The sequence below is a fragment of the Passer domesticus genome, chromosome 9 (genome assembly GCF_036417665.1).
Source record: "Passer domesticus isolate bPasDom1 chromosome 9, bPasDom1.hap1, whole genome shotgun sequence".
NCBI classification, from domain to species: Eukaryota; Metazoa; Chordata; class Aves; order Passeriformes; family Passeridae; genus Passer; species Passer domesticus.
This window is the reverse complement of record NC_087482.1, coordinates 3,302,857-3,363,804: the sequence shown is the minus strand read 5'-3', so window position 1 is coordinate 3,363,804 and position 60,948 is coordinate 3,302,857. Positions and strand designations below refer to the sequence as shown.

General features: G+C 51.4%; 1 protein-coding gene and 4 long non-coding RNA genes across 8 annotated transcripts; 4 read left to right on the top strand and 1 right to left on the bottom strand.

Moving 5' to 3' along the window:
- The first annotated feature begins 13,861 nt into the window (after positions 1-13,861).
- LOC135307038 (uncharacterized) lies at positions 13,862-17,949 on the top strand. 3 transcript variants are annotated; one of them, XM_064431727.1, is made up of 10 exons: positions 13,862-14,054; positions 14,156-14,227; positions 14,315-14,419; positions 14,719-14,817; positions 14,986-15,057; positions 15,701-15,787; positions 15,991-16,062; positions 16,149-16,247; positions 16,828-16,993; positions 17,524-17,949. In XM_064431727.1, the coding sequence occupies exons 1-10, from the start codon at positions 14,021-14,023 to the stop codon at positions 17,624-17,626; spliced, it is 909 nt and encodes a 302-aa protein (XP_064287797.1). In that variant the 5' UTR covers positions 13,862-14,020; the 3' UTR covers positions 17,627-17,949. The 3 variants fall into 3 exon arrangements, with proteins under 3 accessions (XP_064287797.1, XP_064287799.1, XP_064287798.1); XM_064431729.1 differs by lacking the exon at positions 14,719-14,817; XM_064431728.1 differs by lacking the exon at positions 16,149-16,247.
- A 6,425-nt stretch (positions 17,950-24,374) lies between these two features.
- On the top strand, positions 24,375-25,584 carry LOC135307464 (uncharacterized). 2 transcript variants are annotated; one of them, XR_010368185.1, is made up of 4 exons: positions 24,375-24,474; positions 25,160-25,231; positions 25,320-25,391; positions 25,479-25,584. It is a non-coding gene; the product is annotated as an uncharacterized LOC135307464 (long non-coding RNA). The 2 variants fall into 2 exon arrangements; XR_010368183.1 differs by lacking the exon at positions 24,375-24,474 and having other exon boundaries at positions 25,145-25,231.
- Positions 25,585-25,881: 297 nt separating this feature from the next.
- Positions 25,882-27,876, top strand: LOC135307441 (uncharacterized). Its single transcript, XR_010368160.1, has 3 exons — positions 25,882-26,101; positions 27,393-27,464; positions 27,772-27,876. It is a non-coding gene; the product is annotated as an uncharacterized LOC135307441 (long non-coding RNA).
- Positions 27,877-45,763: 17,887 nt separating this feature from the next.
- Positions 45,764-46,690, top strand: LOC135307713 (uncharacterized). Its single transcript, XR_010368388.1, has 2 exons — positions 45,764-45,886; positions 46,417-46,690. It is a non-coding gene; the product is annotated as an uncharacterized LOC135307713 (long non-coding RNA).
- A 9,283-nt stretch (positions 46,691-55,973) lies between these two features.
- On the bottom strand, positions 55,974-58,110 carry LOC135307184 (uncharacterized). Its single transcript, XR_010367905.1, has 4 exons — positions 57,865-58,110; positions 57,228-57,402; positions 56,446-56,511; positions 55,974-55,990 (listed from the first exon to the last, which is right to left on the bottom strand). It is a non-coding gene; the product is annotated as an uncharacterized LOC135307184 (long non-coding RNA).
- Between the last annotated feature and the right edge of the window lie 2,838 nt (positions 58,111-60,948).

Genomic DNA, 60,948 nt, shown 5'->3' with positions numbered 1-60,948 from the left:
CAAAATATTGACAATATAATTTGGTTATGATAAGGGATAATTTGGTTCTTATAATAGCGCATAAGGAAAAATAACCGTGCGGGGTACACGGGGGGTACGGAGGGCAGGGCTTGACCCCTGTCCCCTCACATACAAATTGCCAAGCCTAAAATTCTCCTTTTTACACTGTACATCATCACCATCTCCTCCCATTTTCAATTTGTCACACTTGTATCTCCACCTTCATTATCAGTTTTACCACGCATGCTCCACCGTTTTTTAGGTGGTTGCACTGTTCTTTGGGGTCATCTCTGATGAAGGCCTCTCCTCTTCCTCGATGTCCTTTGATTCACCTTTTGGATTACACATGCGCACCAAGCTGGTATAATGTAAGCCAAAGCTAATATCATACAAGCCAATACTATGTTCTAGCATCAAAGCAATAAATCTCCTATAATTAACATTTTCCTGGATGTCCAACCAAACTTTCCTCTCTTCCAACTAAATTCAGTAATACTTATCTCTTGCTTCTTCCTGTTCTGAACATCTGCAGGAGAAGGGGGGGAGCCCCTCCTCTCCCTTTCTTCCTTGGCATTACACCTTCTAACGGTTTTACTGTTTCCAAATATTAATTATTATATCAATATTGATTACTTTACAATTTTATCAGCAGGAATCACACCTATTTATTACAACATGAACTGCAATGGAGAAGCTCTGAGTCAAGGCTCGGATGAGCTCTTCAAATAATTTCCTGGCAGAAACAGATAGCCAAACTTGCCCTTATCCCATGCAAACAGAGGGTTCCAAAAATAGCAACACCTTCCGAGGCCCTTCTGGGCATTGGGAACACGTGTTGTGGTGCCGGCTGCATCTGTGGGAGCAATGGGGAGCGTGAGCCCGTGCTGTGCTGCACTGCTGAGCTGGCAGCACGGTGGATACGGGCAGGACGTTCTCTGTTTCCCCCAGAGCTGGGGCCTGCAGGCACCTTGCCAGCCCTTGGCACAGGCTGTGCCAGCCAACAAAGCCCAGCAGGCCGGGAGGAGAGCCCGGGGGCAGCGCAGCTGCTTGGGCAGTGGCTGCTGCCAGGGACAGGGGCCAAAGCCATCCCTGAGCAGCCACTGCCACCCCTGGCCCTCCCTGCCCCGTCACAGCTCCCCCAGCCCCAGGGGACAGGCTGTCAAAAAGTCCACAGCCAGCAAAGAGATTGTCCCAGGAATTGTGTGCTGCTTTTCCTTCCTGCAGTTGGTCCCAGAAACATCCATCAGACTGCTGTAAATGCCCACACATGGTCTGATCAACCCCTATGCTTTTCCAGTCTGCTCTCTGAAATTCTGCAACAAATCCACCAATAAATTCCAGGTTACCTCTGTTTATTGCACACTACAGTTTCCTTCATTTTTTCCGAATAGCTGGAAGTTTCTATATATAGCAATGCCCTTGAGGATCTCTGATTCTTTTCAGTATTTTTTTTTTCTATTCAGACATATGAAACAGCCTTATTGGTTTTTATTTTTGCAGGTCTGTTTTTTTTCTTAGCATGATGGTTTACTTATTACCTATATGTAAACTTGTTATTATTTATGGTTATTCATTCCCCAAGTAATTATTTTCACAATCTGTCATTCACTTCCTAGTTAATGTTCCATACATGAACAACTTGGACTCTCTTTTTATAGGAATAGAAAGATCTCAGAAAGCTGAATTTTTTATTTTGATGACACTCTTTCTGCCCACTCCCACCTATAACGGTGATTCCTTTTGAAACCTATCTGAAGACATGTGGAGTTTTTGGGAAATGCTTAGCTTAACCTGGGTATTGGATTATTATTTTCAGTGCTATAAACCTACATTGCTTCAAGGTTCACACCACGGTCCTGATTTGTGGCTCACTGCATGGATGACTGTCTGAATTAAAACAATGTTTGTGAGGCAGCTGAAGAGCTTAGACCTCAGAGATTAAAATTCCTAGGAGGAGGAGGAGAAAGAAGAAAGGATAAAATCCAGATTCAAAGGGTTTTTTCTCACTTCTAGTATGCCAAAGTATGGTAGACTACACCTGTCTTCGGATGTCATTTACTTACAGAACAACTCTCTACAGTGCCAGATTCCAGGAGAAATGACTCAACACTTTGCCTCCCAATGCATCAGCTTTAATTCTAGTGAGAGGTAGGCCTTAATTACAGTCTGATTAGAGCAAATCAACAAAGCAGTCTTGCCATTGTGTGAGTGGCAAGAGGAATTTGCTTGTGAACACATGAATATGTCCCACACAGTAATGAACAAAATTTGCCTTGACTTGGAAGAAAGTAGACAAGGAGCAATGCAGTATTTGGGGTTTATCCAGGGATAAATGTGGCAAGAAGCTGTAACAACTTAACCTGTTTTACAGAACACAAGTACTGATACGGCCAATAATGAATCCACATGAAGGGATCTTCAGGACATTCCTTTATTTCTCTAACCAGGAATGGGCAGCAAAATGCTGGCATTTATCTGAACTGGAAGCCGTGTTGCTCTCCTTTTTCTCCTTGAGCACACTGTTATTTGCAGACTTCACTGCCCAGCCCATCAATCCTCTCGTGGCCAATTGCTAAATGGCACAAGTACCAAAATACAGGTGCCAGCATAATCAGCCCAGCACTAATGCAGCACTGCTTTGATGGTGCACAGGAGCACAGAATGGCTTGGGTTGGAAGGGCCATTTAAAGGCCATCTTGTCCCAATGGCCTGCAGTGAGCAGGGACACCTTGAACTAGGTCAGGTTGCTCTGAGCAGGAGTTTGAATGTCTGCAGGGATGGATGTCCAGCTCTCTGGGCAACCTGTGCCAGGTTTTCATAACAAACAGTGTAAAAAATGTGTTTCTTTCATCTAGTCTGAATTGACCATCTTTTAGATTAAAACCATTCCCCCTCGGTTTGGTCACAAAAGACTCTACTAAAAATTCTGACCCATCTCTTGACAAGCGCTCAGAAGGCCCTGAAAGGCAGCAATCAGGTGTCCCTGGAGTCTTCTCTCTTCCAGGCTGAACACTGTCAGCTCTCCCAGCCTGTCTCCAAAGCAGAAGGGCTCCAGCCCTCAGAGCATTTTGCCCCTCCTCTGGACTAGATCCAACATGTCCATGTCCTTCCTGCCTTGGGGACCCAGAGCAGGATGCAGTACTCTGTCGTAGTAGAGACCGAGACACTAAAAAGCAACACACTCCATTTCCAGAAGGCTTCAAACCCTGTTTTTATTCTAGCCTGCATGCTTTTTCTGCATTCTTACAAAGCTCTTATGTTTACACTTTATTCATTGGTCACGAGAGACAAGCAAAATGCTCAATGGAATAGGGAGTTGCAGGTTTCTCTTATTTATCTTTCTTTCTTGGTTTTCATGTCAAAAACATTGGTAGGAAATTCTTTCAGGGGTAAACATGGATCTTGTTATCAAACTTCTCGATGGCTCACAGAAATCACTATAAAACCCCTTCCAGAGTACTCCCAGTAGGGTCTTACTTGAGCAGAGGTGGGGAATCACCTCCTTCAACCTGCTGGGCACTCTCCTTTGGATGCACATGGCTGGCTCATCTCCAGCCTCTCATCTCGCTGCAACACCAAGTCCTTCTCGGCAGGGCTGCTCTGCATCTCTTCATGCCCCAACCAGTGAGATCAGCTGAGCTGGGACTGTGTCACAGCCCTTGGGCAGAGCAGCTGGGCAGGATGAGCTCCCTTCCGAAGAAGGCAGATCCAGCTCCAAAAACAATTCCACCCTGGCCTTGAGGTCACAGAAGGCTCTGAGATCACAGAGGTCCCAGAGCCCCGTGGTTGCACAGCAGCACAGGGAGCCAGCAGTCAGTCCCTGAGCACAACTGTTGCAGCTGCAGCAGCGGTGGCAGCAGCGGTGCTGACATTGGGACAGCGGTGTCGGGACAGCGGTGGCAGCAAGAGCTGCGGGACTGGCAGAGGGCAAGGCACCATGGCCCTTGCTCTGCGCCTCTTCCTCCTGCTGCTCCTGGCCGTGGCCCTGTCTACCAGGGCTGCCCAGGCTGCTACACTCCAAGCGCGGCGAGCAGGTGAGCCGGCAGCCTGGCTGCCCTTTCCCGGGACAGCGCTCCCTGCTCCCCGGGAAGCGCTGGGGATGGTTTTGCACAGGGCTTTAGGGAGGGTTTCCTGTGTGGGAGTGAGAGAGCCCCCATGGTCCCTGGGCTCCTCCAGCCACCCATCCAGGGATGTTGCACAGGGCCTGCAAAGAGGGTGGAGAGTGACCAGAGCCAGTCCAGAGCTCCCCAGGCCCCTGTGCAGCTTTGGCCTTGTCCACTGACATCTGGCAGCCAAGGCCTTACCCGACCCCCTTACAGTGCCCAGTTCTCTAAGGGAGAGGGGAATCCCAGCACACCATGGAAATGGGTTCTGATCAGATCTGTGCTCCCCTCTAGATGAGCATACTAGGAAGGCTTCTTCAGCAGCTTGGCTTAATGAAGATTTCCAGGGTCTTAACCCTCCAGCAGGTATGTTGTCAATGTTGCTAAAAGAATAATCATTGAGAACCTGGCAGGAAGCAGGTGACAGGAGCTTCTGTGGCTGTTGAATTACAGGTGTGTCTGCAGGAAAGACTTTTCAGGCTCCTTTCCTGGTTGCTGCACACAAGCCCCGCTCCCATGGCAGGGGTGAGTAGTGTGTGCTTGCTGACCCCACAGGCTGAGCCCTGGTTCTGTGGGATCCATTCACCTGAAATGCAAATGCTTTTCTTAAGGTCCTCCGAGAGGGAGGAACAAACCTAGAGGAGACAGCAAGTCCCTGGAGGCATCCAAACAGATGGACAGGATCTGGAGTGACCTGGAGAGACAACGTGGTGGGTGCATTTCCCTCATGCTTCCCCTGGGACTCAGCAGCCAGGGGCTTTGGCTGCACATCTGGACACTGCTGCTGCTGCTGCTTTCACGCCCTGCAGGGCTGTTTCCCAGACTGGCCTGGCTGCAGCTTCTGCCCAGCCTCTGCAGGAAGGCATTTGGCATCAGCTGCCAGGGAGCCCAAACTGCACCATGGGGCATGCCCACCCTGAGATCCCCTGCACTTTCCCAGTCTGTGAGCGCATCTGGAGGGGCAGCTCTTTGGAGGAGGCAGGCCCTGGTCTTTCTCCTTAATCTTATCCATTACTTAGACAAGCATTGCCTCCTGAGGATGCCACATTCCCATTGGGAAACAACCCCACCTAATTCACCTGTCCTTTTTCCTTTCTGCAGAAATGGAAGGAGAGCCTGTGCTGAAGGCTGAGTTTCCCAGAGGAAGCAGTGGCTCCATGGTAGCCTCTGCTGCAGGAAGGGAGGCGATGCCAGGCACAGGCCCAGGAGGTAATTGCTGTGCCTCTGGGCCTGAGCCCTGCTGAGGCTTCAGCTGCCCTCTCTGCTGCTTGGCAGTGCAGGCACACAGCATTACCTGACCCCCTTGCAGTGCTCGGTTCCCTATACAAGGGGATCCCAGCACAGCATGGAACAGTTCCCATCTCTGCTCCTTTCTAGATTGGGAACGTGACTTCCATCACTGGGAAACGCTGTTAAAGCACAGTTTAAGGATGTTGGAGCTTGGTGATGGTAGGTTTTCAGCAACACTTTGCTAACAGAGCAATCATTGTCCAAGTGTAATCATTGTCCAGAGTAATATTCCTCTGTCATTTCCCTTGAGATCATCTGAAGTTTGATGAATTGTGGAAATCCTAGCCTCCAAATTTCTACTCTTGTACCCGACAGTGATCCCACAGGATTGCTGGCAGTGGGAGGAAGGAGCATTTATCTGTCCATCTTCCTCCCGTGTGCAATGCCAGTGTGTCCTTCCATGTGCTCTGTGCAGCCAGGGAGAAGAGCAGAGAGGGAAGGGGCCAGGCCCAGGGCTGTGCCCCGGGGCTGAGCCTTTGGCAGCTCCTTTGCCAGTCCCAAGGAGCCTGAGCTGCTCCTGCTGCCACTGCCAAGCCCTGGCCCTGCCCGGGGCTGGGTTTAGAGCTGCTGGCAGCTCCAGGGAGTCCTTTCTGCCCACACAGCCCCCCAAGGGGCCCCTTCCATCCCAGTGTGGGGCCACTGCAGGCACGAGGTCCCCCTGCTCCTGAGTGGGAGGCAGAGCTGAGGGAGTGCTTTGGAGGGCACCAGTCACCCAAGCGCCCTCACTGCCACTCAGGCCGGAAGGAGAATCTTCAGCAGGGTCACAGCAGCTCTTCTGTCCTGCTGTTCTTTGCAGCTAACCCGGTTGGTGAAAGTGATCTGGCTTCCCAACCCACGTCCAGGACTGAGCCTCTGGGAGATGCTGAGGGTAGGTCAAGGCTTTTCCCCTGGAAGAGTTGCCAGCTCAAGAGCCCAAAGCTTGGCCACAGAGGCAGCGCTGCAGGTGCCAGCACAGAACCATGCACGTGTGTCCTCTTGCCCTGCACGATCCCCTCATGATTTCTGCTCAGCACTGGCAGCTGTCTGGGGAAGGGAGGGCCCTGGCCCAGACACAAAAGCCCAGATACTTTGTAAATCTTTTCCCTTTGCCTTGAAGATGCCAGCAAAGGAATGGGGAATGGTTCCATCTGATCCAACTGTGCTTTTTTGTTTCTCAAGTGATGGACCAAAAGGCAGGGCTGAAGGAGGTGTTTCCCCAAGGAAGCAGGGGCTCATTGGCAGCCCCTGCAGCAGAAAGGAAGGCGATGCCAGACACGGGCACAGGCACAGCAGGTAATTGCTGTGCCGGGCTCAGCCCTGGCTGGGGCTGTGTGGCAGCAGCTCTTCCCCCAGGGCCTGCCCTTGCCCGGCCCGGCAGCAGCCAAAGCTGGAGGCGCCTCGGCTTCCAGGCCTCTGGAGCTGGTTCAGAGCACCGGGGAAACGGGACTGGTGCAGCAACGTCCCTGGCGCTGCAGCTGCTGCGGAGCTGGCCCTGAGTGCCCAGAGGCCCAAGGCACAGGAGCAGCCCCGAGCGGGAGCCCTGCCGCCGGCCCAGGGCCAGAGCCAGCCCTGGCTCCCGACTGGGCAGGGGCTGCGCTGGGTCCTGACAGGGCCTGAGCCTGTCCCCTGGGGCTGGGGGAGCTGTCACGGGGCAGGGAGGGCCAGGGCTGGCAGTGGCTGCTCAGGGATGGCTTTGGCCCGTGTCCCTGGCAGCAGCCACTGCCCAAGCAGCTGCGCTGCCCCCGGGCTCTCCTCCCGGCCTGCTGGGCTTTGTTGGCTGGCACAGCCTGTGCCAAGGGCCGGCAAGGTGCCTGCAGGCCCCAGCTCTGGGGGAAACAGAGAACGTCCTGCCCGTATCCACCGTGCTGCCAGCTCAGCAGTGCAGCCCAGCATGAGCTCATGCTCCGCATTGCTCCCACAGATGCAGCCGGCACCACAACACGTCTTCCCGATGCCCAGAAGGGCCTCAGAAGGGGCTTCTATATTGGAACAGGCTGCTGGGCAGGCTTAATGGCAGGCCTGCTGTTTTTGGACCTTATTCTCATGTTGTGCTGTGTCAAAATCTGGTGTAACTGGAAGAAGAAATGGTGAGTGGTCATCTTTCCCTGAAAGAGATTCTTTTGAAAGTCTAATGTAGACAGGAACCATTCCCACTGAGGCTGCATTGGAGCTGTGGCCAGTCCATGGTTCTCCAAACAACTCTGCTGAGGGTTCTGCTGCTGCCCAGTGCTTCCACTGGCCTCTCAATTGCTGGGCCTTGTCCTGGGGGCCCCGCTGGAGCTGCAGCCAGTGCTGGCTCCCACTGAGGCTGCCTGGCCAAGAGCAGCCCCAGGGGCACGGGGCAGAGGCAGAGGGAGGTGGGGAGGAGAAAGAGCAGGGCCGAGATTGTCCTTGAAAGGCAGAGGCGCTCTGGGGCCCACTCCTGGCCAGGGACCCTGCCCAGAGCCGTGCCCTGCTAGCCGGGGCCTTGAGGGGCAGCTGTCCAGCTGGGCCCAGCTGTGCCAGCAGCTCCAGCCGTGCTGGGGAGCCTTGCCAGCTCTGGGCCCTGCTGTACACGAGGGTCCCTGTGTGCCACTGGCAGCTGGGGCCTCAGACACCTCCTCTCTCCACAGGAGCACCTCTGGAACTTCCCTAGTCCAGCCATATACCTCAGTCATGGGGAACTTGGCCTGTCATCGTGCATCTCCGTGCCAGTATCCGTTGTCCCTTCCACAGGTGTATTACCAGCTCATAGCTGGAAGTATGCTACAACCACTGCCTAGAACAGATCCGACTCTCCCTGAAGGGACTGGCCTAGCTGCCCATCCAGGACAGGAGGTGCAGCCCTCTAGCCAGGGAATGGATTATTCGAAAAGTTATATTTACTTGTAAAAATTTTAGATGTTTATTAAAAACCTTATTAGAAATACAACAGGACACTGAATAAAGACAATGTTACTGTGCCGGGAGTAGAGGATTTTTCCCACCACATTCTCATCCACACAATGGAGGTTTCACCTTTTAACTCTTTTGCCCTTCTTAAAGTTCTGTCCATCGACTCCTTCTTTGATGCCCAGTGCTGGAGTTTACTTCCTTACAACTCGCTTGGAGGTCAGGTGCTGCTGTCGTAGCAAGGTGACCCTCTTAAATGTCTCAAACTCAGGTAATCCCAAGATAACAACACAACAAGGGGTAAAACATGTCTATCTATATATAAAACTTCTCTTAACAAATATACATGATATTTCTCCTTTATTGTGAGAGTCAACTGTCGCATTATTCATCTATCACAGGCTTGAGCCCAGCTTCAGCTCAGGTGTCTGTGTGCTACCACCAGCACTGGCGGAGCTGCTCGTCTGGGCACAGCCAGGCATGGGCAGGCAGCAGCTGGGCATGGGGCTCATCAGACCAACAGCACCCTCATGTTATCTTTGTCTTTCATTTTAAAACATTTAGATATATTTTTCCTTTGTAACATTGAGAAAAGTTTTTCATAGAATACAGACACCAGATATTTGTTCCCCTTTCCTCCTACAGTTCTGTGTTTGACAAAGTAGCTTTACAGTCAGGGAAACCTAGAATCTTCTGACAGTTTGGCAATAAATGTAAAATTGCCTTTAATTCATAATGTTTAGTCTTACACAACCTGGACAAGACCGGCATAGCTCAGGGGAATTATCCCAAGCAGGCTCAGGGCACTGGGGTTCTGAGCAGTCCTGCTGGGGTCCCTCCATGGGGGACACTTCCTGAAACCTGGCAGTGACTGCATGGGGTGCCCATGGTGAGGACAGGACAGAGGAGGGGAGCAAGGCTCCAGTGTGTCCTTAGTGGGCCTGAGCCTGTCCCCTGGGGCTGGGGGAGCTGTCACGGGGCAGGGAGGGCCAGGGGTGGCAGTGGCTGCTCAGGGATGGCTTTGGCCCGTGTCCCTGGCAGCAGCCACTGCCCAAGCAGCTGCGCTGCCCCCGGGCTCTCCTCCCGGCCTGCTGGGCTTTGTTGGCTGGCACAGCCTGTGCCAAGGGCCGGCAAGGTGCCTGCAGGCCCCATCTCTGGGGGAAACAGAGAACGTCCTGCCCGTATCCAGCGTGCTGCCAGCTCAGCAGTGCAGCACAGCACGAGCTCACTCTCCCCACAGATCTTGTAGAGGTTCAAAGCAAGACAGGAACACATGCCCTGATTCCACTTTGATGAATCCCAATGATTTTCTGCTTGCAGGATGGGCACAAGCAGTGCATCATAGGAATAGCCAAGACTCTGTTCACTGTGTCACTTGCCATGGCCTCTTTCACAGTTCTATCTTTCTCCCTTCATATGTCCTGACAAACACCTAAGGGAGAACTGGACCTCTAATTGCGTTGCACATCTCCATGCCCATGCCTGATGTCCCTGTGCCAGCTGCTTTAACAGCTTGTTGCTGTGCAGATGCTGCCTCCAGCCAGACAAGGTCCTCTCCCCTTGAAGGCACCGGCCCTGCTCTCTGGCCCCTACTGAAGGTGGGCAGGGCTTGGCCCAGCTCTTCCCTTGCGATACAGAGATGGAGCTGTCACCCCAGTGTGCGGGTGGTAGCAGCAGCAAAGCCCAGCCAGGATCAGCACTGGCTGAGCTCCGTGCCCAGGGGCAGCTGGGGATGGCTACGATGTGGGCAGGCAGGAGCCAGGCAGGGGATGCTGTTACCAGTGGCGGGTCCCTGGGGAGGATGGGGCAGCCCATGCTGAGCGTCCCTGGGCTGAGGGACATTTCCTTCCATGGGACCATCTGGGACTGGACCTCCTCCAGTGGCATGCCCAGGAAAAGAGGGAAGCCATCAAGAGCCTGTGAGTTACACAGGGATGGGGTGCAGCTTCCTCCCTCCTTGGTTAGCGGGCGGATTAAAAGAGGCCTCTAGGATTTGTGGCAAACAGGAGTGGGCAAACAGGGCCGTGGCATGTTTCTGAGGGACAATTCACGAGGCAGTGTGCACAGGCAGGGCAAGCAGGCAGGGTTGCAGGTTTTCTTGCTAGGAAGGTTTACTGTGTGTTGTTTGCAGTGTTTCTGTTGTTTGGGTGGTTTTGGGGTTTCTGGTAGTAGTGGTTTTTACACAATCGAAAACTGTAGTTAGTACAAGTGCATGTAACTAGATGGAACCCTCCAAAAAGGATGTGTCTGTCCTGACCCATTCCTGTGCAGAGTGTTTGAGCTTAGCAGTGGTTTCAGGGGGCAGTGTGGAGAAAAGCTGCCTGCGGTGTGAACAGGTGAATCATCTCCATTCACTGGTGGCCGAGCTTAGGGAGGAAGTTTAAAGACTGAGGAATATCAGGGAAAGTAAAAGGGAAATAGACTGGTGGAGTTCAGCCCTTCCATCCTTACGGGAGGCCCAGCAAGAGTCACAGGACTCCTATGCTGCCGGGGTCGGCTGTCAGTTGTCTCTGCCCCAGCATGGGAAAAGGTGGTTTTGGGCAGGCCGCGCTCTCGAAGAAGGAGTCTGGAATCTTGCTTTTCGGTCTTGAGTTGCGTTTATTGTTCCTTATCTACAAAGTTTTTCTCTCTGTCCAGCCGAGGTCTGATTAGCAAGACAGCCAAGGGCACTCTCTCCCGTCCATGGGGCGGTTGTCTCTTTTATAGTGAAAACTACGTATTAGATATTTACCTTTAATTTCCAATAATTTCTGCCCTTGTTGGCAAGTGCACCTTCTCTATGAACCAATCCACACATGCCAACATCATCCTGAACATGGATGCCAAGGAGAAGAAAGAAGAAGGACAGGGCACGCCCAAATTCCTCTATCTTAGAACTCCTGACCCCCACGTACAGAATTTCAAACTCCCCTGTACAACATACAAAACCCCCCTGTACAGTGCTCCAAAGTTTTTCCCTTCACCCTGTGATTCCTACTACTATGCTACTTAAAGTTTTGTGGCCTGTCATTCTTTATATAAGGTTGGCAATTTGCTCTATGAATTAAGGTTGAATTTCCAGGTGTCTTTGGCTTCCTGCCAGGGTCTCTGAGCCCCTGCCAGGGCTTTGAGACATCCAGGGCATCCAGAGACATCCTCTGGGTTCCGACACTATGCTGCACACTGTCAGGCAAGAGAAGGACACCTGGTAGATGAAGGGGAGTGGAAATGGTCCCTGCACGGGGAGGTTATGATAAAAATTCCTCCCGACCCCCGTCCCCTAGCCAGGGGCCACTTCAGAATAGGTATGAGCCCCTGGATCTAGAGAGTCAGCCAAATGATTAAGAAGAAAATTATCTGCCCAGAGAGCCTCCAAATTATGATTAATCTGTAACATGGATTGCCACCTCTAACATCAAAAAGGAAAGACGGGTAATCGTGGTGGGTGATTCCCTTCTGAGGGGAACAGAGGGCCCCATGTCAACTGGACCCACCCCACAGAGAGGTCTGCTGCCTCCCTGGGGCCCAGGTGCAGGATATTCCTGAGGGACTTCCTGGGCTCATTCAGTCCTCTGATTATTATCCACTGTTGAAACTCCAGGCTGGCAGTGATGAGATTGAGAAGAGGAGTGTCAGGACCATTGAAAGTCACTTTAGGGCACAGGGACAAGTGGTTGATAGGACAGGGACACAAGTAGTTTTTTCCTCTGTCCCTTTGGTGGCTGAGAAGAATGGTGAAAGCAATAGAAGAGCTCATATCATCAACAAGAGGCTCAAGGGTTGGTGTCCTTGGCAGAATTTTGGATTCTTTGATTATGGCGCAGCTTTTATGGCACCTGGCCTGCTGGAACCAGATGGGCTCCATCTCTCTGTTAAGGGCAGAAGGATTTTAGCTCATGAGCTTGCAGAACTTGTTGAGAGGACTTTAAACTCAGTTTGAAGAGGGAACGGGATGCAGCTGGGCTGTCTGGAAGCAGGCCCAAGAGTGGTAAGCCTGAGTTAGGGATGAAATCAGCAGCCCAGCTGAGGTGCATGGATAGCAGTGCACACAGCATGGGTAACAAACAGCAAGAGCTGGAGGCCATGGTCCAGCAGCAGAGCTGTGATGTCATTGCCATCACAGAAACGTGGTGGGATGCCTCACATGGCTGGAGCACTACACTGGATGGCTACAAGCTCTTCAGGAGAGACAGGAAAGGGTCTCTTCCAACCTGGTCATTCTGTGAATTCTGTAAGAATTCTTAGCATCTCCAGGGACACAGCCTGACCAGCAATGTCAGTAGGCAAAAAATAAGGTTTCACTGAAGAATGGACCTTTGATGAAACAACATATTTACAGTCAGGGCAGTCCATTCATAGAGATGGAGGCACACTCTGGGGGTACAGCGAAGGCCATGAGGTCACAGCAGGGCTCTGGGGTCACAGCAGGCTGAGGTCACAGCAGGCCCTGAGGTCACAGAGGTGCCAGAGGTGCCAGAGCCCCGTGGTTGCACAGCAGCACAAGGAGCCAGCAGTCAGTCCCTGAGCACAACTGTTGCGGCAGCAGCGGCGGTGGCAGCAGCGGTGCTGACGTTGGGACAGCAGTGTCAGGACAGCGGTGGCAGCAAGACCTGCGGGACTGGCGGAGGACAAGGCACCATGGCCCTTGCTCTGCGCCTCCTACTCCTGCTGCTCCTGGCCGTGGCCCTGCCTGCCAGGGCTGCCCAGGCTGCTCCGCTGCAAGCGCGGCGAGCAGGTGAGCCGGCAGCCTGGCTGCCCTTTCCCGGGACAGCGCTCCCTGCTCCACGGGAAGCGCTGGGCATGGTTTTGCCTGTGGGAGGGAGAGAGTCCTGATGGGCCCTGTGCTGCTCCAGCCACCCATCCAGGGATGTTGCAAAGGGCCTGCAAAGAGGCTGGAGCGTGACCAGGAGCCAGCCCAGAGCTCCCCAGGCCCCTGTGCAGCTTTGGCCATGTCCATTCACATCTGGCTCCCACAGCCTTACCCAACCCGTGCCCTGTTCTCTCAGGCAGGAGGGCATCCCAGCACACACAGAAATGGTTCTGATTTCTGCTTCCCTTCAGATTGGGATCCCAACTTGCATTATCTAGATGCCCTGTTGGATGACGGCTTCAGAATGTTGGAGAATGCTGGAGGCAAGTTCTGGTGTGCTTTCCCTGACAGGATAATCAATGTCCATGTGGCAAGAGCTCACTCATCCTCCATGTCCTTGAACGTAATCTCATGGCTGAAGAAATATGGACATCTTGCCCTGCTCCCTTCTGCAGTCCTGAGGGATCCCACAGGATCACTGTCAGTGGGAGGAAGGAGCATTTAGCTTTCAAACTTCCTCCCATGTGCAATGCCACTGTGTCCTTCCATGGGCTCTGTAGCAGCTGCCGAGAAGAGCAGAGAGTGAAGGGGCCGGGCCCAGGGCTGTGCCCCGGGGCTGAGCCTTTCACAGCTCCTTTGCCAGCCCTGGGGAGCCTGAGCTGCTCCTGCTGCCACTGCCAAGCCCCGGCCCTGCCCGGGGCTGGCTTTAGAGCTGCTGGCAGCTCCAGGGAGTCCTTTCTGCCCTGACTGCCCCACAAGGGGCTCCTTCCATCCCAGTGTGGGGCCACTGCAGGCATGAGGTCCCCCTGCCCCTGCTCCAGAGAGGAAGGCAGAGCTGAGGGAGTGCCTTGGAGGGCACCAATCACCCAGGTGCCCTCACTGCCACTTGGGCCTGAAGGAGAATCTTCAGCAGGCTCACAGGAGCTGTTCTGTCCTGGCTTTCTTTGCAGTTGAACCTGATGATAAAGGTGATCCAGCTTCTAAACCCATGTCTGTGAATGACCGTCTGAGAGATGCTGAGGGTAGGCCAAGGCCTTTCCCCCGGGAGAGCTTCCAGCTCAGTGCCCAAAGCTCAGCCATGGGGGCAGAGATGACAGAAGCTTTTGTGGCTGTTGAGTTTCAGGTGTGTCTGCAGGGAGGACTTTTCAGACTCCTTTGCTGGTTACTGCACGCAGGCCTGGCTCCCATCGCAGGGGTGAGTAGTGTGTCCCTGCTGACCTCACAGGCTGAGCCCTGCTCCTGTGGGATCCATTCCTGGGAAATGGAACTATGTTGCTGTAAGGTCCTCCGAGGGGAAAGAACAAAGCTACAGGACACAAGGAATCCCATGAGCCATCTGAACACATGAGGCAAATGCTGAAGGAAATGCAGCAGGCAGGAGGACAAGGTGGGTGCATTTCTCTCATGCTTCCCCTGGGTCTCAGCAGCCAGGGGCTTTGCCTGCACATCTGGACACGCTGTGCCTGGCGCCCCGAGATCCCCTGCGATTTCGCAATTTCTGAGCAGATCAGGAGGCGCAGCTGTTTGCAGGAGGGAAGGCCCTAGGCAAAGACCCCAAAGCCCATCTGATTTCCTGAAGCCTATCCATGAGTTTGACAAACCTTGCCTCCTGAAGATGCCACCTCCCCGCTGGGGAGCAGCTCCATTTGACCCAGCTGTCCCTCTTCCTTTCTCCAAAAATTAAAGGAGAGCCTGTGCAGATGGAAGCATTTCCCAGAGGAAGCAGTGCTTCCATGCCAGCCTCTGCTGCAGGAAGAGAGGCAATGCCAGGCACAGGCACAGGAGGTAATTGCTGTGCCTCTGGGCCTGAGCCCTGCTGAGGCTTGAGCTGCCCTCTCTGCTGCTTGGCAATCCTGGCATGCAGCAGGACCTGACCCCCTCGCAGGGTTCAGTTCCCTAGAGAAGGGGATCCCAGCACACCATGGAACGCTTCCCATCTGTGCTCCTTTCTAGATTGGGATCGGGACTTGCATCATTTGGAAATGCTGGTAAACCATGGTTTAAGGATCTTGGAGCTTGATGAAGGTAGGTTGCCAGCAACCCTTTCCTAACAGAGTAATCACTGTCCAAGTGTAATCATTGTCCAGAGTAATATTCCTCTGTCATTTCCCTTATGATCCTCTGAAGTTTGATGGATTCTGGAAATCCTGGCCTCAAAGTTTCTACTATTGTGCCCAACAGTGATCACGCAGGATCGCTGTCAGTGGGAGAAGGGTGCATTTAGCTTTCAGCCTTCCTCCCATGTGCAATGCCAGTGTGTCCTTCCGTGTGCTCTGTGCAGCCAGGGAGAAGGGCAGAGAGGGAAGGGGCCGGGCCCAGGGCTGTGCCCCAGGGCTGAGCCTTTGGCAGCTCCTTTGCCAGCCCTGGGGAGCCTGAGCTGCTCCTGCTGCCACTGCCAAGCCCTGGCCCTGCCCGGGGCTGGCTTTAGAGCTGCTGGCAGCTCCAGGGAGTCCTTTCTGCCCCGACTGCCCCACAAGGGGCTCCTTCCATCCCAGTGTGGGGCCACTGCAGGCATGAGGTCCCCCTGCCCCTGCTCCAGAGAGGAAGGCAGAGCTGAGGGAGTGCCTTGGAGGGCACCAATCACCCAGGTGCCCTCACTGACACTCGGGCCGGAAGGAGAATCTTCAGCAGGCTCACAGGAGCTGTTCAGTCCCGCCTTTCTTTGCAGCTGAACTTGATGAAGATGATGATGTCGATGAAGATGATCTGGATTCCCAACCCATACCCATTACTGAGCCTCTGGAAGATGCTGAGGGTAGGTCAAGGCTTTCCTCCGTGGGAGAGCTGCCAGCTCAAGAGCCCAAAGCTGGGCGAGGGGGGCATTGATGCAGGTGCCAGCACAGAACCATGCACGTGTGTGCCCTCGCCCTGCACGATCCCCTCACTGCTCCTGCAGCTCAGTGGTGCCCGTGCAGATCAGCAGAGATGGCAGAAGCTTCTGTGGCTGTTGTGTTACAGGTGTGTTTGCAGGGAGGACTTTCCCAGGTCCATTGGTGGATGTTGCACGCAGGACCAGCTCCCGTCGCAGGGGTGAGTAGTGTCTGCCTGATGACCCCACAGGCTCAGCACTGGTTTTGTGGGACCCATTCCTGGGAAATGGAAATATTTCTGTTAAGGTTCCCTGAGAATGGAGAAAATACCTAGAGGAGACAGTAAGTCCCTGGAGGCACCCAAACCCATGGAGAAGTTGCCGGGTGATCTGGAGAGACGCCGTGGTGGGTGCATTTCTGTCATGCTTCCCCTGGGACTCAGCAGCCGTGGGCTTTGGCTGCACATGTGGACACGCCGTGCCCGGCACAGCGGGAAGTGATCCATGGCAGCCTCGCTGCCCCGCTGCTGCTTTCACGCCCTGCAGGGCTGCTTCCCAGCCTGGCCTGGCTGCAGCTTCTGCCCAGCCTCTGCAGGAAGACATTTGGCATCAGCTGATAGGCAGCCCAAACTGCACCATGGGCCTGAGATCCCATGCGATTTCCCAGTCTCTGGGTAGATGCAGAGAGGCAGCTCTTTGCAGGAGGGAGGGCCCTGGAGCAGCTCCAAAACCCTGGGCATTTTCCTTGTCCTTATCCATGTCTTTGACTAGTATTGCCTGCAGCAGAAGGGCACAGCAGAGAGGAATTACAGCGTGCAGCCTCAGGGGCTCGGGCACTGAGCAGTCCTGAGCCAAGGGGTGGCAAGGTGCCTGCAGGCTCCAGCTCTGGGGGAAACAGGGAGTGAGAACATCCTGCCCGTATCCACCGTGCTGCCAGCTCAGCAGTGCAGCTCAGCACAGGCTCATGCTCCACATTGCTCCCACAGATGCAGCCGGCATCACAACACATGCTGACAACATCTGGGAAAGCACGAGAAGAGTTTTCTGCTGGGGAACACCTTGTTTGAAGAAGTTGATGGCCATTGTGGCTGGTGCAGCACTTTGCCTGATGATGTGCTGTGCTGCAATCTGGTATTGCTGGAAGAGAAACTGGTGAGTGTTATGCTGATCTCTAGCTCAAACAGCTTCCTTTAAAGGCTGCTCATAGTCAGGGAACATTCCCAGAGAGGCTGCGGTGGAGTTGTGGCCAGTCCATGATTGTCGAAATAACTCTGCTGAGGGTTCTGCTGCTGCCCAGTGCTTCCACTGGCCTCTCAATTGCTGGGCCTTGTCCTGGGGGCCCCGCTGGGGCTGCAGCCAGTGCTGGCTCCCACTGAGGCTGCCTGGCCAAGAGCAGCCCCAGGGGCACGGGGCAGAGGCAGAGGGAGGTGGGGAGGAGAAAGAGCAGGGCCGAGGTTGCCCTTGAAAGGCAGAGGCGCTCTGGGGCCCGCTCCTGGCCAGGGAGCCTGCCCAGAGCCGTGCCCTGCTGGCCGGGGCCTTGAGGGGCAGCTGTCCAGCTGGGCCCAGCTGTGCCAGCAGCTCCAGCCGTGCTGGGGAGCCTTGCCAGCTCTGGGCCCTGCTGTGCAGGAGGGTCCTTGTGTGCCACTGGCAGCTGGGGCCTCAGCCACCTCCTCTCTGCACAGGCATCACATTGAAGAAAAACTGAAAGCTGCTGGCTGGTCACGAGATCTTTACTGCTGGAAGAGCAACAGCAGCATCTCCGACTCGGACGAGTTTTCGTTTTAGCACTTCCAATCTCTACGGTGACTCGAGGTCGCCTCCTTCCAGGGCTGAAGGCGAAAGTCCCCAGGAAAGGCTGTGGGAAGTTCTCAAGTGAAGACTGACTGAGAGCTTCCAAAATCAGCTTCAAAATTTTCAAAGTAGTTTTGGAATCTGGAGAAGACAACCTTATTTTCTATTAGCTTTTAATTTTTAGAAATATTTAGAAATAGTTTTTGTAGAGACAAATCCCCCAATGTTTCTTCCCCATTTCCACAATATGTCTGTGTTTTTGAAAGTAGTTTTATAGTTCTAGAAAGGTTTTTTGCACTAATACAATAAAAATAAAATAAAATGGCATTTCAGTGGTAATCTTTACTCTGCAAAGAACTAAGACACCCTAAGACACCCAGCCTGCTGCAGAGGCAAAGATCTTTTCCCATGGGAACTTTGTACCTCGTCACAACCAAGTCACGTAAAACCTTTTCCCAGATATTTCCCGGGATTCTTGACCAGCTCACCTCTTAGGCTTCAGAGGCAAATTTTGAGCACAGTGGGAATCTCTTCAAGTCACCATCTTTGTTTGCTTCTGCAAGAACTGCCTCAGTTCCAGAGCAGGGGCTTCACTCAGCTTCCTGCTGCCCCCGGGCTCTCCTCCCGGCCTGCTGGGCTTTGTTGGCTGGCACAGCCTGTGCCAAGGGCCGGCAAGGTGCCTGCAGGCCCCAGCTCTGGGGGAAACAGAGAACGTCCTGCCCACATCCACCGTGCTGCCAGCTCAGCAGTGCAGCACAGCACGGGCTCATGCTCCCCATCGCTCCCACAGATGCAGCCGGCACCACAACACGTCTTCCCCATGCCCAGAAGGAAATTGGTTTCTGCCAGGGAACACACTGCTGGCTAGAGTTAATGACAAGCCTGGCTTTTCTATGGCATGCAGGGCATTGGGGGACCCCTGTAAGGATGGCACTTGGCCCGGGTCCCTCATGAGGCACACCAGCTGGAGGGGGGTTTTGTAGGTGTTGGGTTTTGCAGGAAGGCATGCAGGGCTTTGCGTCCTTTGTAAGTGGTGCACGGGGCTGGGGTTCCTCGTCAGGTTCTCAGGGGATTTGATATCTCTTCTGTGGCATACAGGGGACTGGAGACATTTGTAAGGCTGGCAGGGGCATGAGTACCTCGTGATTAACGTGGTGGTTTAGTGCTTGCCATCAAGGACTGGAGAGGAGCTGAGTCCTTCCTAAGGTGGGCAGGAGGCTGGGCTCTTTTGTGAGGCACACAAGGCTGCCCTGGGGTCTCTGCATTGGTGTGCACGGATTCCCTGCCAGGCACACAGGGATATTTTGGGGTCTCTGCTGAGGGGTGCAGGGATCCCTCAGGAGGCACAAAGGAGTATTGATGGTCTCTACTAAGGTGTGCAGGGATCCCTCATGAGATGTGCAGCGGGGTTTGTCAGTCTCCTCAGCGCAGCAAAGGGCCACTCTGGGTGGAGGCTGTGCAAAGTGGGCAGAAAGCTTCCTGCCAAGCCTTGCGGGGTCGGGCGGGGCCTCTGGAGCCGCCGCGCCCTTGTCGGGCAGGTCCCGGCCCCGGCGGGGAAGGGCCGCGGCCCCGGGCTCCGGCGGCGCTGCCGAGCAGCGGCGGAGGCACAACAAGGGCCCCGCTCCGGCCTGGCCCTGTGCTGCAGCCGAGCACAGCGACAGCCACGGCCGCTCCCTGCGCCACAGACGGCACCGGGGCTGCAGCTGAGGCCATGCCTGCTGCCACTGAGGAAGGAGCTCCTTGCAATGCCCACTTCCCTAAAGCACATGGGCAAGCCAGCACGGCATGGAGAGGGCTTCTGAACTGTGTTCCCATGGACACTGGGATCGAGAGATGGATTGACTGGAAGTCCTGGTCCGTCACAGTGTGAAGATCATGCTGGATGCTGGAGGCGACTTCTCCATGTCCCTTTGCTGACAGAACAATCACAGATTAGCAATTGTGGCCAAGAGCAGCCCCAAGGGCACGGGGCAGAGGCAGAGGGAGGTGGGGAGGAGAAAGAGCAGGGCCGAGATTGCCCTTGAAAGGCAGAGGCACTCTGGGGCCCGCTCCTGGCCAGGGATCCTGCCCAGAGCCGTGCCTGCTGGCCGGGGCCTTGAGGGGCAGCTGTCCAGCTGGGCCCAGCTGTGCCAGCAGCTCCGGCCGTGCTGGGGAGCCTTGCCAGCTCTGGGCCCTGCTGTGCAGGAGGGTCCCTGTGTGCCACTGGCAGCTGGGGCCTCAGCCACCTCCTCTCTCCACAGGAGCGCCTCTGCAGCTTCACAAAACCAGCCAAAGAGTTCCATCAGGGAGACCTGTACCTGTACCTGTACCTGTCATCAGCCATCCCCAAGCCTGTGTCAAACATCCCTGCCACAGCTGCATTATCAGCTTGTTGCTAGGGACATGCTGCCACCACCCAGAACAGGAGCCTCTGTCCCCAAAGCTGCTGGCCCTGGTGTCCGGCCAGGACTGAAGATGGGCCCCCCCCTGCTAGGAAAGGGCTTGAGCAATACCTTTGGGCTTCACTTCTGCTCTCTGGCTGGTAGCAGCAGTACTGGCTGAGCACAGCCAGGAGTGCGCAGGCTGGAGCCGGGCATAGGGCTACTGATCCACCATGTTTTGTCTTCATTTTTCTTTTTTAGAAATTAGAAATTTTTAAAAATATTCAGACTTTTCTTTTTTGTAGAAAGAAACCCCCAAATATTTCTCCCCTTTTTCCATAGTAGCATAGGATTTTCAAAGTAGTTTTAGAATAGGGAATAATGTAGAACATTTTTGCCCTTCTAGAATAAACACCAGAATTTAATAGCCAAATTTTACTCCAGGAAGAACTAAGACATCTCAAGACACCTAGTCTACTGGAGAAACCACTTTCCCTCTGGAGATTTTTACGTAGTCACAACAACCAATGAAAAACCTTTTTCTTGATATTTTTCAGAATATCTGACAAGCTTAGCTCTTAGTCTTCAGCAGCAAACTTTGAGTACAATACTAATCTGCTGCTGCGCAGGTTGGTCTCTTGTTATCTTGGTTTAGGGCAGATTTGGGAGATAACCTCCAAAGGCATTCTCTAGGAAACACATTCAAGAGGCCCCTCTGCCAACTAGATTGGGAAAAAGATTTTTTTTTTGTGAAAATGGGATAAAAACCCTCTTTATTTAATAGGCAAAGAATTCACCATCAGAAAAAATGATGAACAATGTTAAACAATAAAACCTCTCGCCACTTAGAAGAGATGACATGCTCAGAAAGTCACCTTCGTGGGCTATAGCTCTGCTAACTCATTCTCTTCTCAGTCCCTCTAGCACTGGAAATGCTGCAAGCCTGGCCCAGCCCAGTGGGCCACAGCAGTGAGCTGCTGGTGCCCTTCTGGGTTTTCAGTCCAGAGGAGGTTTAAACAGTTCCACGAAAAAAGAAAAACCACAGTCCAGAGAAATTCTCTGCCTTAGCTAGCTAAAACTAACTAAAAATCAAAGTAGAGCTCTATCCTGTTGTCTGTCCTTGCCGCAGACAACACAGTGCAGGAGAAGGATGCAGACGTGCAAGTGCAGTTTCTGATAACAAACTCCACGATTCTTCTTGTCCCCCCTTCACTCTTGGAACCAGACCTAAAGGTGCAAAACTTATTTCTGGGGTCAACCCACAAGTGGGGATACAAGCATCATAAAGTCTTCCCAGGACAGTGTCCCAGCTGCAACTGGGGCTGCAGCTACCTCCTCGCTCAACAGCTGCCCCTCTGCAAGTTCACAAGAACAGCCAAACACCTCCGTCTGGGACACACCTGGCACACACTTCCCATCTCCATGCCCGTGCCCAATGTCCCTGTCACAGCTGCATTACCAGCCTGCTGCCGTGCAGATGCTGCCTCCACCCAAACAAGACCCTGTGTCCCTGAAGGTTTTGCTGAGCAATGGCCCTTGGATGAAGCAAAGCAATTACAATCAGTGTAATAGCCTTAATGGGGGATGCGGGACTCCAGGCAGCTCTGCATAATGCACTTTCTTACATCCAAGACATTACAGCAGTCCAGGGTCGTGCGTGACAGAGCCTGTGCCTGCAGCTGTCAGCTCCAGCTGCACACAAGCCTGAAGACCCTTTAGTTTTGCTTACAATGCATTATGTACTTTTCTTCGCTGAGCATCTTAAGAGAGAAGAACCAATCGGTACCTTAACATTTATCTATAACCTGTCATAACTACTGTAATTACCACATTCATGTTACTGTTCTCCAATCACTAAAAGTTAGTACATTACAGTTTAAACTAGAAGTTGTCGAAAATTCTGAGAGCTTCTTTCTACTTGCAACATCAGCCGTCTTGTTTCCTGTGCTATCTTCATGCTTGGTGAAAGCATCTTCTTCTTTCAGGTGGGTTTATCCTTTGCTCCAGATCATAAAGCCCCCTTCAAACTAACACACCATTTGCCTTCTTAGTTATCCACTAAGAGTGGCTCGGCAATTCTTTTATTCTATATCAACACTTGCTTCCATCTCTATTTCTTCTTCAGATTCCACATTCAAAAATCTCTCTGCCAAGCACACATATCTGTGAGACTTTCTTGTCAAACTTTCATCCTTCCCAACAAATCAGGGCAGTCCATTGGTACAGATGGGGGCACACTCTGGGGGTACAGCTGAGGCCATGAGGTCACAGCAGGGCTCTGGGGTCACAGCAGGCTGAGCTCTCAGCAGACCCTGAGGTCACAGAGGTGCCAGAGGTGCCAGAACCCCGTGGTTGCACAGCAGCACAAGGAGCCAGCAGTCAGTCCCTGAGCACAACTGTTGCGGCAGCAGCGGCGGTGGCAGCAGCGGTGCTGACGTTGGGACAGCGGTGTCGGGACAGCGGTGGCAGCAAGAGCTGCAGGACTGGCAGAGGACAAGGCACCATGGCCCTTGCTCTGCGCCTCCTACTCCTGCTGCTCCTGGCCGTGGCCCTGCCTGCCAGGGCTGCCCAGGCTGCTCCGCTGCAAGCGCAGCGAGCAGGTGAGCCGGCAGCCTGGCTGCCCTTTCCCGGGACAGCGCTCCCTGCTCCCCGGGAAGCGCTGGGGATGGTTTTGCCCAGGGCTTTAGGGAGGGTTTCCTCTGTGGGAGGGAGAGTGTCCCAAGGGGCCCTGGGTAGCCCCATTTCCCATTCCTGTCCCAGAATGTTACACAGGGCAGGGAAAGTGGGTGGAGAGAGGCCAGGAGCCAGCCCAGAGCTCCCCAGGCCCCTGTGCACCTTTGGTCACGTCCATTCACATCTGGCTCCCACGGCCTTACCCGATGCCCTTGCAGTGCCCAGTTCCCTGTGGCAGAAGGGGATCCCAGCACACACAGAAATGGTTCTGGTCTTTGCTCCCTTCTAGAATTGGATCATGACTTACATGACTTGGAAGTCCTGGTGAATGACATTTTGAATGTCTTAGAGAATGCTGGAGGCAAGTTCTGCATTTCCGTTTTGACTGGCAGAATAATCCGTGTCCATGTGGCAAAAGCTCACTCCTGGGCCATTTGTTAAGTCAGGGTTGAAAGATTCTGAAAACCTTGCCCTGGTCCCTTCTGGAGCCCTGAGGGATCCCACAGGATCACTGTCAGTGGGAGGAAGCAGCATTTAGCTGTCCATTTTCCTCCTGTGTGCAATGCCAGTGTGTCCTTCCATGTGCTCTGTGCAGCCACAGAGAAGAGCAGAGAGGGAAGGGGCTAGGCCCAGGGCTGTGCCCCAAGGCTGAGCCTTGTGGGGAGCCTGAGGATCTCCTGCAGTGCCACAGGAGCTCTTCTGTCCTGCCTTTCTTTGCAGCTGAACCTGCTGGTGAAGGTGGTGCAGCTTCTGAACCCACATCCAGGACTGAGGCTCTGGGAGATGCTGAGGGTAGGTCAAGGCCTTTCCCCTGGGAGAGCTGCCAGCTCAGAGGCCAAAGCTGGGCCAGGGAGGCAGCGCTGCAGGTGCCAGCACAGAACCATGCACGTGTGTGCCCGCGCCCTGCACGATCCCCTCACCGCTGCTGCGGCTCAGTGGTGCCCGTGCAGATCAGCAGAGATGGCAGAAGCGTCTGTGGCTGTTGAGTTACAGGTGTGTCTGTGGGGAGGACTTTCCCAGGTCCCGTGGTGGATGTTGCACGCAAGCCCAGCTCCCGTCGCAGGGGTGAGTAGCATCTGCCTGATGACCCCACAGGCTGAGCCCTGCTTTTGTGGGATCCGTTCCTGGGAAATGGAACTAATGTTGTTCTAAGGTCCTCTGAGGGGAAAGAACAAAGCTACAGGACACCAGAAACCCCATGAGCCATCTGAAAACATGAGGCAAATGCTGAAGGAAATGCAGCAGGCAGGAGGACAAGGTGGGTGCATTTCCCTCATGCTTCCCCTGGGACTCAGCAGCCGGGGCCTTTGGCTCCACATCTGGACACGCCGTGCCCGGCACAGTGGGAAGGGATCCATGGCAGCCTCGCTGCCCCGCTGCTGCTTTCATGCCCTGCAGGGCTGTTTCCCAGCCTGGCCTGGCCGCAGCTTCTGCCCAGCCCCTGCAGGAAGGCATTTGGCATCAGCTGACAGGCCGCCCAAACTGCACCATGGGCCTGAGATCCCCTGCAATTTTCCAGTCGCCGGGTAGAACAGAAAGGGCACCTGCTTGTAGGAGGGAGGGCCCTGGCCTGCCCAAAAAGTTTATAGGAATTTTCCTGATTCTTAGTGATGTCTTTGACAAGCATTCCCTCCTAAAGTTGCCACCTCCCCTGTGGGGAACAACCACACCTGATCCAACTGTCCCTCTTCCTTTCTCTAGAACTGGATGGAGAGGCTGGGCAGATGGCGGCGGTTCCTGGACGAAGCAGTGGTTCCGTGCCAGCCTCTGTTGCAGGAAGGGAGGCCATGCTAGGCACAGGCACAGGAGGTAATTGCTGTGTATCTGAGCCTGAGCCCTGCTGAGGCTTGAGCTGCCCTCTCTGCTGCTTGGCAGTGCGGGCACAGCCTGGACTAGAGCGGCACAGCCCAGGGGAATTATCCCGAGCAGGCTCAGGGCACTCGGGTACTGAGCAGTCCTGCTGGGGTCTCTCCATGGGAGACATGTCCTGAAACCTGGCAGTGACTGCACGAGGTGCCCACGGTGGGGAAAGGACAGAGGGGGAGAGCAAGGCTCCAGTGTGTCCTGAGAGGGCCTGGATATGTGCCCTTGGGATCTGGGAGCTGTTCCCAGGGGAAAAGAGGCATGGAGAGACAGAAGAAGGTAGAACGGGAGGGAGAAAAGGGCAGGAGGGATGGAGGGATAGAGGGATAGTTGTGGCACTGCCTGCTGCAGTTTTCCCCAGTGCTTTAGCAAGAGTTTCAGCTGTGAGAGTGAGAGAGAGTCCGAGGGCCGTGGGTTGCTCCATCAGCCCCTCCAGGGATGTTGCAAAGGGCATGGAAAGAGGCACCAGGAGCCAGCCCAGAGTTCCTAAGGCCCCTGTGCAGCTTTGGCCACATCCATTCACATCCGGCTCCCACGGCCTTACCCGACCCCCTTGCAGTGCCCAGTTCCCTGTGGCAGAGGGGGATCCCAGCACACCCTGAAAAATGTTCTCATCTGTGCTCCATTCTAGATGTGGTTGCTTGGAAGGCTTCTCCATTAGCTTGGCTGCATAAAGTTTTGAAGCCCTTGGAGTCTCCTGCAGGTATGTTCTCAGTGTGCCACCAAGGAAGAATTGTTGACAGCCTGTCAGGAACCAGGTGACAGAAGATTCTGTGGCTGTTGTGTTACAGATGGGTCTGCAGGGAGGACTTTTCCTGTTCCTTTGCTGATTCCTGCACAGAAGCCTGGCTCCCATGGCAGGGGTAAGTCGTGCTTCCCTGCTGACCCAACAGGCTGAGCCCTGCTTTTGTGGGACCCATTCCTGGGAAACGGAACTACTTTCTCTTAAGGTCCCCTGAGAGGGAAGAACAAAGGCAAAGGACAGAAGAAACCCCACGAGCCAAAAAACACCCTGAAACAAATCGGTACAGAACTGCACAAAGGGCATGGTGAGAGCATTTCCCTCTGCCTTACCCTGGGACTCAGCAGACAGGGGCTTTGGCTGCACATCTGGACACGCCGTGCCCGGCACAGCGGGAAGGGATCCATGGCAGCCTCGCTGCCCCGCTGCTGCTTTCACGCCCTGCAGGGCTGTTTGCCAGCCTGGCCTGGCCGCAGCTTCTGCCCAGCCTCTGCAGGAAGGCATTTGGCATCAGCTGGCAGGCAGCCCAAACTGCACCACTGGCCTGAATTCCTCTCCAATTTCCCAGTCCCCAGGCCCATCCGGAGTGGTGGCTGCTTGGAGGAGGGAGGGCCATAGCCAGTCCCAAGGCACTGGAGGGATCAGGATTTTCCTGTTCCTTATCCATGACTGGGACATGTGTTGCCTCCTGAAGAGGCCACCTCCCCAGTGCGTAATGATTCCATCTGATCTAGCTGTGCCTCTTCCTTTCTCAAGGGATGGACAGAGAGGCTCTGTGGAAGGTGGCATTTCCTGAAGGAAGGGAGGAGATGCCAGGCACAGGCACAGGAGGTAATTGCTGTGCCTCTGGGCCTGAGCCCTGCTGAGGCTTGAGCTGCCCTCTCTGCTGCTTGGCAGTGCGGGCACAGCCCGGAGAAGACAGGCACAGCCCAGGGGAATTATCCCGAGCAGGCTCAGGGCACTCGGGTCCTGAGCAATCCTGCTGGGGTCCCTCCATGGGAGACATGTCCTGAAAACTGGGAGTGACTGCACGGAGTGCCCATGGTGAGGAAAGGACAGAGGGGGAGAGCAAGGATCCAGTGTGTCTTGAGAGGGCCTGGCTGTTTGCCCTTGGGCTGTGGGAGCTGTTCCGTGGGCAGGTGGGCAAGCAGGAGGGAGGGACAGAGGTTGGGAGGGATAGTTGTGGCACTGCCTGCTGCAGTTTTCTCCAAGCATTTAGTGAGGGGTTCCTGTGTGGGAATGAGGGAGGCCCAGGGCCCTGGGCTGCTCCAGCAGCTCCTAAAGGGATGTTCCCAAGGGCATGGAAAGAGTGTTGAGAGAGACCAGGAGCCACAGGCTGCCACAGCCTTATCCAACCCCCTTGCAGTGCCCAGATCCTTAAGGCAGAAAGGTATCCCAGCACACCATGGAAATGGTTATGATCGCTGCTCCCTTTTAGATTGGGATCATGGTTTAGATTACTTGGAAACACTGGTGAATGGTGGTTTGAAGACCTTGCCAGATGTTGGAGGCAAGTTCTCAATGTACATTTCCTGACAGAATAATCAGTGTCAATGTGGCAAGAGCTCAGTCAAGTGGCATTTCCCTTAAGTTCCTCTGAAGGTTGATCAGTTCAGGAAGTCTTGCCCTGCTCCATTCTTGTGCTGTGAAGGATCCCACAGGATTGCTGTCAGTGGGAACATTTATCTGTCCATCTTCCTCCCGTGTGCAATGCCAGTGTGTCCTTCCATGTGCTCTGTTGCAGCCACCGAGAAGAGCAGAGAGGGAAGGGGCCGGGCCCAGGGCTGTGCCCCGGGGCTGAGCCTTTGGCAGCTCCTTTGCCAGCCCCAGGGAGCCTGAGCTGCTCCTGCTGCCACTGCCAAGCCCTGGCCCTGCCCAGGGCTGGCTTTAGAGCTGCTGGCAGCTCCAGGGAGTTCTTTCTGCCCCGCAAGGGGCTCCTTCCATCCCAGTGTGGGGCCACTGCAGGCACGAGGTCCCCCTGCCCCTGCTTCAGAGTGGAAGGCAGAGCTGAGGGAGTGCCTTGGAGGGCACCAATCACCCAGGTGCCCTCACTGCCACTCGGGGCTAAAGGAGAATCTTCAGCAGGGTCACAGGAGCTCTTCTGTCCTGCCTTTCTTTGCAGCTAACGCGGCTGGTGAAAATGATCTGGCTTCCGAACCCACATTCAGGATTGAGCCTCTGGGAGATGCTGAGGGTAGGTCAAGGCCTTTCCCCCTGGGAGAGCTGCTGGCTCAAGAGCCCAAAGCTCAGCCAGGGAGGCAGCGCTGCAGGTGCCAGCACAGAACCATGCACGTGTGTGCCCTCGCCCTGCACGAAACCTTCATGATTTCTGCTCAGCACTGACAGCTGTCTGGGGAAGGGAGGGCCATGGCGCAGCCACAAAACCCCAGATATTTTGTGAATCCTTTCCCTATTTTTGATAAGCATGCTGCCATGATGATGCCAGCAAAGGAATGGGGAAATTTTCCATCTCATCCAGCTGTCCCTTTTTGTTTCTCAAGTGATGGACCAAAAGGCAGGACAGAAGGAGGTGTTTCCCCAAGGAAGCAGTGGCTCATTGGCAGCCCCTGCTGCAGGAAGGAAGGCGATGGCAGACACGGGCACAGGCACAGCAGGTAATTGCTGTGCCGGGCTCAGCCCTGGCTGGGGCTGTGTGGCAGCAGCTCTTCCCCCAGGGCCGGCCCTTGCCCGGCCCGGCAGCAGCCAAAGCTGGAGGCGCCTCGGCTTCCAGGCCTCTGGAGCTGGTTCAGAGCCCCGGGGAAACGGGACTGGTGCAGCAACGTCCCTGGCGCTGCAGCTGCTGCGGAGCTGGCCCTGAGTGCCCAGAGGCCCGAGGCACAGGAGCAGCCCCGAGCGGGAGCCCTGCCGCCAGCCCAGGGCCAGAGCCAGCCCTGGCTCCCGACTGGGCAGGGGCTGGGCTGGGTCCTGACAGGGCCTGAGCCTGTCTCCTGGGGCTGGGGGAGCTGTCACGGGGCAGGGAGGGCCAGGGGTGGCAGTGGCTGCTCAGGGATGGCTTTGGCCCGTGTCCCTGGCAGCAGCCACTGCCCAAGCAGCTGCGCTGGCCCCGGGCTCTCCTCCCGGCCTGCTGGGCTTTGTTGGCTGGCACAGCCTGTGCCAAGGGCCGGCAAGGTGCCTGCAGGCCCCAGCTCTGGGGGAAACAGAGGACGTCCTGCCCGTATTCACCATGCTGCCAGCTCAGCAGTGCAGCACAGCACGGGCTCACGCTCCCCATTGCTCCCACAGATGCAGCCAGCACCACAGCACCTGTTCCCGATGCCCAGAGGGGCCTCGGAAGGGGCTTCTGTAAGGGAGCAGGCTGCTGGCCCAGGTTAATGGAAGGCGTGCTTTTTTTGGAATTTACCTTCATCTTATGCTGTGTCTACATTAATTATTATTGGAAGAGAAAATGGTGAGTGTTTTCTTCATCTTTCTGTGAAACAGCTTCTTATGAAAATCTAATACAGACAGGAAACATTCTCAGGGAGGCTGCAATGGAGTTGTGGCCAGTCCATGATTGTCCAAATAACTCTGGTGAGGGTTCTGCTGCTGCCCAGTGCTTCCATTGGCCTCTTAATTGCTGGGGCTTGTCCTGGGGAGCCCTCTGGGGCAGCAGCCAGGGCTGGCTCCCACTGAGGCTGCCTGGCCAAGAGCAGCCCCAGGGGCACAGGGCAAAGGCAGAGGGAGGTGGGGAGGAGAAAGAGCAGGGCCGAGATTGCCCTTGGAAGGCAGAGGCGCTTTGGGGCCCGCTCCTGGCCAGGGACCCTGCCCAGAACCGTGCCCTGCTGGCCGGGGCCTTGAGGGGCAGCTGTCCAGCTGGGCCCAGCTGTGCCAGCAGTTCCAGCCATGCTGGGGAGCCTTGCCAGCTCTGGGCCCTGCTGTGCACGAGGGTCCCTGTGTGCCACTGGCAGCTGGGGCCTCAGCCACCTCCTCTCTCCACAGGAGCGCCTCTGCAGCTTCACAAGACTGGCCAAAGAGTTCCATCAGGGAGACCTGTACCTGTACCTGTGCTTCTCATCAGCCTTCTCTATGCTAGTGTCCAAAGTCTCTGCCACGGCTGCATTACCAGCTTGTTGCTAGGGACATGCTGCCACCACCCAGAACAGGAGCCTCTGGCCCTGAACGTGCTGGCGTTGGTGTCCAGCCAGGACTGAAGGTGGGACCCTCCTGCCAGGGAAGGGCTTGATCAACGTCTTTTACCTCTGCTCTCTGGGTGGTAGCATCAGCCCTGCCTGTGCTGATTTTTTGGGCACAACCAGGTTTGTGCATACAGCAGCCGGGCATGTGTCTCCTGACACTAGGATCTAATATATTTATTTTTAATTTTGCAAAATTTAGGAACATTTGTCATAGAATATTCCCCTAATAGTTCTTCCCCTTTCCCACAACAGTTCTATATTTCTCAGCGTAGTTTTAGTAGTTGGAAAACCAGAACAGTTTCACACTTCTAGAATAAAATAATAATAATAAAAAAATTGCATTGAATTGGTAATCTTTATTCCTGGAAGAACTAAGTTCACTGAAGAAACATAGTCTACTGCAGAGGCTCATTGCCCAGGGCAGATTTGTATCTTCTCACAACTAACCAAGAACCTTTTCCCTCATATTTTCTGGGATTTCTGACAAGCTCACCTCTTAGTCTTAAGAGGCAAGCTCTGAGCACAGTAGGAATCCCCTCAAGTCATCATCTTTGTTTGTTTCTGCCAAGAACTGCCTCAGTTCTAGAGCAGAGGATTCTCTCAGCTTCCTGCCGCCCTGCTCCCCCCAAGCCTGTCCTGAGCCCTCTCCTGCAGCTGCTGCACTACCGTGGAGCTGCTGTAAAACACAACAGCTCTGCCACAGCCGCTCAGCTGGATTGCAGAAGCTTTCTGGCTGTGCTTACATTAGGCTGGTGGCTTCTCGAAACACAAGCTGAGCTTCTGAATGCTGTGTTTCACCTGGCACAGGAACTGATGCTGCCTTTCTCATGAAGCCTAATCTCCCATGGCCTTTCAACACTTTCTGGCCAGCATATGGCCTGGAAAACCATTTAATGCAGCCATTTAGTACTGAAAATTACCCAGTCTGTGTATCAAAGGAACTTGTTTAAATGCTGGAGCCCACCAGAGCATCCTTCCAGGCCATAATTTACTCCCCCGCACCTCCCCCTCCATGACTGACAAACAGCACCTTTGACAGTTCTTTCCTCCAGAACCATTTTATTTGGGGGAGGAAAAAAAAGGAAATGTTCTGGGATACAATCATCATCATCATCATCATCATCATCACAATGAGCCACAAATTAGTTAAATTACATCAACATCTCAGACTGTGGACTTATTTCTCAGAGTGCAGCACTGGCTGTACTACCTCCTGAAACTGCAGATGTGCTACAGTCTTTAAAATCAGGTGGATGCAGACGAGATTTGGAGCCAAGCACAGCTTTGGGAGAGCTTTAGGGATTGGGCCTCCACGGGCACCGCTGTGTGCCTGGAGTAACCTGCCCCAAGCCATCTGCCACCTGAAGAGCCAAGTGGGGCACGGAAAAGCACAGGCTGCAGAGGGGCTGGGAGTGCAGGGAGCCCATCCTTGTCAGGACTAACACGCTCATCCCACCTTTGGACTGGGTTTGGATGGAGACCAGAACTAATAGCTGGCAAAAGGAAAAGAGGGTACAAAGGTCCCTGGAGTCCCCTGCCCCAGTGCCTCAGCCAGTGGGGAAAGGAAGAGGGCAACATGTGGCCGGGGATTTAAAAGGAGGCTGTGCTCCCCACGAGCTGAGAGAGACAACCCCACAACGGATGTCCCAATGGACTCGCTCCCTATGTTCAAACAAAGCTACAGGACTCCTCTGGCTCCTTTATGGACACTGGCTTTTCACAGCGTGATTTTTATGCACACCTGTTTCCTTGTATCAGACTATCAGCAGCCTGCAGTGACTCACTGCCACTCTGGTCTGCAGGGGAAATGGAACTAATTTCCATTGGGGCCCTCCCAGAGGGAAGAACAAACCCAGAGGAGACAAGCAACCCCTGCAGGCATCCAAACTTCTGCACCAGAGGCTGAGTGAGCTGCAGAGGGGGCGTAGTGGGTGCATTTCCCTCAGCAGCTGGGCACTTGCGCTGCACACGTGTGTTGGATAATATACCAAGTTTAATTTTTGTTTCATGTCTCCAGTCAGGCTTGGTTTGCCTTTGCCTTAGGGAAAGGAATTCTCATGGCTTTTTTAAGGGATCTTGCACCACTCTCAAGGGAAATGAGCTGAACATCTCAATGAACTGGGAATAACCCAAAAGGTCCCCAAAAAGATAATGACCATCAAGAACACATCAATGACCATCAGCAAACATCAAGGAACATCTGCCCCAGACACTGCCCCCTGGCATAGTTGGAGACACCTGGTCTGGAAGAGGTTGAGAAGAAAATCAAGGAGGGTGGACTTTATTAACATCAGAGGCCAAGAAATCTGGCTTCAGGAGAAAAACAAATACTAAGAACTATGTGACCTGAGACCAACGAATATTAAAGGAATGGAAAATTACATCTAGTTGAATATTAGGAAGTCTGAAGCTTAATAACGGAGCTCTCGGTATTGTGATGTGTTTTTTCTTTTATTAGTTTGATTTGTAATTTTGTGGTTTCCTTATGCTGTTCCTTTTGTCCCTGCCCTTTTCCCAGAACTTTCAGCATTTTTCCTTTAATGCTATTAGATGCTGGTTTCTCCCGGAGCTTGCCTCCCCTCGAGAATTTTCAGTTTTGTATTTCTTCAAACTTTATTAGTTCACTGAAACTGTTTTCCTCCCTTGAACTTCTTTATTGGTTTATACATTGTATTTCCCGCCTTGTTTTTACTCCCAATTTTCCTGATTTGTTAAAGATTGTATCCTCCCGCTGGGACCTGCCCCTGTCTATAAGTTACTGTTTGCCCTCAGTTCAGGGTCCTGGGATGATGAAGAGGGGAACTTTTACCATCAAATAAAGTTACCCCGGGACCCGTGTTGCTGTTCCTTTGTTTCATGCTGCGCCATCACTGGCAGCTGGGATTTAGTGGAGCTCGGGGGAGGGGGATTGTTGCCCCCCTGTCACCATCCAGCTGGGCCAAGCAACAGTGATGTGTAGTTATGTTATTGTAGTTTAGATGTCCTCTGTTCTCCCCATAGTTCCCTTTCCCCCCATGTATTGTTACCATCAGGCAGCCGGGGTTGTCAAGGCCAGGTAGAAGAAGGCGTGCACGTGTCCCTTACCTGGGGCAGTTGGGAATGGAGAAGCTTGTTACCAAGGGGGTGCAGCATGGCAACACCTGATCTCCCATCAAGTTACAAGAAAGCAATCTCCACCGATAAATGGCAAAGAGCTGACTGACAGACTTTGGCAGGGCCCAGGGCTGTCTGATGCAACACTCAGGGGTAGAACAGGCTGAGCACCAATCTTGAAAAAGAGCCAGCAACGTGGTCTCCACGAAGCCAGTTCCCAGCGCTGCAAATTTTTCCTTATATAGTCCTTTGTTGTATTTTTGTTAAGGTTTAATACACCTTTTTACATTTTCAAAGTGAGCAGTTGTTTCTCACTGATAGAACTACTGTCAATATGCTTTTGCTTTGTGTGATTGGTCAAAAAACTTTTAAAGTAAGTTGTAACATTAAGTTCTTGGTCTGCTGTCAGGGATGTGAGCTGCTGGCATCTTCCCATTGTCATAGCCATGTAATGGAACTGATGCTGGAAAAGAAACAGCTCGAGACGTGTTCCCCAGCAGTTCCATCCCGTTCGTGATTTGTACGTAGACTCCCCGGTCAGCAATAAATGGTGCTCCTCAGTGAGGAGGATTGGTAGACTAGAAGAATATAAAAAATAAAAAATAAGACCGTGGACAGTGCAATTGCCAGAGGCCCAGGCTGTTAAAAGGAGGAATGGATCATGCCCTTTGTTGTCTGTCGCTGGTATGCTTGTAAGTAACAAGTAGCAACTTTAGGGGCTCCTGGGCAATGAGATGGGAAACCATCTATCTAAAACAGGAGGGGATGTCTTTTACCGGCTTCAGACAATTTTACAGGAAAAAGGACATTCAGACAGCTCAAAACATGAACGAAAAGACTTATTAATCTGGGTAAAAGCGAATACTCAAAATATAGACTTGAAGTCTGCTTTTGCCTTTGATTTCTGGGACCAGATAAACTGGAAAATTTACAGTCTAGTCTCTCTCAAAAGGAAGAGACTTTAATCAAACCTGTTTCCAGAGCTTTATCATAGAACTTTAAACAGAATGATCGTAACAGAGACTTTCTCAAACACCAAAACAGAACACCTAGTTCTAAGATGTTAACTCCGAGTGGTGCTAGGTCTTTGTCCATCTCTGGGAGGATCTCGGGTTTTGTTTGTAGCTCTTTCCCTTCTCCTGTCATGTCTGGGGTTTCCCCAGGCAGTGTGGACAGCATCCCAATCCCCGCAAAGGGGGAATCAGATCAGCTTCCAGCTTTGGTCGTGTCCTCTGTTTCTTCCAGGATTCCCTGTGCCTCTGATGCTGCGACCAGGCATCCTCCATTCCTCCACAAAATCATCCACCCCTGGATTTCCCGGGAAAGCATTCGGGATTTTCGTTGTGCTCCGAGAATTTGGGGTGTCAGGAGTCGTGTTCTGGGGAGATTGGGAGTCAAACGGGTGTGAGAGATGAGAGTTTGGGGAAGGTTTGCAAAACGAGGGCTGCTGTTTCTGAGCCCTGTTCCTCTTCCAAACAAGTTGTGGTTGGATCTTGTTCTGAAGTTGTTCAGCGGGGCCTGCCAAGGGGGCTCCAGATCCACTTTGCCTGGCTGAGGGGCTGTGGGAGTCACCCCTGCCACGGTTTCTTCCCGGGAAGTCATTCCCTCAGATCGGGCTCAGGCGGGCAGATTGTTTTGCAGTTCTGAGAATTCTTTTCATAGAGATTCCTCCACCAAGCCTCTTCCAGGGTTTTTGCTGCTTTTAGCACCCCAGACTCTGGTTACAGCTAGTGGGGGGGCTTTAGATTTAGCTCTGCCTGCAGGGAAGCAGGCAGGGGGACAAACAGAAGCAGCGGGAGGCAGCCAAGAGTCAAGCAGAGCTGGGATGGCTCTGCCCAGAGAGATGGATGGGGTGGAGGCGGGAGAGCTCAGGAAAGTTTCTGTGCAAACACAAAGAGTTCAGTAGAAGCCTTGAAACCTCTCTCATTTGTTGCTGGGAGGGCGGGGGGGAAAGCATGCTGAGATCGCAGCTCAGACCTGAGAGTTTTCCAGCTGAGTCCCTGTGGGTGGGGATGCGGTGTGGAACCTGTAACAGCTCATTGCAAAGTGTCACAAATACAAATTTGGGATCTACAGCTCTAGCGCAGCTTGATTTGTATGAATCTATAAACCCCAATTTAGTGAATTGAGATGTGATTTAGCAAGCTCTAGCTTTCTTCCTCTAACCAATACAACACATTCCTCAGCCGCTACCTCCAGCGGCGGGCACGGGAAGGGAGGTGGGGGGTGTGTTAAAAATGTAGAGCTCTCCTCCTCCACCCTTCCTGGCAGGGCTCCCGGGAAGGGCGACACCTCTGCCAAGAACTTGGAGCTTCTTGGCAAGGTTCCTGAGACAGCTGATTGCTGTGACAACACTACCTGTTCTTCTGTACCAGATACAGGAGTGATAAGAGGAAGAAACCACACACAGTCTAAATCAGAGGGAAACCTTCCACTTCAACTACCTAATTCATCTAATATTAGTCAAAGTTTAGAAAAAATTTAGACTCAAATAAACAGCTCCTTGCCTTAACCTGCAGGATATAGTCATAATGATGTAAATCCATGCTATGAAACTCATTCTCACCATGATATAAAAGAACTCCGTCAAGCTTTGAAAGAATGTAGGTTCTCTTCTCCTTATTTTAAGAATGTCTTGAAAAGTATATTTAATTCTTTTACTTTAGTCCCTGCTGATTGTCGAAATGTAGCTTCCTTGATCTGAACCAATTCACAATATCTTTTATGGGAATTACAATGGAAAAAATCTTCTTAATAAATCAGTTGAAAAATATAACAATACTCCTTATGAGAATATAGATATTATATGCCCAACTAGCAAGTGATCCAACTTTCCACAGACCAGAAAATCAGGCTGTAGAATTGCCTCAGCCTATAGTCACAGATATTAAAAATGCTGCTAGAAAAGCTTTCCTTGCAGTTGAGCCAGCTGGTACCCATGTAAATGCTTACCCTACTATCAAACAAACTGATTTAGAACCCTTTAGTTCTTTCCTAGATAGATTACCCAAGCTGTTGAAAAACAGTGTCCAGGTGAACAAACTCATTTCTGTTTTATTCAAAACCTTGCTCTGGTCATAGCTAATGAAGAATGTAAAAAAATTATTTTAACTGTACCTGATCAGCCTCCAAGTGTAACACAGATGCTAACAGCTGGCAGTAAGCTCACCTCTCCACAACATCTGGCTAATGTACAAATCAATGCTTTTGGAAAGCAGATTGCAGAATCGCAAGAATAGTCCAGAAAAACATCGGGAGATAATTTAGGAAAAGCTTTAAGAGAAAATTTGAGACAACAAATAGAAAGCTTGAAAAAGCCCTAGAAGCACAAACAAAAATTTTGTCCAAATCTGTTGGCACTTTACTGTTGGACTCTGATAAAAAAATTTCTTGCTTTGCTTGTAGTAAAACAGGTCACATTAAAAAAGATTGTCCTACAAAAACATTCCAACCTAAACAACTTTCTATTTGCCCTCGATGTCGGAAAGGGAAGCATCTTGCTAAGCACTGACACTCTCAGTTTGACATCGATGGCAAACCTTTGTCGTTAAACTCAAAAAAGATCGTGGATAAACTCTAAAAAGACCGTGGATTAGCCTCGACACAAGCAGTGGTACCTCCTGACAGTCAATTACCCAGCCAAGTGGCATTGGTTCCTCCATCATTTATTCCGCAGTCAACCATTTCTCAAATTGTCCCAGCTCAATACCCTCAAGCAGAAGGTTTGAATTGGCCTCCTCAAAATTAATACAGCTTTTAAATAAATTTTGTTATGAAAGTATTTCTACTGGAATTATCAGTTTTTTTTCAACTAAGACAAGATCTTTTAATTATAGGCAAGGCCAGCAACAAAATTTTCAGACTTTCAGTGCATCCAGCTGTTGTTTCAGTAAATTGTAACAAAGAGTTAGTAATTTTAGCTCTTGCACTTAATGTTCCTATAGTAATTCCACCAAAAACACCTATAGCTATTGCATTTCTTTTACCCATGAATACATCTAAGCAAAACAACTTTCCAGAGAATTCAATTCTGTCTGTGCCATTTGGAACTCAGGTCCTGAGGTCTTTTGGGTGCAATCTTTAGACCACAGCCAACCAAAATTGACTTGCAGCCTGACTCACCGTGGTAAAACAATTTCCATTACAGGCATGCCAGGTACTGGTGCAGATGTCACTGTAATTTCTCACGTGTTTTGGCCCAGTGATTGCGATTTGGTAACTCCTGCAAGTTCCCTCACAGGGACTGGAGGTGCTACTGCGTGTTTGCAAAGTGCATCCCTGATTAACATTACAAGTCCTGAAGGACAAAGAGCGACACTGTGTCCTTTTGTTGTTCAGAAGCCTCTCAGTGTCTGGGGGAGAGACATCCTGTCCCAACAGGGAGCAAAACTAAAAGTGAGCCTCTGATGGAAACCACACCAAAACCTGCCACTTTAAAGCTGAACTAAAAAACTGATCATCCTATAGAGATTGATCAATTGCCTTTAACTGAGAAAAAATTAAATATCCTTAAAAGATTAGTAAAAGAACAGTTACAGCAAGGTCACATCACACCCACAAACAGTCCCTGAAATTCACCAGTATTTGTCAACCACAAGAAGACATCGGACAACCCTAGAAGTTGCTTCATGACCTAAAGAAGATCAATAAAGTAATTGAAGACATGGGACCTCTTCAGCCTAGACTTCCTTCTTTATCAATGATCCCAAAACACTGGCCTCTTGTTGACATTGATTTAAACTATTGTGTTTTCCACATCCCACTTCACCCTAGTGATGCTCCAAGATTTGTCTTTTCAGTTCCAGTCAGTCATCGATCGAAGAGAACCCATCCAGAGATACCACCAGAAATCATTGCCTCAAAGAATAAAATAACTGCCTATAATTTGTCAATATTTTGTTGCACAAGTTTTGTCTCCAGGTTAACAGAAGCATCCAAGATCCATTATTCTACACTAGATAGATGATTTGCTCATCACAACTACAATGCAGCCAAGGAGAAAACAAACTCGTGCTAGTGTTGTTACTGAAATCCAAAATACTGGAGATGAAATTTCTATGACCACAACTCAAGAAGTTCCACCCTAGAAGTATCTAGGATGGAAAATGACTGAAAAAACAATACAAAAGATACAGCTCCAGACCAGTATCAGCAACCCACAAAATTTACAACAACTTCTAAGAGAAATCACTTAGGTCAGGACTGATTTGAGAATTACCAGTGATGAACTGAGACCACTTCTTAATTTACGGAGAAGAAGCTGTGACATCAATTCTCCTAAAACTCTAATATCTGAAGCTCTTGCAGGCCTTAACAAAGTCATAGAAGCTCTCCAAAGACGACAAGCTCATCACTGTATTCCAGAAAAGCCTTACTTTTTTGCGATTTTGAGAGAAAAAAATGCAACTTTGTAGCCTCATCTTTTGATGAGACTCCTCTAAGAGACATCCTTTGTTGATAATAAAACAAGTCTTTCTTCCCTACAAGTTTCCAAAGACTCTTTTTTCAGTTTTAGAGATAATAGCACAAATTGTAATGAAAGCCAGAATAAAATTGTTAAGTTTAGCAGGTCAAGAGTTTACAGTTATCTATTTACCATTGGAGAAAAAAATATCTTAAATAGGCAAAGTAAAATTCTGATGATTTGCAATATGCATTGTTATATTTTCCAAGTATTTGTTGTGTTCATTACCCAGCTCACAAATTATTGCAAGCAAAATTGAGTTGGAGAGAGAAACCTATGTTAGGCAAAGAACCCTTGAACGCAAAAACTCTTTTCTCTTTTCACTAACAAATCTAGCAAAAGTCACAAGTCAGTCGTAACTAAGTTGAACCAAACAACTAATACTTAAGAATCAGATATTAGAATAGCAGAAGTATCTCCTCAAATTGTTAAGCTTGCTGCTGCAGTTTGGGCTTTTCAGCTCTTTCTACAACCTTTTAATTTAATCACAGATTCTGCTTATGTTGCTAATGTGGTTAAAATATAAGAAAGATCAGTTCCAAAATATGTTATGCTGCTAATGTAGTTCAAAGAATAGAAAGATCCGTTTTAAAGAATGTTAATAATGACACTTTATATCGTTGGCTTTCATGTCTTTATACAACTTTGCAATCTAGAACTAATCCATATTTGATTTCTCACACTAGGGCTCATTCCTTGCTTCCTAGATTTTTAGTGGAAGGAAACACAGGAGCACCAAACCTGACAATGGTTATTTCAAACACTTTACCAAGCAATTTTTGAATAAGCAAAACTGAGTCATGCCTTTTTTCACCAAAATGCACAAGCATTTGTGCAAATGTTTGAAATTTCCAAAAGTGAAGCTAAGGCTATCGTCAGTACTTGCACTCACCATCAGCTTGTGCAGCCTCCTGTTTCTACAAGAGCAGTCAACCCACAAAGCTTACAAAGCCTGCAGTTATGGCAAATGGATATCACTAAATATCCTTCCTTTGGTAAATTTAAAAATATGCAGGTTTCAGTAGACACGTTCTCTTGCACAGTTTTTACTTCTGTTCGCAAAAGTAAAACAAGTAATCATGCCTGTCAACCTTTTTTGCAAGCTTTTGCTTCATTAAGTGTACCCCAAGATAGAAAAACTGACAATAGTCCTGCATATAGATCTAAAAATTAGCCACATTTAAAAAAATTTAAGTGTTCATCACATCTTTAGTATTCCTCATTTTCCCACAAGTCAAGCAATTATTGAGACAACACATCAAACATTAAAACATATTCTTCATCGACAGAAGGGGGATTAGAGGTGACACCACAGATGAGGTTGAACAAAGCTTTCTATGTTTTGAATTTTTTAAACAGCTCTGTTGCAGAACCCGATCCACCAATTTTTAGGCATTTTTCAAATAATAGACAGATAAAACGGAAAGAAAATCCCCCTGTTTTAATTAGAAACCCTGAGACTGGACAAATTGGAGGTCCTTTTTGCTTAATCACTTGGGGCAAAGGGTGTGCTCCTGTCTCTACAGGTGCAGGAATTAAGTGGGTCCCAGCCAAAAACGTCAAACCGTATCGCACCCCAGAACGTGTTGGCGAGTCCAAGGCCGTGGAAGCGAGTACGCAGACGTGAGCCCAACAGAGGCATCACAGGTCACGCCTGGCTTTCCTTGCTCATCCCTGGAACCTGCAAAGTCTGATTGTATGCTATTTATCAACGTGTCAATTGTGTGTTTCGTAGAATCTTTTTGGCAAATGTGTGGGTTTTGTTTTGTTACATTAGAGATTCCCCTACTGGATTTTCAAAGGTGAAATTCTTTTTAAAGGTCAAAAGCAAAGTTTTTAAATTGAGATATATAGGAAGACCTTTTTGCCAAAAATATGCTCACTAAAAGGAAGGAGCGAAATTGAATGATACACTAGTGTTAGTTGGTTTTAATTGTTTCTTATAGTGCAAATTTACCTGTAGAACAACTAAAAACAAATGTTTGGGTGACCTTAGCCAAGGCAACAGGCTCAGATACCATATGCTTGTCTAATTCAGAAGCAGAAAAACCTGTCTAGTCGGTGTGCCAGTAAAGGATTTGCCTTTGATTGAAAAACAATTTAATAGTAAGCCTAGTGAAATTGACAATGAGAGCAATCCTGTACTGAATTCGAACATTTGGGCCTAGGAACTTCCCAAAGCAGTGTCTGAACCCCAAGAATTAGAAATCCTTGGTTCTTTAACAATGGACTTTTGCCTTACGTTGACAGCTAATGACTCACCAGAAGGTGACCTTCCAAAGTACAATGTTAGTCCCCATTATTTTGCATACAGAAATTCAAGTTTTTAGTGTAGTGATTCAGACAGTTGGGATGTGCTTTCCGAGGCTGACCAATGTCCTTGACAATTGCCAAAAGGATATGGGATCATTTGTGGAGATAGGGCTTGGCAAGGCTTTCCATCACGCCTTGAAGGTGGCCCATGTAGCATTGGCATGCTCACTGTGATAGCACCTACTGCTAAAGCAGTCATTAAGAAGAAACATAGGGGAACAAGGTCTGCTCATCACTATGATGAGAATTGTAAGAGTGATTTCATGCCTTAGAATGATGCCAAAAAGGTTTCAGCAGGTTTGTTTTTACCCCAAATGGCTTCAGCAAGGGCATTGAAACAATGAGATTGAGTTGGATGTTGGCTGAGTAAAGGAACTAATGCCACATCCACTGCAATCAGTGATATGCTGACAGATGTTAATAATGTTAGACATGCTACCCTTCAAAACAGAGCAGCAGTGGATTTTCTTTTACTGGCACATGGACAGGGTTGTGAGGAATTTGAAGGATTCTGTTGCATGATCCTGTCAGAGCATTCTGAATCCATCCAAACAGCATACAAAAGCTGAAAGATTTGACAGCTCAAGTTAAAGAAGATGGTCTGTCATAGTTAGCTGATTTGTTCCAAGAATGGAGCTTTGCACCTTGGCTAAGGGAACTCTGTAAGATAGGTCTATATGTGCTGAGTGTTTTGGTGGCCATACTAGTAGTGACACCTTTCAGACTTTGGTGCGACAAATGATGGACAAAACTATCAGAGAAGTTTTTATCATACAAGAGAGAAAAGCAGGAAATAGATTTCCACAAAGTTCTCCAAATCTTACAGAGATGCTAGATGAAGGTATAGCCATAGAAAAAGGTTTTGAATTAAAACCTTAGAACAGGCGAGAGTTTTTGAACAATGAGTTGTAATTGTTATCAGACATGACTTATGCCCTTTGAACCGACTGGATTTACACTGCATTAAAATTGCTGTGTTGTAATATAGAAATACTTAATGTGAGCAAAAAGGAAGCTTTAAGCAAGTAACAAGCAGATATATTAGAGTAACGCTACAAAACGCAAGGGAGTTAATAAAGGAGACAGTTAGGAAAGTTTCTTTTTAGTTGAACCAAGAGGGGGAATTGTGGGAATCCATAAAATCTGAGGGTTTTGGGAAAACTGCAAAAGGCAAGCCTCAGTGACAGCAGAACTGCAATTAGAGCTAAAAAGTAATCATAAGATTTGTCAGCAGAAAAATTGTATAAGAAGTAGGTAAGTAAAGACTTAGAGAGCAATGGTCTATGTATTAACACTTGTCTAGAACAACTCCCTAACCTGCAGAAAAGTCTATCTAGTTGAACATGAGGAAGTTCTAAGCTTAATAATGGAGCTCTGTGCGTTGTATTTTAAGCAGATATTGTATTTGAAATAAGCAAGCATTATTTTAACCAAAGGAATGTGTGCTTATAGTAATTGGATGGAACTAATGTCAATAGGTTTTGCTTTTTGTGATTGGCCAGGAAACTTTTAAAGTAAGTTGCAACATTAAGTTCTTGGTCTGCTGCTTGGGATGTGAGATGCTGGCATCTTCCCATGGTCATAACCATATAATGAGACTGATGCTGGAAAATGAAACTGCTCAAGGCACATTCCTGAGTAGTACTGTCCTGTTCGTGATTTCTACATAGATCCAGATCCAGCAATAAGGGGCAGCTGTCCAGCTGGGCCCAGCTGTGCCAGCAGCTCCAGCCGTGCTGGGGAGCCTTGCCAGCTCTGGGCCCTGCTGTGCACGAGGGTCCCTGTATGCCACTGGCAGCTGGGGCCTCAGCCACCTCCTCTCTCCACAGGAGCACCTCTGCAGCTTCACAAGACCGGCCAAAGGCCTCAGTCATGGAGAACTGGGCCTGTCCTCTTGCATCTCCGTGCCAGTGCCCGTTGTCCCTGCCATGGCTGCATGACCAGCTCATTGCTGGGCACATGCTGCTGCCACCATCACCCAGAACAGGAGCCTCTGTCCCCAGAGGTGCTGCTCCTAGTGTCCAGCCAGGACAGATGCTGCAGCCCTCCTGCCAGGGAAGGGCCTGAGCCCAGCAACATCTTTGGGCTTCAGCTCTGGTGTCTGTGAGCTACCACCAGCACTGGCTGAGCTGATTGTCTGGGCACAGCCTAGAGGGGCAGCCAGCAACCACATATAGGACTCCTGAGAAAAAGCGACCCCATTTTGTCTTTGATTTACATTTTGACATATTAGAAATTTTTAGAAATATTCAGCATTATTTTTCATAGGAAAAAAATCCCCAAATGATTCTTACATTTTTCTATAGTCCTTTAGGATTTTTCAAATTACTTTTTGAATTAGAAAAATTTAGAACACATTCACACTTGTAGAATAAAAAATAATATTGCATTTAATTGGTAATCTTCACTCTAAGAAGAATGAAGTCATCACAAGACACACAGTGTACTGGAGAGACTCTTTTCTCACTGGAGATTTGTACCTACTGAAAACAACCAACTTAAAACCTTTTCCCTGATATTTTCTGGGATTTCTGACAGCTCACGTCTCCATCTTCAGAGGCAAAATTTGAGCCCAGTGGGCATCTCCTGCAGTGCAGGAGGGTCTCTGTGTGCCAGCTGCAACTGGGGCCTCAGCCACCTCCTGTCTCAACAGGTGTCCATCTGCAGCTTTACAGGAACGGCCAAACACCTCAGTCTGGGACACCCGTAGCACACATTTCCCATCTCCATGCCCACGCCCGATGTCTCTGTGCCAGCTGCTTTAACAGCTTGTTGCTGTGCAGATGCTGCCTCCAGCCAGACAAGGTCCTCTCCCGTGAAGACGCTGGCCCTGCTTTCTGGCCCCTACTGAAGGTGGGCAGGGCTTGGCCCAGCTCTTCTCTTGCACTAAAGAGATGGAGCTGTCACCCCAGTGTGCGGGTGGTAGCAGCAGCAAAGCCCAGCCAGGATCAGCACTGGCTGAGCTCCGTGCCCAGGGGCAGCTGGGGATGGCCACGGGGTGGGCAGGCAGGAGCCAGGCAGAGGCTGCTGTGACCTGTGGAGGGTCCCTGGGGAGATGGGGCAGCCCATGCTGGGCATCCCTGGGCTGAGGGCACATTTCCTTCCATGGGACCATCTGGGACTGGACCTCCTCCAGTGGCATGCCCAGGAAAATAGGAAAGACATCAAGAGCATCTCCAGGGACACAGCCTGACCAGCAATGTCAGCAGGTGAAAAATAAGGTTTTTCTGAGCAATGGAACTGCGATAAAGCAAAACAATCAGGGCAGTGCATTCATAGAGATGGGGGCACACTCTGGGGGTACAGCTAAGGCCATGAGGTCACAGAAGGGCTCTGGGGTCACAACAGGCTGAAGTCTCAGCAGGCCCTGATGTCACAGAGGTGCCAGAGGTGCCAGAGCCCCGTGGTTGCACAGCAGCACAAGGAGCCAGCAGTCAGTCCCTGAGCACAACTGTTGCGGCAGCAGCGGCGGTGGCAGCAGCAGTGCTGACATTGGGACAGCGGTGTTGGGAGAGCGGTGGCAGCAAGAGCTGCGGGACTGGCAGAGGGCAAGGCAGCATGGCCCTTGCTCTGCGCCTCCTCCTCCTGCTGCTCCTGGCCGTGGCCCTGCCTGCCAGGGCTGCCCAGGCTGCTCCGCTGCAAGCGCGGCGAGCAGGTGAGCCGGCAGCCTGGCTGCCCTTTCCCGGGACAGCGCTCCCTGCTCCCCGGGAAGCGCTGGGGATGGTTTTGCCCAGGTCTTCAGGGAATGTTTCCTCTGTGGGAGGGAGAGTGTCCCAAGGGGCCCTGGGTAGCCCCATTTCCCATTCCTGTCCCAGAATGTTACACAGGGCAGGGAAAGAGGGTGGAGAGTGACCAGAGCCAGTTCAGAGCTCCCCAGGCACCCATGCACCTTTGGCCATGTCCATTCACATCTGGCTCCCATGGCCTTACCAGACACCCTTGCAGTGCCTGGTTCCCTGAGGCAGAAGGGGATCCCAGCACACACAGAAGTGGTTCTGGTGTTTGCCCCCTTCTAGATTTGGATCACGACTTACATGACTTGGAAGTCCTGGTTAATGACACTTTGAATGGCTTGGAGAATGCTGGAGGCAAGTTCTGCATTTCCGTTTTGACTGGCAGAATAATCAGTGTCCATGTGGATAAAGCTCACTCATGGGCCATTTTTGTTAAGGTTAAGTCAGAGTGCAAAGATTCTAAAAACTTTGCCCTGCTCCCTTCTGGAGCCCTGAGAGATCCCACTGGATCACTGTCAGTGGGAGGAAGCAGCATTTAGCTGTCCATCTTCCTCCTGTGTGCAATGCCAGTGTGTCCTTCCGTGTGCTCTGTGCAGCCACAGAGAGGAGCAGAGAGAGAAGGGGCCGGGCCCAGGGCTGTGCCCCGGGGCTGAGCCTTGTGGGCAGCCTGAGGATCTCCTGCAGTGCCACAGGAGCTCTTCTGTCCTGCCTTTCTTTGCAGCTGAACCTGCTGGTGAAGGTGGTGCAGCTTCCCAGCTCATGTCCATTACTGAGGCTCTGGGTGATGCTGAGGGTAGGTCAAGTTCTTTCCCCTGGGAGAGCTGCCAGCTCAGAGGCCAAAGCTGGGCCAGGGGGGCATCGCTGCAGGTGCCAGCACATAACCATGCACGTGTGTGCCCTTGCCCTGTGCGATCCCCTCCCTGCTCCTGCGGCTCAGCGGTGCCTGTGCAGATCAGCAGAGATGGCAGAAGCTTCTTTGGCTGTTGAGTTACAGGTGTGTCTGCAGGGAGGACTTTCCCAGGTCCTTTGGTGGATGTTGCACGCAAGCCCAGCTCCCGTCACAGGGGTGAGTAGTTTGTTCCTGCTGACCCCACAGGCTGAGCCCTCGTTTTGTGGGATCCTTTCCTGGGAAACGGAAATATTTCTCTTAAGGTCCTCCAAGACGGAAGAAGAAACCTACAGGAGCTCGTACATCCCTGGAGGAATCCAAATATCTGGAAAAACTCCTGAGTGATGTGGACAGCCAGCGTGGTGGGTGCATTTCCCTCATGCTTCCCCTGGGACTCAGCAGCCGGGGGCATTGGCTGCACATCTGGACACACCGTGCCCGGCACAGCGGGAAGGGATCCATGCACCACAGGCCATGCACACCCTAAGATCCCCTGCAATTTCCCAGTCTCTGTGCACATCTGGAGGGGCCGCTCTGTGCAGGAGGGAGGGCCCTGGAGCAGCTCCAAAACCCTGGCCATTCTCCTTATCCATGTCTTTGACAAGTGTTGCCTGGAGCAGAAGGGCACAGCACAGATGAATTATGGCATGCAGGCTCAGGTGGTTTGGGTACTGAGCAGGCCTGTGCCAAGGGGCAGCAAGATGCCTGCAGGCCCCAGCTCTGGGGTAAACAGGGAGTGAGAACGTCCTGCCCGTATCCACAGCGCTGCCAGCTCAGCAGTGCAGCTCAGCACGGGCTCACGCTCCCCATTGCTCCCACAGATGCAGCCAGCACCTCAACACATTCTGACATCATCTGGAAAAGCATGAGAAGAGTTTTCTGCTGGGGAACACCTTGTTTGATTAAGTTGATGGCCATTGTGGCTGGTGCGGCACTGTGCCTGATGATGTGCTGGGCAGGAATCTGGTATTGCTGGACGAGAAAATGGTGAGTGTTTTGCGATTCTCCACCTCAAACAGCTTCCTTTAAAGGCTGCTCATAGTCAGGGAACATTCCCAGAGAGTCTGCAGTGGAGTTGTGGCCAGTCCATGATTTTCCAAAGAACTCTGCTGAGGGTTCTGCTGCTGCCCAGTGCTTCCATTGGCCTCTCAATTGCTGGGCCTTGTCCTGGGGAGCCCTCTGGGGCAGCAGCCAGGGCTGGCTCCCACTGAGGCTGCCTGGCCAAGAGCAGCCCCAGGGGCACGGGGCAGAGGCAGAGGGAGGTGGGGAGGAGAAAGAGCAGGGCCGAGATTGCCCTTGAAAGGCAGAGGCGCTCTGGGGCCCGCTCCTGGCCAGGGACCCTGCCCAGAGCCGTGCCCTGCTGGCCGGGGCCTTGAGGGGCAGCTGTTCAGCTGGGCCCAGCTGTGCCAGCAGCTCCAGCCGTGCTGGGGAGCCTTGCCAGCTCTGGGCCCTGCTGTGCAGGAGGGTCCCTGTGTGCCACTGGCAGCTGGGGCCTCAGACACCTCCTCTCTTCACAGGTGCTCCTGTGTATCTCCAGAAGACCAGCCTAAAAACTGAGGCAATGACAACCTGACCGTTTATCCCAGCTCTTCACTTCCACCCCTCTTTGACCTGCCGTGGTTGCATGAGCATCATGAGGCATCCCAAAACCCACCCCTCCTCAATGAGACCCTCTGCCCCTGAGCCCCCTGGTCCTGTTCCCTGGCCAGGACTGAAGGTGGGCAGCCCTTGTCTGCCAGGGCAGGGCTTGGCCCACATTTTATATTTAAATAAAGAAATAGAGTTTTCGCAGCTATGTCCGTGTGGTAGCACCAGCAAAGCCCACCCAACACCAGCACTGGCTGAGCTCCATGCCCAGGAGCAGCCGTGGATGGCCACGGTGTGGGCAGGCAGGAGCCAGGCAGGGGCTGCTGTGGCCAGCGGTGGGGCCCCGAGGGGATGGGGGAGCCCATGCTGAGCGTCCCTGGGCTGAGGGCACATTTCCTTCTGTGGGATCATCTGGGCCTGGACCTGAAGAGGCACAAAGGGATATTTTGGGGTCCCTGCTGAGGGGTGCAGGGATCCCTCATGAGGCACAAAGGAGTATTGATGGCCTCTCCTACGTTGTGCAGGGATCCCTCATGTGTTGGGCAGCAGGGTTAAATTTGAGGGGGTTTTTTACTCTTCTCAGCACAGCACAGGGACACTTGGCTGAGGTTTTGCTAAGCTGGGAGAAAGCCTCTTGCAAAGGCTTGGGCCCAGCCTGTGGGCACAGCGGGCGGGCGCAGCCCATCCCCTGGGCCAGTCCGGGCTGCTCAGGCCGGGCCGGGCCGGGCCAGGCTCGGGCCCCGGCAGGGAAGGGCCGCGGCCCTGGGCTCTGCTGAGGCTGCTGAGCTCCGGCCTGCCCTGTGCTGCAGCCCAACACATTGACAGCCATGGCCGTGCCCTGGGCCACCGCAGGCACCCGGGGCTACAGCTGAGGCCGCGCCTTCTCCCACTGAAGGGAGGCTGGCTCTGTTCCCTCGCAGGGCACAGCTTAGCTCCCAGCACCTTTGTGAACCTGCCTGCCGGGGAAGTGCTGAGGGGCAGAGTGTTCCAACCCTTCTCACTGGGAACTGTGTCTGGTGATGTAGGGATTTCAAATTTTTTTCCCTCTAAATTTGTGTCCTGGCAGAGGGTTAAGTTTGCTTGCTCTCAGTAGGGCGCTTTTCTTCTTGGCAGTCAGTGGGGCTTCAATGCAGCCAGGGTTGAAGGAGGATCTCTGGCTGCTTGGGCCATGGTTGTGGGACACCTTGGCTTCATCCTTCCTTTGGCTGTTATTTGCACTGGTGCTTGTGCAGGCATTTTACAGTGAGTGGCTTCAGTTTGTTCCTCTTGGTACCAAAAACCGAGAATAAACCTCTTTAACACCACTGTAGTATTAAGAGGCAGGCCTTACTTTCTTGACTTGCTGGATGCACAGGCCATTGGCATCACAGGGCCTTCTTGGTGGGGTCTTCAGATACCCTGGTGGTCACAGAAGAAGGAAGCTGAATTTTCTGGGAAAAAGATAGTTTCCCATGTGTGGAAAAGAATAACCTGTCACTTCCCCCTCCCTTTCTATACAAAGTGATACAGGCAAGTGCATTCATCTATCTCTATCTGCCTTGTCAATCCATTTATCTATCTATCTATCTATCTATCTATCTATCTATCTATCTATCTATCTATCTCTCTATCTATCTATCTATCTATCTATCAATCATCTATCATCTATCTATCTTAATAATCTATTGTGGTGTTGCATTTTATTCAAATGGTATGCTCTGTCTCAAAAATGTACCTCTTGAAAATATATGGTTTGTTCCAAGCTGTGTTCCTCCCCTGAAGTCCCATGAATCTACAATCCCATTTGCCCAAACCTTATTTCACACCTACACTGAATTTCCCTCTTAAGCTGTGCGAGGAAGACCAGATTCTCTCATGGCCCATCTCTCCCCTAGGCTCCCCCTCTCTCCCCCTCTCTTTCCCTTTCTCACTTCTCCCTCTGAAACCATGTTACTCCCGGGGCTGGGACACCCAATAAACCCTCATCTAATCAGCACCCTCAGAAGCCCTGTGGAGTCTCCTTGGGTGCCTGCTGCTGCCAGCGAACTCACAGCCCAGGGGGCCCTCCGGGGACTCCCTGGGGAGCTCCCCTCAAAGGAGCTGCTACAATCTATGAAATATTTCTATGCATGATATTTTATTCGTAAATTATGACATATCTCTTGAGAGCTGGAAAAGAATACCATCCATCTTTGATATAGAAAAGCTTGGGTGTAGGAGCAGACATGATCTGTGATTTCCTTCTTGCTAGACATATGCTGGCTTGTTTAGATTGACTTTCAACTGAAATCCTACAAAGCTGGAAAATGACTGGTGGCCATCACTCTGATATCCTTAAAAGCCCTTTTCTCATTTTAATTTTTTTCATCTATGGTGGCTGGTAAATACCTTTCTTCCTTAGGCTATGTGCTGGCAATATTGGAGGTAGAAAATAACATAACACGGCATATTTTAGACACTTGATAATTTTCTTGTGAAATTTTATGGCAGTATCTCCTGCCTAAAACTGCCACAAAACTAAAGCAGCAGGTCAGCTACTGAGCACAACTTACTGCATAGCTGCAGCTCATGTTTCTACAGTGGAAGTGGCTTTTTGTTCTTCTGCATGGGTATGAAACACTACCAATTGAAACGTTGCCTACAGATCAAAGAGCCTCTTTTAGGGTAGCCTGGACTTTGGGAAGGTGGTAGCTGTTTGATCAATACCCAGCAAACTGCTGAAATTATTTTTCGTGACTGCTCCCTCGTGATTTTGGCCTGGCTTCTTTAGGAGGTTCAATTTTCATTTAGAAATGGCACAGTGGAGCCAGTGCTGCCTCAGGACAGGTGGAGCTGGGACAAATGGCACATTGATTTTGATCTCAACAAAAAGCCACCTGAGCTCCTCATGACAGCAACCCCACGGACTGGTAATGGATCCATTAAAACTAACTCATCACAGAGCTTTTAACTTGAGGCTCTGACATATGGTGCTTGCTCAGTTCTGCCATGGAGGAAGGGAGTTTGAAGACAAAGAGGTTTAGCAAGGAGATCCATGTACAACAAAAGTGCTTCTATTTCAGCAAATGAAGTATCTTAGGATGTAAACCCTAATCCATACTCCAGTCTTATCTCTCCATTACCCAAATTCTTGGTCTTAATTCCTTTGTCAGTAGGAAAATATGACAGGAAGTGTAGATCCTCCTTTCCTTCTTCAGCTGGACAGCTTGTAACCTTGTCTTCTCCCACAGACAGGAGCAGACAAATGGGAATCTTGTCATGAAACCATACTTTGGAAAGTTTGCCCTGTGTTTCTTTTTGCCCTGAAGTAACTGAGATTCACTGGAGTATTTACAAGCCATAAATGATGGATTTATTGGGGTTGCTAGAATCTTTCATATTTTATGACTTTTCTGCTGCACAAGAGCCTGGCACTTGCACAACTCTTGCCCCATGCACTTCTCCAGTGCTTCTTGCAGAGAAGCTTTGGGAAGCACTCAGGAAAAGCGCCATGTTCATGTGTGGTTTGTGGAGCCCACAGGACAGGGAAATATCTTTGCAGTGGGCACTGCCTTTTATTCCAAGGTGTAGAAGGATTCTTGGCTGAACAAGGCCATGATATTCCCCTGTGGGAATTGGACAGCCCTGGTCTGCAGATTACAGAGTTACTCTGAAAACCATGTACCGTCCTCAAACAGGAACAAGATAGACCATGTACTGTCCTCAAATAGATGCAACAAGGAAGAATGAGCATTGTGCCAGGATGAAACCAAATGCGCCAAGCACGTCGTGGGAGCTGCTCATTTGGCACACCTTAGCTAAAGATGCTTATAGCGTGACAACCAATCAGTAATTAAGATGTATGTGTGAATATAGCTACTTAACCAATGAGCATTAAGCATTAGTGGCAGGAGACAGTGTATAGAGGAGGATAACTATGTCAAAGTTGCTTAATAAACGAGGACGACATGTAGCCACATTGGCTGTGAGTGTCGTTACTCAGCCGACTCTCCGTGGGACCCTCCTCACCAAGGAATTGTCATTGCTGTGGGCACTGGCTGTTATTCCAACACCTGTGTCATTTATTCTACTGGAATCCTTGTGAGAAAGGTTGTTCTTCACCACTGAGATTTTTAGTTGACATTTTTGATCTCAAACAGCCCAAAGTTTTCCATCTCTCAGGTTTGTGATGCTGGTTTTTCCTTTCCAGTCTGTTGTTGGCCAAGGAAGATGCTGCTTCGATTCTGCAGGCCCCCATACATGGGTACTGTTATAGGTAAAAATCGATCCAGCCAATTGAATAAAAATAAAATATAAATTTATTCACAACCGATATACAGTCCCGACAGCCAACAATCAAGGACAGCACCGACCCCGGGATGGAAGCTGGGTGAACACAGATCCGCCTTCTATCGCACCCAATCCCCCCTGTTCACCAATGCCGCTTGGCAGAATCCTTTCTTATACTCTTTTTCTAGCCCGTGGCGGAGTCCCTTTGTCTTTCCTCAGGGTTCTTCATACTCATGATGCCTCTATTCTCCGTCCTGTGCTGGACAAAACCTTGTCCGGGAACTGATGTGTATCCACTCTTCGGTTACCGGAATCCCGTATGCAGATGTATGTCCTTGATGGTCCCCTCTGTCTAAGATGAACATCTCCATGGGCCATCATCGCTGGGCCTCCTCCTGTTCACACCAGTGAGAACGACAATCTCCTGTGCCGGCTGGGTTCACTTCCTATGTTAATGACACTCCTCCTACCCGACTGCCAGCTGCGGTTTCCTCAGCCTGTGAAGCAATCCCCTCTTCCCTTGCTACTGTGATTTCAAGGCTTGATATTTTATTCTTATATATATATATATATATATATATTTATATTTTTATATATATATATATATATTCTCTCTGCACAAATTACCATAATACACATAACAATTACCAAGATTAAAATTCTTCAGTTCTCCACAGCAGCCCAGTTATCCACAGGAGGGCCATCCATGAGCAGCTCCAAAAATCCAAGGGATTCTAACAGATGAATTTCTGTCCCTCAGGAAGGCAGGGCTGGGTCTGAAGTAAAGGGTCTGACCCTGCACCCACCTTTGCATGGCAGCAGCTGTCCCACACTTTGTGCAAGGCACAAAACATGTGCCACTATTAATTCAGCACTGGCTTAGTCAATCTTATAAAGTTCTAATAAAAGCTCTGACAGGGCAAAAAATTATTTGTATTTAAGTTGTTTGGGGGTTTTGGGTTTTCTGGTTTGGGTTTTTTTTTTTGTTGTTTTTTTTTTTTTTTTTGGTTGTTGTTGTTTGTTTTGGTTTTTTTGGGTTTTTTTTCATGGTTCTTTGCTTTGGCGCTCAAAAATCATGGAGGAAGAGGCAGATTTTCTGTTCAACTTGCCTGTCAGTATGCAGGGGGCATGAAAAGAAGGTCAGTTTTTCACCAGCTGGTTAAGGAGCTCTAAAAGCAATTGTGCTGTCCCTAATCAGGGGGTGGGGGCACTGCTAACAGCCTGGATTGTCCCCAGCTGTGTTTCCCTCCTTACCAAAATGCTGTGTAGATCCAGAGCCTTGTGCCTTGGCCCAATGGTGCAAAAATCCCTCCAACATCCCTCAGATTGCAAAAATAAAGGCTTTGTGCTCATTAAGATGAAAAGCTGTATGGGTGGCCTGTAGCTTATGTTCTTTTGTTGCCTGGACCCCAGTCAGTGCTCACACCTAAATGACTGACCAGCCCCAAGCTGCTCTAAAGTTTTAATCAAAGGCACTGAAGCTCTGTTGAGTGCCAATTCTCCAGGAAAACAAGCACAGGAACTTGGATAATGTTGGTGGCAAAAGCATATTACAGAATGGTACCAATTCCAGCCTTTATTTTGCCTTCTTTTGCTGCCATGCATCAAACTGTGTCAGACTCATCACTGACCTGGGTTCTTCCAGGATGGGGTGTGCAAGGATGATCCCTCAGCTCATGTGTGGACCTGGTGTGCACCAGGCCAGAGACGTGACTGTCATCCATAGCCAGCCCCTGTCTGCCAAGAGAACAGGGAGCTGCAGCTCTGAGGAACTCAGGGGTTAGGCAGCAAACAGCCCAAATGCCTAGTTTATATCAGTTACTGGTCAGAAGGATTTACTGCTGAGAGATTTTTATCTTCCTACCCAGAGCTGGAATAAAAGAACCCTGGCAGTTTGCTTTAGCTGTGAAGAGACTCTCTTCAACAGGTTCCAGCTCTGCTGCTTGTCTGAATTAAAAGCAGAGCCAAACTCTTCTGTTGGTCACATCAAACCAACATAAGTTTCAGGAGTCTGTGAAAGACATTAGAGGGTCAACATTATTTTATTTTATTATACTTACAGTCTTCTAATTCAGCCATGGGATACTTAGGCCATCACTGACTATATCAAATAACGGGAAAAAGCACTGGAAAAGAAGTTTTATTACAACTGAGTTTTAAAATCTAATGAATGAACTTCATAACAAAAACTATCTAGCAAGGATACAGTAATTTAAACATCTCAAAGCTCTTTGATAATGGAGCCCTGAACCCCAGTCATGTGCAGTGCAGCCTCAGCTGTCCCTTTGAGGCCAGAGAACTGCCAAGGCTCAGGGCTGGGATGAGCCTTCATCCAAAACCAGCTCCAAGACTGATTGGGAATCAATCCAGAGCAGGGCTCACACAAAGAGCAAAGTCTCAAGGCCAAAGCCAAACCTTCATCACGTTGGATTTGTTTTAACACAGATCTGGAGCAAATTTTGCTTCACTGCAACACCACTGTTACCATGAAATTTTACACAAGCTACTAAAAAAGCACTGTCCTGTTCTGTCGTGAGCTGTGCTGCCCAAATGATGTACAGAAGTTTCTCTGCCTCTGCCCTGTGCTCTTGGCCAGGCAGCCTCAGTGGGAGCTGATGTTAAAGGAAAGGGCACATGAGTGAGCTCTTGGCACATGGACCTCGATTATTTTGTCAGGAAATGCACACAGAGCATTTGCCTCCAGCATGCTGTAGAATCTTCAAACTGTCATTCACCAGCTTTCTGATATAAGCAATGTCACGATCCCAATGCAGAAGGGAGCACAGACCAGACCCATTTCCATGGTGTGCTGGGATCCCCCTGTGTCTTGGGAAACTGGGCACTGCAAGGGGCTTGGGTAAGGCCTTGGCTGCCAGATGTCAGTGGACAAGGCCAAAGCTGCACAGGGGCCTGGGGAGCTCTGGGTAAGCTCTGGTCACTCTCCACCCTCTTTCCCTGCCCTGGGCAACATTCCTGGAGTGGTGGCTGGAGCAGCCCCAGGCCCATGGGGGCTCTCTCTCTCCCACAGAGGAAACCCTCCCCAAAGCCCTGGGTAAAACCATCCCCAGCACTTCCCGGGGAGCAGGGAGCGCTGCGGGAGGCCAGAGTAGCTTCCCCAGGCAGGTGCTGTCGGGGTGCCTGCAGCACCAAAAGCATCTCCGCTTCGGGCAGCCTTGACAACTCCCCCAGCCCAGCAGACGCCTGAGCCCGGATGGAGTAATGACAGCCTCAACAGACAGACGAGGGCACTCTTGGCTCGGCAGATCCAGCAGGGTTTGTTTAGGGAAGATCCAGGGGTCCAGGTGGGGTGAGGGTGAGGAGAACAAACAGGAGCACAAGCTCTGCTGAAGGGAATCAGGGGCCAAGAGCGAGCAGCAGGGGATGGGCCAGGGTATATCACTGGGGGAAGGTAGGAGGAGTCAGGGTACAAATCATGCAATTGGGAAGGGAGTCAGGGGAGGAGTTGAAATGGGGTGACTGGGGGTCCACCAGAGGGGGAGAAGAGAGGGGGTAGTTTCCCAGGGAAAGACAGTGGGGGAAGAGGGGGCACAGAACTCTCTAGAACAGGGGGATGAACAGCAGTTGAGTGACAACAGCACATTAACAACCAGAGACTCCTGGGGATTTGTGCCAGTCTCTCACTCTAACTAAACAGCACTGTCCTCCCAGGGCATTCCAGCCCCATCATTCCCATGACTGTCTCCCACAGAGCACTGTCCCAGGAAAGGGGAGCCAGGCTGCCGGCTCACCTGCTCGCCGCACTTGCAGCGGAGCAGCCTGGGCAGCCCGGGCAGCCCTGGCAGGCAGGGCCACGGCCAGGAGCAGAAGGAGTAGGAGGTGCAGAGCAAGGGCCGTGGTGCCTTGCCCGCTGCCAGTCCCGCAGCTCTTGCTGCCACCGCTGTCCCGACACCGCTGTCCTAACGTCAGCACCACTTGTTAAGGACGGAGAGTCTGGACATTGTGATGCTGTAGAACCACAGGGCTTTGTGACCCCAGAGCCTGCTGTGACCCCAGAGCCTGCTGTGACCCCACTATCCTGCTGTGACCTCACAATCCTCCTGTGACTTCATGGCCTGGGTGGAGATGGATCTCCGGGCTGGAATTTTCCTTTCTGGGGGCAGAGCTTGTCCTGCCTGGCAGTTGTGTCCAAGGGCTGGGCCCGTCCCCCAGTCGAGCTCACTGCTCTGTGTTCTGGACACTGGGCCAGGAGATCACATCCAAGGATTTCTGAGCTCCTCAGGCACTGTCAGCCACAGCCCACAATGCTGAGGAGCGAGTGATCTCTGGCTGGAGACGAGTACCCCACTCCCTCCTGTCAGCAGCTTCCCAGCTGGAAGTTTGGCATCTTGGGAGGGCCCTGGCTCACACAGCCCTTTTGTTTTATAGGAAAGGGTGAAGCCTTTACTTCACCATTCGCTCTTCATGTGCAATGGAAGGCTCTGCTTCCTCTTGTGGTCCTCAAAGGACACAGTCAGTCAATAACACAGCGGGCGAAACCATCCGAGCTCTTCAATGCTTTGATATGCCAAAGGAAACCTTGAGGAGCAAACGTTGGGTCTGTGCTGCCTGACCAAACCAGAGGCCTTCCATGATGGAGTGGCTGCCTCAGTGCACAAGGGAAGAGCTACAGATTCCACCACTCTGCACTGCTGTAATGCCCTGGACACATCAGCCCTGCCCAGCATCCTTGTCCCGCGTTTGGTGAGCTAAGGATCTGATGAGGCACAGTTTGGAGAATGAGGCATTGCCTGGCTGGTCACATCCACGGGGTTGTGGACAGTGGCTCAGAGGCCCGATGGATGTCAGTGTCCAGTGGTGTTCCTCAGGGCGACAGCAAAACCATGCCTGGACACTGGGAACTCAATGTCCTGATGGTGCTGCTGGACAAGAAAGCTGGAGGTGCCTCCCAAACAGAACTGTTCTCATTCCCCAGGTCTTTCAGCCTTGCTCAGTGAATGAGCAGCTTTTAAAAAAAAAAAAAAAACCTCTTTTTTTATCCTTTTTGTATGAAGTTTTAATTAGAAAGAAATTTTATTCTACACAGTTACATTCAGAAAAGACATTAAATAGCAGATGCTTTTAAGATGCCACGTTCTGGAACTGCAGCAAATTCCTCCCTGAATGACATTCATGAGTGCCTGCTCCTCAGGGAGGAATCAGAAGGGCCTGTCCAGAGGGTGGGAACAGATGTATGCCCTCTTCTCCAGGAGCTGCTTTCCAGCATTTTAATGGAATCATCCAGGTTTTCATTGGCGTCTGTGGAGAAAGAGAGAAAAGTAAACTAAGGGACCACAAAGAGCTGTTGTAAATTTCTTTTGAGAAGTGTTTTTCAATGCAAATGCAAGAGTGTGAGGGCCAGGAAGAAACTGAACATTCTCTTCTGAAAAAGATTGGTTATTACAGACTGAGCTTCAGAGAGCCAATGCCCAACTGGTCAGTACTTCCCAAAGAGTCCAAATAGCTCATTTCTATCAGCTACTTGTCAGGAGTATATACATGAAATGTAGATATTATATTCCTCAATAAGGAACTCTGGCAGTTGGCTTTAGCTATGAAGTGAAGAGACTCTTTTCAACAGGTTCCAGCTCTTCTGCTTGTTTCAATTAAAAGCAGAGCCAAACTCTTCTGTTGGTCACATCAAACCAACGTAAGTTTCAGGAGTCTTTGAAAGACATTAGACGGTCAACATTATTTCATTTTCTAATACTTACAGTCTTTTAATTCAGCCATGGGATACTTAGGCCATCACTGACTATATCAAATAACGGGAAAAAGCACTGGAAAAGAAGTTTTATTACAACTAAGTTTTAAAATCTAATGAATGAATTTCATAACAACAACTATCTAGTAAGAATACAGTAATTTAAACATCTCAAAGCTCTTTGATAATGGAGCCCTGAACCCCAGTCATGTGCAGTGCAGCCTCAGCTGTCCCTTTGAGGCCAGAGAACTGCCAAGGCTCAGGGCTGGGATGAGCCTTCGTCCAAAACCAGCTCCAAGATTGATTGGAAATCAATCCAGAGCAGGGCTCACACAAAGAGCAAAGTCTCAAGGCCAAAGCCAAACCTTCATCACGTTGGATTTGTTTTAACACTGATCTGGAGCAAATTTGCTTGACCTGCAACACCACTGTTACCATGAAACTTTACATGAGCTACTAAATAAGCACTGTCCTGTCCTATCTTGAGCTGTGCTGCCCAAATACTGTTGAGAACTTGCTCTGCCTCTGTCCCGTGCCCCTGGGGCTGCTCTTGGCCAGGCAGCCTCAGTGGGAGCCAGCACTGGCTGCAGCCCCAGCGGGCCCCAGGACAAGGCCCAGCAATTGAGAGGCCAATGGAAGCACTGGGCAGCAGCAGAAGCCTCAGCAGAGTTATTTGGACAACCATGGACTGGCCACAACTCCACAGCAGCATGACTCCCAGTCATGCTACCAATGCCAGAAGCAGAGTTATAAGAGTTATAAGAAAACTGTGGAGAGAAATCAACAACTGACCGTCTGAGCTCATACAGCTTGCGAATGCCAAGATAGCAGCCTATCAGCACAAGTGGCACAGTGAACACTGTCACTACCGTGCCTATCATGCAGGTCCTGCGCGCATCCTGGGGGCAGACAATTCTTGGGAGACGCACTGGATCCGGGGCATATATTCCTGTTTCATTGATAACATCTGTGGGAGCAATGGGGAGCGTGAGCCCGTGCTGTGCTGCACTGCTGAGCTGGCAGCACGCTGGATACGGGCAGGACGTTCTCTGTTTCCCCCAGAGCTGGGGCCTGCAGGCACCTTGCCAGCCCTTGGCACAGGCTGTGCCAGCCAACAAAGCCCAGCAGGCCGGGAGGAGAGCCCGGGGGCAGCGCAGCTGCTTGGGCAGTGGCTGCTGCCAGGGACACGGGCCAAAGCCATCCCTGAGCAGCCACTGCCAGCCCTGGCCCTCCCTGCCCCGTGACAGCTCCCCCAGCCCCAGGGGACAGAGTCAGGCCCTGTCAGGAGTCATGGGAGCCTTGCACTCCCCCTCTGCCCTTTCCCCACCATTGCCACCCTGTGCAGCTGCTCCCAGGTTTTGGGACGTGTCTCCCATGGAAGGAGCCCAGCAGGACTGCTGAGCCTGGCTGAGCCTGGCACAGCAATCACCTTCTGTGGCACTGTCTGGCATCTCCTCCCTTTGTGCATCAGTGGCTGGCACTGAGCCATCGCTTCCTCCAGGAAGTGCTGCCTTCCGCAAACCGTTTTGGTCCACGTCTGGAGAAAGGAAAAAGGACAGCTGGATCTGGTGGAACCATTCCCCTTTGGAGAGGTGGCATTTTCATGAAACACTACGTGTCAATGATATGGATAAGTATCAGGGAAAGGCCAAGGCTCTTGGTTCTGCTCCTGGGCCCTCCCTTCTCCAAATAGTTGCCTCTCTGGATCTACCCACAGACCAGGAAATTACAGGGGATCTCAGGGTGGGCATGCCCTTTGGTGCAGTTTGGGCTGTCTGTCATCTGATGCCAAATGCTTTCCTGCAGGGGCTGGGCAGAAGCTGCAGCCAGGCCAGGCTGGGAAACAGCCCTGCAGGGCGTCAAAGCAGCAGCAGCAGTAGTGGGGCAGCGAGACTGCCATGGATCCCTTCCTGCTGTGCCGGGCATGGCGTGTCCAGATGTGCAGCCAAAGCCCCCGGCTGCTGAGTCCCAGGGGAAGCATGAGGGAAATGCACCCACCACGTTGTCTCTCCAGTCCAGTCAAGATTTGGTCTGCTTGTTTGGATTCCTCCAGGGACTTATTTTGTTTTGTAGGTTTTTTCCTCCCTCTCAGAGGACCTTAAGAGAAAGTATTTCCATTTCTCCAGAAATGGATTCCACAGGACCAGGGCTCAGCCTGTGGGGACAGCAGGGGTAACCTACTCACCCCTGCCATGGGAGCTGGGCTTGTGTGCAGCAACCAGCCCTGGAGCTTGAAAAGTCCTCCCTGCAGACACACCTGGAACTCAAGAGCCACAGAAGCTCCTGTCACCTGGTTCCTGACAGTGTGTCAATGATTATTCTCTGAGGGGAAGTTGAGAACTTACCTGCAGAAGCTCCCAAGGGTTCCAAACCAACTTCCATCCCAACTGCTGGAGAACCTATCCCAGCACCCTCACCTAGAAAGGGAGCATAGATCAGAACCCATTTCCATGGTGTGCTGGGATCCCCTTCTGCCTTTGGGAACTGGGCACTGCAAGGGGGTCGGGTAAGGCTGTGGGAGCCAGATGTGAATGGAGATGGCCAAAGCTGCACAGGGACCTGGGGAGCTCTGGACTGGCTCTGGTCACTCTCCACCCTCTTTGCAGGCCCTGTGCAACATGCCTGGAGGGGCAGGCACTGACACAAAGCAGTAGAGAGGGCAGCTCAAGCCTCAGCAGGGCTCAGGCCCCGAGGCACAGCAATTACCTCCTGGGCCTGTGCCTGGCATCGCCTCCCTTCCTGCAGCAGAGGCTGCCAATGAGCCACTGCTTCCTCCGGAAAACTCAGTCTTCAGCACAGCCTTTTGTTTCATCTCTGCAGAAAGAAAAAGGAACAGTTGGATTAGGTGCAGATGTTCCTCTTTCTGGGAGTTGGAATCTTCAGGAGACAATAATGGTCAAACTGATGGATAAGGATTTGGAAATCATAAAAACTTTTGGGATTGGACAGGGCACTCTCTTGTCCAAACAGCTGCCATTCCTGATCTGCCTGGAGACCAAATTGCAGGGCACCTCAAGCCAAAGCTGCAGTTTGGGCAGCCTCTCAGCTGATGCCAAATGCCTTCCTGCAGAGGCTGGGCAGAAGCTGCAGCCAGGCCAGGCTGGGAAACAGCCCTGCAGGGCGTGAAAGCAGCAGCAGCAGCAGTGGGGCAGCAAGGCTGCCATGGATCCCTTCCCACTGTGCCGGGCATGGCGTGTCCAGATGTGCAGCCAAAGCCCCCGGCTCCTGTGTCCCAGGGGAAGCATGAGGGAAATGCACTCACCAGGACGTCTCTCCAGGTCACTCAGCATCTTGTCCAGAAGTTTGGCTGCCTCCAGCGACTTGCTGTCTCCTGCGTCTTGGTTCTTCCATCTAGGAAGACCTTAATGGAAAGTGATTGAATTTCTCCTTTAGGCCCAAGTGGCAGTAAGGGCACCTGGGTGACTGGTGCCCTCCAAGGCATTCCCTCAGACCTGCCTCCCACTCAGGAGCAGGGGCAGTGGCAGCACGTGCCTGCAGTGGCCCCACACTGGCATGGAAGGAGCCCCTTGCAGGGTAGTCGGGGCAGAAAGGACTCCCTGGAGCTGCCAGCAGCTCTAAAGCCAGCCACGGGCAGGGCCAGGGCTTGGCAGTGGCAGCAGGAGCAGCTCAGGCTCCCTGGGGTCGGTAAAGGAGCTGCCAAAGGCTCAGCCCCGGGGCACAGCCCTGGGCCCAGCCCCTTCCCTCTCTGCTCTTCTCCCTGGCTGCACAGAGCACACGGAAGGACACACTGGCATTGCACAGGGGAGGAAGATGGACAGCTAAATGCTCCTTGCTGCAACTGACAGTAATCCTGTGGGATCACTCAGGGTCTCAGTGGGGAGCAGGGCAAATTTTCAAGATTCTTTCAATCCTGAGATTATGTTGATGGAAATGGCACACGAGTGATCTCTTGCCGCATGGACACAGAGTATTTTCTCTGAAAGGCTCACAGAGAACTTACCTCCAGCATTCTCCGGGGGTTTCAAGTCATTATCTGATAGGGCATCCAGATAGTCCATGACACCATCCCAGTCTAAAAGGGAGCAAAGATCAGAACCATTTCCATGATGTTCTGGGATTCCCCCTCTGTCTTGGGGAACTGGGCACTGCAAGGGGATCGGGTAAGACTGTGGGAACCAGATGTCAGTGGACAAGGCCAAAGCTACACAGGGGTCTGGGGAGCTCTGAGCTGGCTCTGGTCACTCTCCACCCTCTTTTCAGGCCCTGTGCAACATCCCTGGAGTGGTGGCTGGAGGAGCCCAGGGCCTGTGGGGACTCTCTCCCTCCCACAGAGGAAACCCTCCCCAAAGCCCTGGGCAAAACCATCCCCAGCTCTTCCCGGGGAGCAGGGAGCGCTGTCCCGGGAAAGGGCAGCCAGGCTGCCGGCTCACCTGCTCCCCGCGCTTGCAGCGGAGCAGCCTGGGCAGCCCTGGCAGGCAGGGCCACGGCCAGGAGGAGCAGGAGTAGGAGGCGCAGAGCAAGGGCCATGGTGCCTTGCCCTCTGCCAGTCCCG

What these genes read in the sequence shown, in the direction of transcription:
- LOC135307038 (XM_064431727.1), top strand. Translation starts at nt 14,021, where the DNA reads ATGTCTGTGAATGACCGTCTGAGAGATGCTGAGG. An exon ending in GCCTCTGGAAGATGCTGAGG is followed by an intron (nt 15,788 to 15,990) that starts GTAGGTCAAGGC and finishes GTTGTGTTACAG; the next exon opens with GTGTGTTTGCAGGGAGGACT. An exon ending in TATTGCTGGAAGAGAAACTG is followed by an intron (nt 16,994 to 17,523) that starts GTGAGTGTTATG and finishes CTCTCTGCACAG; the next exon opens with GCATCACATTGAAGAAAAAC.